At 36.9% G+C, this 54861-nt stretch overlaps 3 protein-coding genes and 5 non-coding genes across 17 annotated transcripts in view; 7 read left to right on the forward strand and 1 right to left on the reverse strand.

Annotated features, from left to right (window-relative positions):
* Positions 1-384, reverse strand: part of LOC103697398 (protein SINE1-like) — a 5148-nt gene extending 4764 nt beyond the window's left edge. For both annotated transcript variants that reach the window (XM_039131999.1, XM_008779247.4), the window contains exon 1: positions 114-384. The gene's annotated coding sequence lies outside the window, so the exon portion shown is untranslated. The remainder of the gene's footprint in view (positions 1-113) is intronic.
* An 11826-nt stretch (positions 385-12210) lies between these two features.
* LOC103697399 lies at positions 12211-27125 on the forward strand. Its single transcript, XM_039132000.1, has 7 exons — positions 12211-12575; positions 12668-12744; positions 13017-13151; positions 25430-25484; positions 25659-25746; positions 26456-26554; positions 26635-27125. Exons 1-7 carry the CDS (start codon positions 12259-12261, stop codon positions 26761-26763), a joined length of 900 nt encoding a protein of 299 aa, XP_038987928.1. The 5' UTR covers positions 12211-12258; the 3' UTR covers positions 26764-27125.
* Positions 27126-28705: 1580 nt separating this feature from the next.
* On the forward strand, positions 28706-28786 carry LOC120112691. Its single transcript, XR_005514262.1, has one exon. It is a non-coding gene; the product is annotated as a small nucleolar RNA R12 (small nucleolar RNA).
* Positions 28787-28970: 184 nt separating this feature from the next.
* On the forward strand, positions 28971-29055 carry LOC120112653. Its single transcript, XR_005514228.1, has one exon. It is a non-coding gene; the product is annotated as a small nucleolar RNA SNORD24 (small nucleolar RNA).
* A 22232-nt stretch (positions 29056-51287) lies between these two features.
* The window catches only part of LOC120112477, an 8936-nt gene continuing 5362 nt past the window's right edge, over positions 51288-54861 (forward strand). The window contains exons 1-3 of one of the 9 annotated variants that reach the window (XR_005514119.1): positions 51289-52217; positions 52361-52439; positions 53451-54638. Coding sequence is in view for 3 of the 9 variants with exons in the window: in XM_039132003.1 (XP_038987931.1) it covers positions 51384-51700; positions 52361-52439; positions 53451-53468 (414 nt within the window). In the remaining 6 variants the exon portion in view is untranslated. Of the gene's footprint in view, positions 53156-53450; positions 54639-54861 lie in introns of those variants that run through there. The other 8 variants (XR_005514118.1, XM_039132003.1, XM_039132004.1 and 5 more) reach the window with 8 other exon arrangements.
* LOC120112688 lies at positions 52571-52651 on the forward strand. The gene has a single exon (XR_005514259.1). It is a non-coding gene; the product is annotated as a small nucleolar RNA R12 (small nucleolar RNA).
* LOC120112624 lies at positions 52833-52917 on the forward strand. Its single transcript, XR_005514197.1, has one exon. It is a non-coding gene; the product is annotated as a small nucleolar RNA SNORD24 (small nucleolar RNA).
* Positions 53071-53152, forward strand: LOC120112667. Its single transcript, XR_005514242.1, has one exon. It is a non-coding gene; the product is annotated as a small nucleolar RNA SNORD24 (small nucleolar RNA).

Genomic DNA, 54861 nt, shown 5'->3' on the forward strand with positions numbered 1-54861 from the left:
TCGATCTGCTGGAAAGTTTAAAAAGAATAGAAACCTATCTCGATATAAGCAGAAGTGATTACAATCAAAAGGAAAGTAAAAATATGCAAGAAACCGATCGAAAAAAGACGAACCTGATCGGGAGAGTGAGAAGCTTTCGGCTGTGTTCGCTTTTTCTTTCTTTGCTCTGCTTCGACTGATGAACCAAAGAGCGGAGAAGAGATGGATCTTTCTTGGCTAACCATGTATGTACGTAAGGATTCGAAAGAGGGGAGCCGATTTTCACCAAAAAAAAAGAGGGGAGCCGAAAAATCCGGAGGCGAGAAGATTCGGAGGGCTTGTAAGAATTAGGTAGGGTTTTAAGTGTACAGAAAAGGGCGGAGTTTTTTTCCTTCTTTCCTTCTTTCTTTTTCCAGGCAGGCTGGATGGAGATAACTTCTCCAGCGCTACTTTATGAAATAGTAACGCATTTTACTTTTCATTATTATAATTATTATATTTCAAAAATTATTAGTTAAAGATGATATTTTAACAGACTAGTAATAAAGCATAAACATATATGAGCGGCTGTTATTCGTACATGAAGAACCGCCAAAGCAAAAAATTAAAAAAAAAAACTAATAGTATAGATTAGCTGCTGAAATATCATACTCTTGATATAATTAAGGTTAAGTTTTGTTACAGCTAACAAATTACTATGAATTTATATGATGGAGATGAAGGACTCTTTCTTATACATAAAATGATGAAAAGTTTTAATAAAATTATAGCATGGTTAAAATCTTGAAAAAGAAATCTAATCATGGTTAGTAAAAATTGAAATTAAGAAGATATAGGTGTGTTTATATAGCATGGAATCCAAACATTTGCCCTATAGCATGCTTTATAGGGCCAAACTAGCATTGATATGGCAAAATATTATTTGATCTTTCATTGTATGATATAGAAATTCCCTCGTGCCACAGGGGAACAAAAGAAAAGACTACGGTGGTAATTGAATGGAGTCCTGGAGCATTACCATTCTCTTTGTTGAGGCAAAAAGACGCTTCTCTTTTGTTGCTTTGAGGTACAATTTTCATATTTTAAAATTTTGATAAAAACTTATGTTTTAATAGATATTTTAGAATTTGCCTTAATAAGAAACTATTTTTTATAGATATATAAGCAAATATGTATATATGTTTAATTGTTAGGTAAATATTCAAATTTTGTTAAAAAATAGTTTCTTATGAAAAGTTTATACTAGTTTTCTACTACTGCAAGATATTCTAGAAATATTTAGTATTCAATTGAAAATTAAAGGAAAGAAAATATTTGCTTGTCCGTCCTTATAAGTAACTAGATCTTTTCCGATCCTAAAGCAAAGACATGTTTGCTATGAGAGAATTATTCATGGAATAGCAATAACCTTAGTCAAGCCAGGATAAGGGAGTAGGTAATTTAATTCTATGACGGGTGGCCAGCTCAGCTTAGGTTGGCTGGAGTTTATAGGAAATGACAAAAAATTAATGTGAATAAGTTGATGCATTAAATACAATAGCTTCCAACGATGTGATTATAAAAATTCAGACTATAAATGGAAGTAACTGGAACGCAATCCTTGTACATAAACGGTTTTATTAATTTTATTATTTCTTTTTTCCTGCAAATATCGATGCTATCAAGATATGTCATTAATCTTTTTCCCATAAAGATAATATCATTTAATTCATTATAAAGTCACCTACATGGATCCAAACACTTATAGGTTCGTATAATAGTTAGCACATGAACATGCAACTACTCACTACATGTATATTATTTTACTCCAACTCCATATGTTAATAATTTTGAGTCTGTTTGGCGTCGTTGGTATTTTGGTGTTTTTTCTCTATAAATTTGTGAAATAACATATGAAGATTGATGTGCAAGATAGCATCTGCATGAGATTTCTGCTATCCATTGCTTCTATTTCATTCTTTTTAAAAACAATAGATCTATGCATCCAATAACTTTGATGCAAACAATGCCAAAAAGACAAAATGTTACATGTCATTCATTCTAATTTATTTTTCTTCTTAGATTTCTGAAAGCAAACACAGAGAACACAAGTAATATCAAATCGACCCTTAGTGCTTAGTATCAAATGAAAGCTCTCCCTTTCTCCCCTCTCCATAAATACATTACTTTTTTGCTAAAAAAGAACAATAATACAGCTCATTCTTTTCTATCCTTTCCACCTTGATTATTGTTATTGATAGTACAAAAGGTGCCTTCTACATTGTATTAGCATCAATTAGGGGATATGCATTTTTTTCTACATTGTATATTCCATCATTGTGTTTGAATGCATTAATATAGTGCGCTTTAAACATAGCTAGCTAATTCTAATAATTTTTTTAAAATATGGTAGTAATTCATCACCATTCAAGTTTGACTCGGAGACTTCTCTTTTGGAGAGGAAGGCACCAACCAACTCAGCTAACAATTGTTGGTTGATTGATAATTATTTTCTATACGCAGTCATGGACAATATTGAGTGTACACCGCATACATCCTTAGAGTCAAAAAAAGAGTTTAAAAACATTAATGATTATCGAAGTGGTCAGCGTGTTTTAATTGGATGTCTCTATGCACTTGAAAATTGTTTAGCGAGGGAGGTTGCACTCGTACCTAAATTGCTTTCATTATACATGGCCACTACATAGTGTTCCTCAACCAGTGTGTGACTTTGTATTGACATGAGGGTGTATTTTATATTGAATTGGTGAACAGTGGACATTTATATCTGGAAATCACTATTAGAATTTGAGATGAGATTCATGTGTACAACTTACAAGGGGTCCTTAGATGCGAAGAGCACAACTTCTTCTTGTACTCTCTCTTGTGAATTTAGGGCCAATCTATATGTTGATTAAGATACCTTATATATGCTTGATATCGAGCAATATTTGCCAGACTTGAGTACGAGTGAGGTTTAGACTAACCAAAGTATAAACCATCATATAACAGTATAACACTAGCCATATTAGAGCAAAGATATATTCAGCTACAAGAGATAAGGAACTTAGGCAATCAGTTTTATTTTATAAAAATATTGATAAATTGATTTGCAAAATTAGTACAATTAGTAAGTATTAATTTGATACATGGTTTTATGCAAAACAATTTACTAAAATATGTCTGCATGATCCAAGTTCTTAATGGTCCATGAAAAGCATAGATTATGGGTTGGACAATTTAATTTACAAAGCCTAATAAATAAACAAGGAGATAAGAAGAATGGGTGACCAAATTTCTATAATAATTATATATGAACATGGACACTGCCAGTTTCATATTATCTCACCAAGCATCCAGTAATGTGTTATGGGCAAAGCATCTCCATGCTAGTCCACGACGTAATCCTTTATGGTTACTTTAGCAAGATCTTTAAGTCCTAATACAATTCATAATAACAAAATAAACAACTGAATATTTTTGTCTATAAAAAAATTAAAAAGATTTTATTCAATATTGATGGCTGATATCTTGGGGTCATTCCTTATGCCATGATAACTTATATTTTTTAATCATTCCTTACATTATGATACATTATGCTTTGTGGCCATTTCTTATGCCATCACAAACAATTATGATATCTCAACTTACAAAATCATATGCTTGTTTTGAGTTTTTTTGCACCCACAATTATTTTGATATAAAATTTAATGCTGTGCTCCTACTGTTTCATTCATTTTTTAAAGATATAATTTAATAATGTAATTACCTAGCAAGCAATAAATCTTCAGTTCTCCTTGTATCCTTATAGGACTAAGACCTTTATCTTTAAAGCATAATTGTTAATTTTTTCCAAACTTTAAAGATAAATAAATTATAGATATTCTAATATCTAATTATGGGCCGAGAATATGCATAACATATATATGATAAATCCTTTAAAGACTATTCTAGTCAATTTAATTAGCCCATCATGTAATAGTTCTTTATATTTCATAAAAGATACAGATCATATGATATCACATGTATCTTTTCAAATTTTAAAAATATATATTTTTAGTGAGATAAAATTTATATGTTACAATAGTTGATCTATACCAACATGTTCAAGATAATTATCTAGCATTTATCTTAGGAGGTAATTTATCATCACTTAAGGATGAAGGATTATACTTTTAGAGAGAAAGTTATCACAATAAATACTTATTACAGATTTTTTTCTCTTTAAATATTTATATCTTCCTAATAATTCTTGTATATTATATTATTAAACTTCCAATACTTTTGTATTGCACACATTTCTTCTATCTTTATTAGATATACATATAATAATAATCCTTAAAGACTTTTACTAGAGACAAAATATATGGATCGAACTTCATGATACACGAGTGTGGTACCTTAGAGATCCCGACATAAACAAATCATCTCATATTCTTTAATTATCTTTGAAACAAGAATGATTTAAAACCACTACAAGATAGTGATAATCTATGACCGCTTCTAATATTAATCTTTTTGTAGTCCTTATATGTTCACTGATATTAGAACAAAAAACTTTAGATACCATTTGATATCTTTGTAAAGAACTTTCTTAACCTAAATATTTGTATAGATAAATGATATCTTTTGCCATATAAAATAGGGACGAACAAAATTCAATTAACTTGAGTTGTATTCACACATTATCAAATAGTGCATTAAGATTTTAATCCACATTTACTAATAAATAATAGAAAAGGCTTCGGGTTGGCTTTATTTAGCCAACTCTAAAGCCTGATGCAATCCCCATCTTAACTAAAAAGATTCAAAATCTACTACCTTAGTGCACTTATTGAATTCCTTTGTGCTCCACCACGTAATATGTTGGAGAAAACAAATAAAGAAAAGAAAAACATAAACCTAATGTATTTCCTCCTGGGCCCCAATGATTTAAAAAAATACAAATACACGTGTAGGACTCTAGTATAAGATGAGTGGAAACTTGATACTCATGAGTCTTATTTGATTTATTAAATTCTTTAATTGAAAAATCTCTAAATATTTATACTTTATAATCTTTAGTTTTTCTTATACGATGAGAACTATAGTGGAAGACGACATAACAACTATATCCTTAAAGTGTCAAGAATTCATATCCCAATAAATTTCAAGAAAAAATTTATGTATTTTCATAAGGAATTTTACTTCTTAATCTTTCCAAAAGGTCCTCTAATTAAGTCCCATCAATCAATCCTTATGATGAATATTTTTCTTGTTAGGATATCTTCTCTTTCATATGCTTAGCTTTAACTCTTAAGAAGCAAATCCATAACAGAATTAATATTACTATTCAACCATATTATTATGAAAATAATTGATTCTTTATATATTCAAGCAATAAAATATTTACCAACAACATATTTATAATACCTCAAAGAATTCAAAGTACTTATTTTAATAAACATCTTTGTGATTATTAGTAGCATAAAATTTACTATAACAAAATTTGTTTAAAGAAGATGTTTATTATAATTCAATTGATGGGGTTGTCAATTGAATTTTTCAAAAAGTCACTATATAGGATTGAAAAAGACTACTCCATCGAGAAATGCAAGGGTATTATAATAATCACTTATTTGGGTTGAAACTAAGACTTACGAAATGTTTTACTTAGGGCTAGTTGATAATATACACCACAATTCTAAGAATATTTGTTACTTTGAGAATAGAAATTCTCTTCCCTGTGATGCATATATCATCTACCTATCTGTTCATGTGCACTAAACACTTGTCCACCTCCGAGTGACAGTACTACAAAATATACTTATGACACAATCCTTATACAATTTTATACTAAATTTTAATAGTAAAGTATATTTAGAATTTATCAGCATTTCTATATGATCGGGCCCCTTCTAGGACTAATGTGATCACCTTGAAATCCGATAAACTTGAGTTGGAATTGCACCTAAAGGTGTCACTACGGCATATGAACTTTGAAATTATTATCTTTATTTTATACAAGATTAAGGGTGATTATTAGATATTGTATCAACTAATTATCTTTAATAAATGTTTATTGTATTAAGGCTTGATGGGCCTAGTAATGATCAAATATAAATAAAGAAAGAAATAAATTATCCATGAATAACCAAATAAATCCAAAATAAGCAAAAAAAATACATTAGCCTTTTCGTATTGATCATGAAATATTTGTTACATTTGCAATTTACCAAAGAATTATAGTCATACTTTATATTGGACTCTAGCAAGATACAAATAAATTCAATACTTTGAAGCTTTTTGTGTAAATCCTTTGTAGTTTAGTATGGTTGATATGACTCTTGATTGGCCAAAAAATGCCAACAAAATTAGTGCAAAGAATATAGCATACATAAAAAAATATCAAAAATAGTTGTCCTTTGAGTTCAATTAACAAATTAATCAACATATTTTAGAGAGTCTATATTAGGACATATTGATCGTCACCACTGCAGCGTTGATCAACATAGAATTTCAAAGAAAATGTTCATGCTTCATGAAAATTAGGCTTAAATAAGCTAATATTCAAAACTTTATATGGCTGCTAAATAAAAGTCCCTAAAGAAAAGTTTATTTTTAAGTAGTCCATCCCTATCACAAAGTTTCACATAGCTGGCTTCACAATATTTGTAATCATGCTTTAAACTTCCATAAATTTGTAAAACTTAATGGATTGGATTTAGTATGGGTTCACGTTGATGGCAGTTCAAGCACAGAGCCAAAAATATATGAAATATATATACCTTCTCGGATTCAGCTGGCTCTTACTTGACCTAACGACTAATCATCTTTTTCCCATTCCAATGATTAGGAAGGAAGGGGATGAAGTGGTGGCATGGATAAGCTTTAAATCAATCCAACTACTAGTTGCTGCCATTGCTCAATGACCATCTGCTAAAAGCCTGTAAGTATCTTAATGGCTACTTGTTAGCTAGTTTGGAGACTCTTAGTGAAGAACCAAGCTTTCTTCTTTTTGCTCTATTAGAATAATTTCAAAGCCAATGTTGACCTATAGTCTGCACACCTGCTTCCACCAACCACAGTTGCCAACCCATCCAGCAACTTTAAGGTCAGTTTGAAAGCTAAAAAAAATTCATTTTCTCTTCTATTCTTGTTTAATAAATTAACTATCTCAAAGTTTTATTCAATAGAACAATGATTAACATGGATTGAATTTGGGAATTCAAACCTATTATTATTTAGAAAAGATGATTCCATCCAAATATGGATTTAACAAAGCAGATAGATTTATCTACCATTATAAAATAATGATTTTATTAATCCTAAAATAATAGAGAAAGCTTGGTAGCTTTCTTCTTTTTCTGTATTAGATCAATTTTAAATACGATGTTGACCTACTGGCTGCATACCTATTGTAGCCAACCACAGTTGTTTTGATAATTAGTTGTCAACCTGTCCAACAACTACAAAGCTAGTTTGAAAGCTAAAAAGTCTTCATTTTCTCTTCTCTTCTTTTAATAAATTAATCATCTCAAAGTTTGATTCAATCTAACAATGATTAACACAGATTGAATCTAGGAATTCAAACCTATTATTATCTAGAAAAGATGATTCCATCCAAATGTGGATTTAACAAAGAAGACAATTTTATCTACATTATAAAATAAGGCTATATTAATCCTAGAATAATAGAGAAAGCATGATAGATCTTTAATAACCCAAAAAAGATTATTTACTCAATTGATTAGTGAAAATTAACTCGAATTGTAAGATCATATATTAACATGGATTTGATCATGAAGAGAAGAGAGGATTTGAACATTCACAAAATTAGGATAATTATTTTAATCCAAAAATTAGAAAATAAAATCTTTAGGCCCATGCATTACCATGAACTAATGTTCTCTTGATTCCACAAATTTGAAAAATTGTGTTGCCAAAATTGATCACAATAATGCATAGGACAATGAGATAAGTTTTATTATAGCATACCTAGTCGCTAATTGATCTTATTGATGTTGAATCTTTCAACAAAACAATGGCCAAGCCCTTCTATTCCCTCAAACTTCTAACTTGATTTAGACTAATTTTAGGATTTTGCAATTATGAGAAGAGGGGGGACCTGAACCTAGTATAGGATTCTAATTGTATTATTAACTATATTTTAGGCTTAAATTTCTATAACGGTTGGTTAGACTTATGGGTCTTAATAAGTCAATATTTCTTAATAAACCTAGCTTAATTTGCTATACTTTATAAATGCACCCTACAATCCAAGTTTTATAAAATATGAGTTGTTGCTACAAGGGATTACAATGGGTTGAGTATACTATTAGCCATACCTACCTCACACTTGCCTCGGAATGGGGTGGTGTGAGTAGAGTTAGATAGGATAGGTTGAATGGATCAGATCAAATAAAGCTATAAAATATTTTTTTTGCATACAAATCAAGCAAATAATAAAGAATACTAAAATAAATCTTAGTACCTTCCATAATATTAAATAAAATAAGAGTCGAAGACATAGAACATAACAAACCAAATTTTTAATATCATAATAAAAAAATATTGATTTTTAAGAAGTCAAAATTTCTCAAGCTAAAAAATGTAACCGACTAAAGAAATGAACAACTAAGCATATGGCATGTAACCTTTTCCATGTTCAATCTTTGTCATAAGTAGAATGACTAGGGCAAAGGATGGAAAGAAAATTTGTGAAGAGGTATATATATCTAGGTCAGGTTCCAAGCAGATTTTACAATTACTCATACTAGGTCTGTATCCGCTACAGGTCGAGTAAAACTCGCTCTATTAGGATCAGGTCGGATTAGATATACAATAAGGTAGATTAAATTTTCACGTCTAATTGCCAATCACATAGAGTAACATTTGCAATACTTGAATGCTGTGCAGGTTTTGGAGCTCTCTTGCATGTGTTAAAATTTAGATATTATGAGAAAGGTGGGAAGAATATAGAGAGGAATAAAAACCAAGGACTTCTCTTTAGTTCTCTTTCATCACCCCCTTCGGTGCAAGTTTGGGGGAGATAAGAGGCAAAGCAATGCCTTAAGGGTAGGAGGAAAGCAAAGCACATAGCTAGTAATTTATAAAGGTCCTATACTTTGGGGCTCAACAATTTTCCAAACTTTTGAGTCGCAGCTCTAGATTCGGATGGCTTCATAAATTTTTAAATCTTTTTTCTTTTAATACCTTCATTGCTATGATATATTAAGAACCTTTTCTACTGCATTCCACAAAAAAAAGAATATTTTGATGGCCACATTATTGTGTTGTAGATCTTTTTTTCTTTGCAAAGCCCCAAAATAGCTATTGTCTTTTATTGCAAATTCTCATAGTGATGCCTCAAAGTAAATACAAATAGATATTGATATAAAATGCAAAGTATAAAATAGTAAGAGGTATTAAAAGCTTAATATTAGGCAGCTAGAAAATTGATGCTCATAAGTATTTGCAATTTCTTTTGATGATCAATCTTTCCTCTCTCTCTCTCTCTCACCCTCCTAGTTGAAGGCTTTGATTGAAAGAACAAGGCCCCCACCAACTCCTTCAATCAAGTTGATAACTAACTTTCTTAATGTTTTGGCATATAAGTGAGACTATATTTTCTTATATGAATGCCAGTAATCATGCTTTACAAGATTACAAGTGGTATTTAGTTATTTAAGGGCCTTTCACATTGGAGATTCCCTTTTTTTAATAATAGGATAGGAGAAATCTTGGCCAAATCTGGATGAGAATTGGACTGAACCCTTTCTCTAAGTTGATTTTATCAAGTAGACTTATTATGGTTGTATGTTCAATCTACCAAATATTATCTAACATGACAAAATTCTTATGGCCAAATTAGATTTTCTCTTGATATGTTCCTCAAAAAATATGATTCAAGTTGATTTCCCCAATTGACGAAGAGATCTTCATAGACTTGAGCACAATTTTGCAAAAAAAAATCCATTTGTTTCTCGAGAAGACAAGGGAAACATGCTCAATATTATTTGCTTCAAAAGTTGCTCGAACTTCTTATTGCATGAAGAAAACCTCCCCTTTGATTGGTCTTTATCATGACTCCTAAACTGATTTAAAATTACCAATAATAAGATAAATGCATTTTGACTCTATGTTTTTAGCATTAGCATTGACCAATTATCATCATTTCATCCAAATATTCTTGATCTAGACTTCCATTGTCATGACTCGGATTGCTTGAAAAAGATCTTTTAAAATTGGATCAAATTGAAGTGATTTGATTTCCTACTATGGATTTTTTAAAGAAATAGCTTAGTAAAGCTTTCTTTTTGCTGTTTCTCTTAGTGGTTGAGCTATAGATGTGGAGTGAGTACTATTGGTTATCCTTCCACTTCACCAATATTGAATCCTATTTACATAGTCATAGTAGAAGTCTTTTGGTTAGATAGTAATATTCATCTAATATGAAGATAAAAATGAATATAATAAAATCAAGAGAAAAGTTTGAAACCAATGTTGAAAAATCTAATCTTAACATTTTTCATGAAATAACATGAAAAATTTATTTCCATGAAGATCAAATTTAATCAATGAAAATAAATAAACAAAATTAGAGAACGAAAGAAGGATGGTTTTTGGTCAAGATGTGATTAGATGATGCCTACATCTTGGTTATATCACTTGTGTGAGTATAGTAGTGAAGTCTTTTCCTAGATATAATAACTTTAATAGCTAAAATCCTTCAATTATATGATTTATAATGCACACAAACTTGTCGATCTTAATCATTCAATTTGTTAAGAATGACAAAAATGATACAAGAGTATCATTCGCAAGTTGGGGTTTCTTACTCAAAGCATAAAAAAAATAATATGTTTTCATGGAATAATCAAATCTCTCAAAATGGATTTTCAAAATAAGCATCCAATTATTTGTTATCAAAGAGAGTAACTCCTTGATAAGAAAAAAAAGGGCTACAACTCTTTCCATTAGACAACCAACATCTAGAAATAAATTAAAATATTTAAAAAATAAAAATAGAAAGGTACTACAAATTGAAGCGCAAAAAAAATATTAAAACAGAAATGAGATAAAGGATAAATAAAATATCTATCAAATTCGAAATACATGCATGTGTAGGGTTGGATCAAATTTGGGGTAGGCTAAAAATCCTAAACTCATATTTGACCCATTTCGAATCAGACTTAGGAAAGTAAATCCATAGGAACTTATATCCAACATGCAAACTCATTCATATGATTTCACCTATTCAATTATATATTTCTAAAAGTAAAAACAACTAAGGATTGGAATAGGGGATTGAGCATCCAAATAATACACGTGCGTGTATAAAAGAGATATACATAAACTTGAAGTAAAAAAATCCTAAAATCATATTTGACCCGTTTAGAATCATACTTAGGAAAGTAAATTCATATAGACTTATATCCAATATGCAAACTCATTTATATGATTTCACCTATTCAATAGACAAGGATCAGGAATAGAGGATCATAGATTGAGCATCCAAATAATACACGTGTGTATAAGAAATATATATATATATATATATATATATATATATATATATATATATATATATATATATATATATATATATATATATATATGAAATTCAAGTAAAAAAATCATGATAAATCCTTAAACACTCTTGCACCCAACTTTTTTCATTATTCTTTATTTTTTACCAATCATTAATTGTATGACTTCTCTATTCATTTTGAATTTATGTTATCACTAATCTAGAAGTTTTAGAATTTTATGCACTATCTGTGATCCATAGCATTCAATAGGCTAAACCCAAAACTAACATATTATAATTGAGTTTGTGTCAACCAGCCTAAGTCCAATTCAGTTTTCAAAAACTTGCATCTAAGCATGTTTATTTTGGATAGGTTAGAAAATGATCAACAAGCATGCATTAAAAATAACCATTTTGAGTAGATAGTATGGTATAGCGTGACCCGTTTAATTGATAAAGTTATTGAAAGTTGATAGCAAGAACCCGATCTCTGTCCTGCTTCCATCATTATAAAGTTTATTGTCTTAATAAATTAGGTGTGATCTGAAAAATCCTCTCTTACTCTTTAAACAAGAAAGTTTAGATGGTTTATTAGTAAAACTTAAAAAATTAGGAGGAGCTGGATATTTAGCATCGATTTTGGTTGTTGCCAGGTGGCTAGATATATTTTACAAAATTATTCACCCTCCGTTGCCCCGGTGTGCCCTCAAAATCTTAGGAAGCTACAAATATCATGTTCCCTCAAACGACAGGACCTTATCTTTAGATACTCCGAGGAAAAAAAAAAAATGGAAGCGAGCTCCGCCGTTTTCTTCTTCTCCGTAAAACGCCTTCTCCCTTTCAACCTCTGCGGCTCTTCTCCCTCCTCCTCCTCTTCTTCTTCTTCTCCGAGACATCTCCTCGTCGTAAACTTCAAGCCAAGAACTATAAAATCCCTGATGTTTCCTCCGTCTTCTCGAGGTTCTCTTTCCCTTTCGCCACCCTTCGCCGTTGCTGAAGCCTTAGAGCAAGTAGCAGACACTTCGGATTCTCCGAGAGGGGCGTCGCACAAAATCGACAAGAACGGGAGATTTTGCAGCCCGAGAGCTGCACGAGAGCTTGCTCTGTGAGTTTGTGCACTTGTTTTGGCTCAAAGTTAGAGTCTTTGGGAGTTTGGTTGCTTGTCAGGTTTCTAATTGGAAGAATTTTTGATGGCAGGCTGATTGCTTATGCCGCGTGCTTAGAAGGGTCTGATCCGGTTCGGCTCCTAGACAAGAGAGTTAATGCGAAAAGAGGTAAGCTATTTCTTGCAATCCATTCGCAAATTTTTATGGATTTATAATTCTTTTCGGGTGTTCTCCTTATTTCTGATCTGATAAAAAAATGTCTAATAAGTACTTTTATGCGTAAAAAAAAATTGGTTCTTTTTTTCCCTGGTGGTTTTTTTTTGTGTGTGTGTGTGTGTGTGTATTGTTGGGGGGAAGGGGGGGGGGGGGGTGTTGAATTGATAAATGATGCTTGTGCAAGGAATGTACTATTCAGATTGATTGATTAGCTAATCCTTCAGAGCCTGGCTATGTTTTCGACAAGGCTGCTTTATTGCAGTATGATCACATGAGCTTTGGTGGGGCACCTGTGGAGGCAGGGACAGAAGAAGAGGCAGAGGAGCTCATGCTCAAGAATGAAAGGGACTCAGCTATTGGTAATCAGCTAATTAATATTTTGCAGTTCTTTTCATGATTTTAAATTGCAATAAAATCTGTTCTGTTTAATATAAAGAACATTTATCACTGCATTTTCCATTTAAGATATTTGCAGCTTCTGAAGCACTTCTCTTTCTCAATTTTTTTTTAAAATTTCTCTCCTCTGTATCTTCAGGAATGACTTTTATTGTTGTTTGTGGAATTCAAGTTTATTGACTCTGCAAGATTAGGATTTTTAAAGTTCACCAGTCTAGCTTTTCATATTTCTTTACTTTCCCCCTAAGAATGCTGGATTGCTTGGCCAAATTTGGCACTTTAGCTATGGCTTGATGCTTGGCCAAATTTGGCACTTCAACCTGCTATGGATCATCTTTTACTAGGAAAGTGGATGAGGGGACATGCCTCAGGTTAAAGATTCCCACATAGGCCATAGCATGGATGATTCCTATGATACTAGAGCAAAACTCTGAGGATGGACATTGCACTTACTTAATGAGAAGTAAATTATCTGGAAAATACGCTTGTAGGGGAGGCAACCATGGAGGCGCTCTGGCTTAGCAGTTATTTCATGGCTGCCAATGATAGGTCATCATCTACTACTCGCTGAATCTATTCACACATTGGCTTGCTAATGTTGGCTCCACCAGCTGATTCAAGAAATTAATATATATATAGTTGTAGAACTCTATAAAATATGAGATATAGCAAAAAGAAACAAATTATCGAGCTTGCGATTATTGATTATGTTAAACATGATGACTATTTACTATTTACCCACAATAAGGAGCTTATGCTGCAGAAATATGGGTTTTGAAGGGGTTCAAAGGTGTTTTCAAAGGTTTTCAAGGGTGTTTCAACAAAAATGTTGCAATATTGGTTAAGACCCAATAACTCTGCACCTCTAACATGTAGCAATTTTTAGTGCATTGGTTAGGGTCCTAACTTTTGTATTCGGATCAACTCTAATTTTGGAATTTGAAGTGCAAAAAGAGGCATGTGGGTCAGCCAATTAGGAAAAAGCAAAACAAGGCTAGAGTATAAGGCACCTAGGGAGAGGGTTACGTAAGGAAAGGGATGCTTCATTTTCCTAATGCGAAAGTTGTCACATGAAAAAGTCTATGTAATTCTACCAAGAAAAAGGCTACCTTGGCCAGAGTGACAGCTGTCAAACCGTGGGCCATTGAGGGCATGGTTGTAGAGTGTGGTGGTTTGTTGCAATAGTGGCTAAGCAAAGCCTTCTGCACTTCTACTGCCTAGGCATTTTCAGTGCATAGCTTAGCATCACAAAATTTTGAATGTCTCAACACCCTAACTGATGCACCTGGTTCTCTAACTAATACTGTAACAGGAAAACATGCTAGAAACAAAGAATCACTATTGGTAATAAAGCAGTTCTTAGTCTTTCAAGAGAAGATTACGAGAACAAGGGATCATCTCACTTCTCTACTTCATCATAGTATTGACCAGTCTGGTCATGGGGGTGAATTTTAAATCGCTACGAAACGTAACGATTTGCGATATGATTTGACAAAATTTGAAATTTAGAAATTAAGATAATTCTTTAGTCATCGTATTTTAAATGTTCCATGGGTACTGGATGGCTGAGAATTTAAATAGCAGTGGATTTAAGAGGTCCATGCGAGCAGGATTCTATACCCGTGTAGGATAAGATTTTTTTGGGTTGGCGAATAAATAAGGTGAAAAGGCATTGGCTAAAGAATAGCAGAAGCAAAGAGAAAGCTTCTGAAATCTCTCAGGTCAATGTATCTAGAAATTAAAGTATATAAACACTATAAATTTATTTAGAAATTAAATTATATAAACACTATAAATTTTAATTCCAACCATACATGTTATTTTCTTTTATTAACCATCCGAAGGTTCTAATTTTTTTCCTTTATACTTTATAAATCATAATAGTTAATTATCCTAATGAAAGTTTTGTTTTTAATATTTTGAAATGTATTTTCTAATCCTAGTCTTATCAACTTGGGTTTGTGTGTAGGTAGCAAACACTGAATTACAAACTTGTATTTGTATTAAATGAATGAATGAATGAATTAGGTAACATAGGTACCTACAGTAAACCAAGTTACTACCATCATATGAATCTTATTTTTCAACCTAGATTCAAGCATATATCTAGCTGTAAACTTCTTTCAATTTCTTTCTTCATGAACTCATATAAAATGTCAGAATAAAGTTGTCTAGCATTTCTACTAGAAACTGTTGTAGCTAACCCTTGCATTATATGCAATCTCAACATCCACATTTAAAACTTTAATGATGAAATTTCATAGGCCAGCTTAAACATTGACTCTGTTTGAATATTATAGACTTCCCTGAATTGACCCTCTCCAAGTTTACATATATTTCTCTTTTTTGGGTAGATGTATATGCTTCTTTCTGTTTGAAGTAGTGCTTTCTGTGGAATTTTCTGGTCCTTAAGATAGTTGCTTTCATATGGTATCAAATACTCTCTCTCCCCCACCCCCTCTTCATCCCATGGTTGCACATTTTGGTGACTACGAGAAGGATCACAACGAATGTTCTTTAGACAGTATAACATATCTTTTCATCAAGCTAAGTGAGACCTCAGAATCTAGAGAGGTCTTGATATTAAAACTAAGGTACGCGGAACCAACCAAACCGACGTACCGGTGGGGACCGGTACCGGTACCGAATTGGCCAACTGAAAAAAAAAAATCTGCGACGTGCGCGCGCGCGGACGCGTTTTAGTCACAAAGTAAATGCCATGCGGGGCCGCGTGGGCTCGCGCGCAGTGCCGCATGGGCTCCCTGCCCCACGCGGGGAACCGTGCTCGGGAGCAGTTCCCTGCGCGTGGAATTGCGCGCGGGCGCTAGTGATTCCCTACTCGCGCCCGCGCGGGCATGCTGCCCCGTGCGCGGATGCTCTTTTTTTTTTCCTTTTCTTTTTTATTCCTTCCCTTCTTCTTCCTCCTTTCCGAACTCTTTTTCTCTCCTTTCTTTTCCTCTCTTATTCTCTCTTTCCCCCTTCTCCCGCGAGCAAAGAAGGGGCCGGAATCGCAAGCAAGACGGGTGATCCTCGTCGGCCCGAGGGAGGAGGTTGACTCGAGGCCCGATGCGACAGATAGGCTTCTTTTCTTCTTCTTCTCCTCTTTCTCTTCTTCTTCCTCTTCTTACTCTTCTTTCTCTTCTTCCTCTTCTTTCTTTCTCTTTTTTTCTTTTCGTTCCTCTTCTTCTTCCCCGGTGCCAGTTCGAACCAGACTAGTTCATACCGGTACAGGCAAGGAGCCGGTTGGTTCCAACCTCAAATGGGTCGGAACCGAATTCTATGGCTGTATCGTCCGGTGCTGGCCGGTACCGATACAGTACAGGCTGAACTAGTTGGTTCCGACCGGTTCAGCATACCCTGATTAAAACCTATTTGCTACCAATTTATTCTATTATAAACCTCATGACTACCATCACATCCTTCTTGGGACATCTGTAACTCATTTTAATATGCTCTACAATTGGTGGTGGCTTGTTTGCAGCCAAGGGGTTTCCCCTAGAAGAGATCTACTTATCTAGCAATCCTTTTTACGAGACCATCTACTACCAGTTGGCTAGTATTTACTTTTCTTGATTTATCTTGCACAATTTCCAAGTGTTCCCTGAATTGCCAAATATTCACCTGGATTTCTCCAATCTAAAGAATCCATTATGATCCATGTAGTTGCTTTGAAGGATTCAAAAATCTGAACCACAATACAAATCTCAGCTTCCCCAGAATCTTCATTATAGAACAAGCAGGACCAGACAAAACATGAAGACTTAGATCTGGATTTGTTTTTAATATTAGAACTCCTTGCCTTCCTGGATGAACATAGGAAAAACTTCATGAAAAGTACCACCAGAGAGTACCGAAGACTATGCAGCTGGGTTTTTTTTTAGAGAATACCAGCTACTCCATAGGTCAATTAACTGTTCACATGTTGGGATCAGAATTTGATTATAATTTATCCAAATGCTCTGACATGAGCATTCATCTAGGCCATTTTGGCTGCTTATTCTTGGGTTTCTTTTATGTTTTAGTTATCTTCTTTAATTGTGGTCCATCTTTTTATAGGCTAACAAATATTTGTAATTAAATGAATAAACTATTCAGTGATTGATAAGCCTGTGCTGTCAGTTTTCAATTGCACGGCTAGTGGGATGCCCTTATCATTGTAGCATTGAAAGAACTGAAGGATAGGCTGATCAATTCGCCCAATTTATACAATTGACCATCTGACCCGTTGGTGGTTGATCAATCAAGCAAGGCCATGCCTATGATTGTCAATCATTTGATCAATTTTTGTCTAAAAATAGGAAATGGATCATCAGGTTAAACAATTCTGAAGCACTTCTCTTTCTCAATTTTTTTTTAAAATTTCTCTCCTCTGTATCTTCAGGAATGACTTTTATTGTTGTTTGTGGAATTCAAGTTTATTGACTCTGCAAGATTAGGATTTTTAAAGTTCACCAGTCTAGCTTTTCATATTTCTTTACTTTCCCCCTAAGAATGCTCGATTGCTTGGCCAAATTTGGCACTTTAGCTATGGCTTGATGCTTGGCCAAATTTGGCACTTCAACCTGCTATGGATCATCTTTTACTAGGAAAGTGGATGAGGGGACATGCCTCAGGTTAAAGATTCCCACACAGGCCATAGCATGGATGATTCCTATGATACTAGAGCAAAACTCTGAGGATGGACATTGCACTTACTTAATGAGAAGTAAATTATCTGGAAAATACGCTTGTAGGGGAGGCAACCATGGAGGCGCTCTGGCTTAGCAGTTATTTCATGGCTGCCAATGATAGGTCATCATCTACTACTCGCTGAATCTATTCACACATTGGCTTGCTCTTGTTGGCTCCACCAGCTGATTCAAGAAATTCATATATATATAGTTGTAGAACTCTATAAAATATGAGATATAGCAAAAAGAAACAAATTATCGAGCTTGCGATTATTGATTATGTTAAACATGATGACTATTTACTATTTACCCACAATAAGGAGCTTATGCTGCAGAAATATGGGTTTTGAAGGGGTTCAAAGGTGTTTTCAAGGGTTTTCAAGGATGTTTCAATAAAACTGTTGCAATATTGGTTAAGACCCAATAACTCTGCACCTCTAACATGTAGCAATTTTTAGTGCATTGGTTACTCTAATTTTGGAATTCGAAGTGTAAAAAGAGGCATGTGGGTCAGCCAATTAGGAAAAAGCAAAACAAGGCTAGAGTATAAGGCACCTAGGGAGAGGGTTACGTAAGGAAAGGGATGCTTCATTTTCCTAATGTGAAAGATGTCACATGAAAAAGTCCATGTAATTCTACCAAGAAAAAGGCTACCTTGGCCAGAGTGACAGCTGTCACACCGTGGGCCATTGAGGGCACGGTTGGAGAGGGTGGTGGTTTGTTGCAATAGTGGTTAAGCAAAGCCTTCTGCACTTCTAATGCCTGGGCATTTTCAGTGCATAGCTTAGCATCACAAAATTTTGAATGTCTCAACACCCTAACTGATGCACATGGTTCTCTAACTAATACTGTAACAGGAAAACATGCCAGAAACAAAGAATCACTATTAGTAATAAAGAAGTTCTTAGTCTTTCAAGGGAAGATTACGAGAGCAAGGGATCATCTCACTTCTCTACTTCATCATAGTATCGACCAGTCTGGTCACAAAACGTAAATATGATTTGACAAAATTAAGAAATTTAGAAATTAAGATAATTCTTTGGTCATCGTATTTTAAATGTTCCATGGGTACTGGATGGCTGAGAATTTAAATAGCATTGGATTTAAGAGGTCCATGCGAGCAGGATTCTATACCCATGTAGGATAAGATTTTTTCGGGTTGGCGAATAAATAAGGTGAAAAGGCATTGGCTAAAGAATAGCAGAAGCAAAGAGAAAGTTTCTGAACAGGTCATTTTATCTAGAAATTAAATTATATAAACACTATAAATTAATTTAGAAATTAAATTATATAATCACTATAAATTAATTTAGAAATTAAATTATATAAACACTATAAATTTTAATTCCAACCATACATGTCATTTTCTTTTATTAACTATCTGAGGGTTCTATTTTTTTTCCTTTGTACTTTATAAATCATAATAGTTAATTATCCTAATGAAAGTTTTGTTTTTAATATTTTGAAATGTATTTTCTAATCCTAGTCTTATCAAATTGGGTTTGTTTGTTGGTAGCAAACACTGAATTACAAACTTGTATTTGTATTAAATGAATGAATGAATTAGGTAACATAGGTACCTACAGTAAACCAAGTCACTACCATCATATGAGTCTTATTTTTCAACCTAGATTCAAGCATATATCTAGCTGTAAACTTCTTTCAATTTCTTTCTTCATGAACTCATATAAAATGTCAAAGAATAAAGTTGTCTAGCATTTCTACTAGAAACTGCTGTAGCTAACCCTTGCATTATATGCAATCTCAACAGGCCACATTTAAAACTTTAATGATGAAATTTCATAGGCCACCTTAAACATTGACTCTGCTTGAATATTATAGACTTCCCTGAATTGACCCTCTCCAAGTTTACATATGTTTCTCTTTTTGGGTAGATATGTATGCTTCTTTCTGTTTGAAGTAGTGCTTTCTGTGGAATTTTCTGGTCCTTAAGATAGTTGCTTTCATATGGTTTCAAATACTCTCTCTCCCCCACCCCCTCTTCACCCCATGGTTGCACATTTTGGTGACTACGAGAAGGATCACAACGAATGTTCTTTAGACAGTATAACATATCTATTCATCTAGCTAAGTGAGACCTCAGGATCTAGAGAGGTCTTGAATATTAAAACCAAGGTATGTGGAATCCACCGAACTGACGTACCGGTGGGGACGGGTATCGGTAGAAACCGGTATCGAACTGGACAACCGTAAAAAATAAAAAAAAAAAACTGCGACGCGCGCGTTCGCGTTTTAGTCACAGAGTGGCATTAAATGCTCATGCGGTGCCGCATGGGCTCGCGCTCGCGCTCGGTGCCGCATGGGCTCGCTGCCCCGCGCTGGGAACTGCATGCGAGCGCGGTTCCCTGTGCGTGGAATCACGCATGGGCGCGCTCTGCGCGCAGATGCCCTTTTTTTCCTTCCCTTCTTCTTCCTCCTTCTCGAACTCTCTTCCTCTCTTTTCTTTTCCTCTCCCGTCCTCTCTTCTCCTCTCTTTCCCTCCTTCCGCAAGCAAAAAAGGGGCCGGAACCGCGAGCAAGATGGGTGATCCTCGTCGGCTTGAGGGAGGAGGTCGGCCCGAGGCCCGGTGCGACAGGTATGCTTCTTCTCTTCTTCTTCTCCTCTTTCTGTTCTTCCTCTTCTTTCTCTTCTTCTTCCTCTTCTTTCTTCCTCTTTCTTCCTCTTCTTCCTCCCCGATGTCGGTACCGGGCTTGTACCGGTTTGAATCGGACCGGTTGCGTCGATACCAGGTTGTACCGGTGCAAACCGCATCAGTTCGCATCGGTACGGGCAAGGAACTGTTCGGTTTTGACCTCAAAGGGATCGGAGCCGTTCGGTTCCGACCTCAAAGGGGTCGGAACCGAATTCTATGGCTGTACCGTATCGGTGCTGGCCGGTACCGGTACCGTACAGGCTGAATCAGTCAGTGCCGACCGATTCAACAGACCTTGATTACAACCTTTTTGCTACCAATTTATTCTATTATAAACCTCATGACTACCATCACATCCTTCTTGGGACATCTGTAACTCATTTTAATATGCTCTACAGTTGGTGGTGGCTTGTTTGCAGCCAAGGGGTTTCCCCTAGAAGAGATCTACTTATCTAGCAATCCTTTTTACGAGACCATCTACTACCAGTTGGCTAATATTTACTTTTCTTGATTTATCTTGCACAATTTCCCAAGTGTTCCCTGAATTGCCAAATATTCACCTGGATTTCTCCAATCTAAAAGATCCATTATGATCCATATAGTTGCTTTGAAGGATTCAAAAATCTGAACCACAATACAAATCTCAGCTTCCCCAGAATCTTCATTATAGAACAAGCAGGACCAGACAAAACATGAAGACTTAGATCTGGATTTTTCTTTAATATTAGAACTCCTTGCCTTCCTGGATGAACATAGGAATAACTTCATGAAATGTACCACCCAAGGTTCGCTGTACTGATCGGGTACCGGTCGGTACCGAGCATACCATACTCGTACCGATGGGTACCGGTATCGGTACACTAATGTTGGTACGCCTGGCGTACTGCATACCGTACCGTGCCGACACTCGATATGCCTATACTAGTGCGGCACCAGTACGGGGTTCGGTACCGGTACGGCGTTTTTTTTAAGAGAATACCAGCTACTCCATAGGTCAATTAACTGTTCACATGTTGGGATCAGAAGTTGATTATAATTTATCCAAATACTCTGACATGAGCATTCATCTAGGCCATTTTGGCTGCTTATTCTTGGGTTTCTTTTATGTTTTAGTTATCTTCTTTAATTGTGGTCCATTTTTTATAGGTTAACAAATATTTGTAATTAAATGAATAAACTATTCAGTGATTGATAAGCCTGTGCTGTCAGTTTTTAATTGCCCGGCTAGTGGGATGCCCTTTTCATTGTAGCATTGAAAGAACTGAAGGATAGGCTGATCAATTGGCCCAATTTATACAATTGACCATCTGACCTTGTTGGTGGTTGATCAATCAAGCAAGGCCATGCCTATGATTGTCAATCATTTGATCAATTTTTGTCTAAAAATAGGAAATGGATCATCAGGTTAAACAATTCTCATGCCGAATGGTTCCCTCCCTAGCCGTTTGATAGATCCTTTCATATGTGTTCTACTTAAAGAGTGGACAGATCTTTTATCCATTGTAAAGGAAATCAAAAAACAATTCTCCTTAGACATAATTGGCATCATAGTACATCCATTGGATCTTTATGGTGTGACCAATATTCCAAATACTTAAGCAAAGGTGCAATGCTTTGTGTATTGGATTGTTCCTTCTTGTGGTGTGTTTTATATGTACGTCTAACATAACTTTAAAATGATTTTTAGTTATGAAACTTAATTCTTCTTAAAAAATTTAATACATTAATTTTACACTAGCATGCTACTAAAAAAGTATATATTCAACTTCTCAAAATATATGATTAGGCTTGATCTCCTGCATGATGAGCCAAAGCTCATAGTGTTAGAGCAGTGTGTGCCCTAAAAGCCATTTCTATGTAATTATAAGTATTTATTGAATTAATGCATGAATTTTTCCTTTCCATGATCATATATAGTGTCAGCTATGCATCATACATTGGCCATAGAGCTAGAAAAGAGTCCACAAGTACTTCGAAGAGCTTATCCAAGTAGACAGGATGTTTTCCATGGAAAGGATCAGATAGACCTAAGCATCGAAATTTGTTCACAGCTATGGGTGTCGTTGGGCATCACATCTATAAAGTTGTCAAGGTAAACAGTAAATGGTGTCGAGTTCCTCTCGCACTGACACCTAGTGTGCCATTATACTGAATGGTCACCACTGGCAGTCCATCTCACAAAGCATTGTTAGGGATAGAGGTGTGAACTAGTACATGAGTTTTTAAGTGATCTCGACTTGAAGGGTAGTATACCAATTAAATTTTGAAGGTGAATAAATGTGTAGGCAAACCCGTATATCGATCGTGATATCCTGGAGTATGTTCTTAATAGGGAGCATAGTGATTTACTGGTTTCGGATACGAGTAAGGGTCAGGCTATTCAACTTGGAAACCATCATAATTGTATAATGTCCATATTAGAATAAAGACACGGTCAGATATATAAGTCTTGAGACCCAGGTAATAACTTGAAAAGATTTTGAATATAATTCTTTTACAAATTATTATGATTAGCGATTAATTATTTTCTAAATAATTCGCACAAACAGTTAGCATAAAAGATGTCCAATATGATCTAAGGTTCTAATGGGCTATGAGACTGTATGATTAAGAGTCTGCTAGTGTTATACTCAATTATTATGTGGGGACGTACCGAGTCATACCAATGGTGGATCGAGATGATTTTGGCAATAAAAATGAGAAACTGGCGAGGATGGAGGAGAGGGAGAAGGAAAAAGAGAAAAAGAGAGAGGGAGATAGGGAGGAAGGGAGGGGGAGAGTGGTAGAGGCTGGCGGTGAGTGGCGGCTGCTAGATCAGGACCGAGGGAGGGGGAGAGAGGGCTTTCGAAGCTTTTTCTTCTCTGTGCTTCAGAACAAGGGCGGAGCCTATGTTTTGAAAGAACTTGGGGCTTTGGTCCTTTATATATATATATATATTTTTTTTTTTTCTAAAGTGAAGTCGACATTCCCTCCCTCCCTCCCTCTCTCCCCCCCCTCTCTCTCTCTTTTTCTCTCTTTTCTTCTCCCTCTCCCCTCCCTTCCTCTCCCTCCCTCCCTCCCTTCCTCTCCCTCCCTCCCTTCCTCTCTCTCCCTCCCTCCCTCTCTCTCTTTTCTTCTCTCTCCTTCTTTGTCTTCCCCTCCCTTGCCAGTTTCTTTAGTAGTTCATGCCGAAACGACATGGCATGGAGGCATACCATATTGTACCACTGGCCTGTTAGCATGGATGTCAGTTCCAGTATCGCAGACCTTGGGTAGGTCTTTGGTGAGCGAGAATTTGAGTTGATCTATCCTAGCAACGTATCTAGCATATGCCACCTATCTCTAATTCAATTGAAATTGGACTTCTTCTCTCACTAATTGGATTTCTTTGGATTCAATGGAGAATATATTGGGCCAACCAGCCGCTTGGGAGGGACCTAAGTGGGGGCTAGGTTAGGTTAAGAAAGGCCTGATCTGGACCAACCAGCCGCTTGGGAGGGACCTAAGTGGGGGCTAGCGCCCCTTCCCAACAAAGATTGGCGCCCATGCCCTCTAGGGTGTCCACCGAAGATGCCAACCTAGAGCCCTCTAGAAGAAGGGGACCACCTCCCGAAGGGGATCGGGACCCCTCTTCTTTCCTATCATGTACTCAAAGTTCATATTGGACTCTAGGGAGACATGCAACTAAGAAGACACGCCGCCGCTTCCTCTCATATATCCTTCTCTAAGACAGTCTTTGAAGGACTCAGCCTGAGCGCAGCTCCCTCCTCTATATAAGGAGGGGGCATCCCCTAGGGTGGTGACCAACCCAGTCCATGGTTCCATGTAATGTATATACAGAGAGGCATAGAGAGGGTAGGCTTCTTCCTTCTCCATCAAGAAGAGAGAGAGAGAAAAGAAAAGCTTGTGAGGCAAGTCTTTCTAGTAGTGCATCCCCTTGATCTACGGTTCCCGGAGACTCAGTCTAACAAAACTATGAAAGATAGGTACGTGGATTATAGCCATTGCAGATAGTAATTCTCAGAGTGTCGTATACTTTTACGGCCTTAGTGTCTCCTAGAAAACACTCCAGAATCGCTGTCATGGTTAGGTATAATGTTTTAGTCCTTATTTATGCTTTTGTATGTGGTAATATCCCGAACAAAGGTTCTAATATTCTGCCACTACAACTCTGATGATCCTCAGGATTCCATCACATAGATTAGTTGAGCAACAAACATGTCCTGCATGATTCAAACATATCCTTTTTCGTGTTAACACTGTTGTATATTTTCTCTAGAGCTTGAGGTGCTGGCATAATTGATGCCATAAAGGTAGTCTAGTAACATGATCTTCCTGCTAGTGGTCAGATTTTCACAAAATGGCATTGATCCACATTAGGACATTGGGATTAGCTGCTGGATGTGTATTAAACTCAAGTAACAAAGGGACCAGCCAAGACTTCTTCTGATATTCCCGTGTTCAAAATTCTCAGTGAATTTCTCAAAGCTAATAACATCATCGATATGCTAATGCTGTATGCAATAGGTATGGACAAAAGCAAAGTACACTGTGCAGTGACAAATTCAGCAGATAACAAATGAGTCTAATGTACTATTTGTTAAGCTTTCTGTTGGACGAGGAATATATTCAATATTCAATACCACTTCCAACAATTTGTCAAATATGCAAGATGTCTTATATTTTATTTCATCGCAAGACAAATTTGTTATCACAATCCATCTCCTGCTTTTGATGTTGGCCGATAAAAGTTTACAACTACAAACACCATCTGATAAGTGTGCAAGCGCCATTGTTGTTTGCAATGGTCCATGTATATTCAGTTTAACATTTCCATGACACAATAAACACTTGAATTTATGCTCATTGGTATCTTAGTGTTGTCTTTTATTATGTAGTTGCTAATTACATATCCTTCTTGGGGTCTTGTGCTTTTCAGAAGCAGAAGTTCTTTCAGCTCCTCCAAAACTGGTGTACAACAGATTTGTTCTACGGTATTTGACTATTTCCCTTTAGGCCCAAAACCCATGAGCAACCATTTTGTCTTAGAGAAATATGTATTGGTTATCGTTTTCATGTTGCTTAGTATACTCTAGATTTATTTGGCGTATGTTAATTTTGAGTTGTGCATAAGACTTTGTATAAATTGGATATCTTGCCATTTACAGTTTGACAAGGAAAATCTTGGGAGCAGTTGTTGATCGGTGGAATCAGCATGTTCTTGTCATTAACAAAATAATTCCCCAAAATTGGAAGGTTGGTATTTATTTCCTTTATTATTTATATCAATCAGTTTCCACTATTCCACTTAACAATACAAGCCATTTTTCTCTGGTTCTATTTTTTAATTTCTTTTTTGAAAAAGCTTTGTCAGAGACATCAGATATCAGCAAACTGTGACTCTGTTTTGACCAAGACTCAATCATTGACTTTCATTCGATCTAGGGTATACTGGATAGCTAATTCTACGAGCTGTTCAATAGAGTAGGTCCAAGGTGCAAACTTTTTGATGATTTGATTACATCTTGTTTTTCTACTTTTTTAACGGCTCCTTTTATCAGTGTCAGATCATTCCTTCCTCATTGAATTGGATCATTGCCCAAAGTCCGAAGTCACATCACGACATAATTGGGCACAAGTCATGCTTATTGCTGATACAAACATATTTTGCCACCCTAGTTGTGATTCCATAGGCTATTCAAATTTTCTTCTTTTTAGGAACTAAACAATCTTATATCACTGCAGTGAACCTAATGTATACCTTGGTAACTCTCAGCTTAATGTACTCTACTTATGCCTTGTTTTACTTCCAGCTTATGGATCATGCCTATGTTTTCTGTGGTATAGTTTCTCCTCTGCATATATATGCACACCCATTTAATTCTCCAGAAATTGGATGGAGAGAAACTTTTAACTGTTTCATTATGGAAGCAGAAGCCTACGTCTCATAACATTCCTAATGCAGGATCAGCCTGCAGCAAGAATTTTGGAGCTCTGCATTCTTCACCTTGCAATGGCAGAAATAACAGTGATAGGAACAAGGCACCAGATTGTCATAAATGAGGTCAGTTATCCTCCCCCTTCAGCCTACCTAGTGGGTTTTACCTTATCATCTTACTCATTATTTGAGTGTCTTTCGCGAAGGCGGTTGATCTTGCAAAACGATTCTGTGATGGCTGTGCTCCTAGGATTATCAATGGATGCCTCCGGACTTTTGTCAAAGATTTCAGTGCAATGGATGCTGTTCAGTCTTTGGAATCATCAAAAGCTTGAAATTTAAGGACATCTTTATAGCAGATCGGAGTGGAAAGCAGCGGCAAAAGTTCAAGAAATCCTCATTCTATTTGTCAAAGCCTAACAGTCATGTAAAGTGGGAGTAGGGAAAACTGCAGGTTAATTGTGGTGATCAAAAGGACTTGATAAATTTCCATTGGTTACTGGGAGAACCAAGGGTGGGGAGAAAACGAAATGTACTTAGCCTTAGAAATGAATCACGAGATCCATATTTTTTCCGCATGATTAGAACCTTTAGTTTTATTTTGATGAATATTGTGCCCACATCTGTATTACAAAATAATTCAGACGAATGCATTGTAGATTCTGAGTTTTTGTATTACTGATACCAAATTCACATATTTGCATTTTGTTGTACAAGTTATATTGTAAGATGTGGTGAGCTAGAAGAACTTCCCAACTAAATAACTCATGTAGTTATTTTATAAGAGAGATGTGTTTTTTTTTATTTTTATTTTTTTCATTATGGAAGAGTCGTAGGTTTTGAATATTCTTGGTTTTTGTTCTTCTCTCTTGCCAAATATTAAGAATTCCAATAACCATCTGAAAGAAAGATATGGCTTTGTGATTCTGAGGGCATAACATATATCCATGAGCGAGTCAAGACGAAGATCCATACGCTTCATTATGTTGAACATATAAATGGAACCAAAATTTGTGATTCATATACATTCTAACTTTGTCTTGGGAAAAAAATAAACCCATTCTATTGTTTGAGGAGCCCTTCATTTCGTGATTTTTTGGTTGGTTAAGAAGTCTCTAAATCATTTGAAGGTGTCGCTTTTAAGTACTTTGGATGATAGATATCCAAACTTATAAAGCTCAAATGCTGTGGTCGCCTCATCTTCCTAAAATCCAATTTGTGTCCAAGCATCTCATTAACAACCAAAATTTTTTGTGGTGCCATCCGTACACCATAAAGTGCAATGCATCCTTGAATAGCTGCCATCAGAAGATGGATGACTATCAAACAATGTACGTGACTATCAAACAATGCACGCCATATATGACATGACGTGCACTTTTGGATTATTTTGTTTGATGGCTATTTATTTCTTGATGGCAGTCATCCAAAACTGCACAGTATTTTATGATGTTGTGCGCGCCCTGCAGAGGATCCGTGCTCTTTTATTAATTTTTTTTTTGGACTGAGTTAAGTCAAAAAATATTTTGAACACGAACCATGAGGGATGTTAGTTTTTCCATAATTAAACTCATGAAAAGAGCCATATTTTAGAGATGAAGAGAATACCGACCGAGTAACATGGAATGCATTATGAAATCCAATTTCATACTTGGTGATGCTTGGTATACTTAAAAGCCCACCGCGGGACACCAGAAACAAGCCCCACTGCCTATAAATTGGATCAAGAGCCCTCCGACAAATCGAGTCCCAGCCCCAACGCTTGTTAGGGTTTTCTCGGTCTCCGCGGCTCCTCGCCTTTCAGCTTCTTTGGGCGAGAAGCCCTTTTTACAATTCTTCTATGTTCCTTGATTTTTTTGATTTGATCTCTATTCTCTCCTTTCCTCCTGTTGGAAGATCTTATGCTAATTTCTTAGATTACACGGTCATCCATCGCTTCTCTGATATTTGCTAAGCTTTTCTATGGTTTCTGTTAGTGAATGATGTTGTTTTCATCCATTGTTTATTTTAGCTGTGTTTAAGGATGTCTTAATATTGCAATTGTTTGCTGCTGGATTTTGGATGCAGCAAGGAATCTATCGTTAGGCCAAATGTTTCTCCTTCCTTTAGCTCCGAATCATCCTTTCTAGGGTTTTTCGGTGACAAGGTAGGTAAATTGCTTCAAATTTTTTTTCCAGTTTTATCGATATATTTCAACAATTTCTTCGATTACTTTTGCATTCTTTTTTCTTTTCCTTTCTGTTTGTTGTGATTTGGTTTATGTATTCTATAGGCGTGATGTTGGATGATGAACTGAAACATTCGGATTCCCATTGATTTCCTTAAGATGATATTATTAACCAGCTACTTCTGACACATTATGCCAACTCCCTTCCATTACAAAGATAATGTTTCGTCAAAGTAAAGTTTGGATTTTTGATTTTTTTTTGGTTATTTCTCTCATGGTCGTTATTGACTTGGTCTTAAATTTCTACCTGCTTGTCTTTTTTTTTCTATTTTGGTAGCATATGGTTGTAATTCCACTATATTGAAAATTTTGATGAGCCTGTGATGTGAGAAAAATATATTTGCTACTCTTGATGGGGAAACCCATCTGATGACAATCTACCACCAAGATCTCTCAGGCCCTGGTTTCCATTACCCTATTCAAGTCTTCTTTTTTCGGTTAAAAATCTCATTTTTTTATTTAATTTCTGTAAATACCACCTCCAGCTCACGCCACTCTCTTCCCTCCTTTTTCTCTCGAAAATCGAAACAACGTGGGTTTCTTTCTTGTGCTTCCAGCCATCCCCTATGCTCCCAGGCTCTACTTTCACAACCGATGCCCCGGTCGCATCGGTCTCCTCCATCCGCCCATCTCGGAAGAAGAAGATTTGCATAAGAAGCTCTTCTTTTTTGCTCTAGGTCAAAGGTATGAATTCTTGGGCCTTCTCTCTTTTCCTTTTTATCGTTTTTGGTACTTCTTTTTGAGGTTTGAGTTCTTGGCCTTTTTTTTTTGTTCGTTCTTGGTGCTTCTTCCTGAGGTATGGATTCTTGGTCTTCTCCTTTTTTTTGCTCGATCGTTTTTGGTGCTTCTGCTTGAGATCTTTTGTAAGAAATTTTTCTCTTCGACTCTGATCATTGTTTATGTTTCTCGGGATCGTACTTAGATATCTCTCCTCAGAAAATTTCAGTTTTCGACTTAGGATTTTAATGGGTGTTCCTCCATGCTTTTTATTTTTTTTATTTTTCTAGACTAGAGTTTATAAGGAGAAAATAAGATTTCGATGCTTGGTATGTTGTGAGCTGTACTTCTAATCATCTAACGATTAGAGCTGTCAAAAGAGATCATGGATCACCTACGAATCCACTATCGCCACAGCTTCGATACCGTTTCATGTCATGACGAATCTTAATTTGATGATTAGTTGGATGATTAGAAGTACAACTCACAACATACTGAGCATCGTATTCTTATTCTTTCCTTATAAACTCTAATCCAGAGAAATAAAAAGAAATAAAAAAAATAAAAAGGATGGAGGAACACCCATTGAAATTTTAAGTCGAAAATTAAAATTTTTTGAGGAGAGATATCTAAGTATGATCCCGAGAAACATAAACAATGATCGGAGCCGAAGAAAAAAATTTCTTGCAAGAGATCTCAAGCAAAAGCACCAAGAACGATCGAGCAAAAAAAAGGAGAAGGCCAAGAATCCATACCTCAGGAAGAAGCACCAAGAACGAACAAAAAAAAAGGCTAATAACTCAGACCTTAAGAAGAAGCACTAAGAACGATCAAAAAGGTTTTGGAGAAGGCCTGATGAGAGCACAAAAGTGCAATCTACACATCACTCAAATTAGTATTATTGCTAACAAATGATGATAGAAGTGTTGTATTAATATTATATTTTTGTGGGGTGCAGGTGATCGTAAATTAAAGTTAAAATACGCATTGGGTCCAAAAAGATGCATCACCATATGTGACCAGCCAACCGTATGGGTCAGCCACATTTGCACACTAAAAGGAGTATTAGCAGACCAAGTTCAGCCTGATGGAGCAGTAGCCAAAGGGGCCTAGATTCATTATCTGGAAGGATCCAACGGTCCGTGGGGTTCATAACAGCATGCCCATTATCTTCCAGCATCTCGTGCATCCCATGCTTCTGGATCCGTATCTCATCTAGATCCCAGTCTTCCGCGATCGGATCTCCTGGCTTCATTCACCGTCTATCTCTTATGGATTCGCATGCAACCAATTCCCAGCATCCCGACCTCGAGATCCAGCCGTCCGTGAGCCAGCATTGGACTCCCCAGCGATTTCAACGCCCTATATCTTAGCTTCCTCCCGTGATCAGCTCGTTTCTGCTCATCCACGCATTCATCCAAGTCCCAACAAGCCTTCCGCGATGCAAGCTCCCGAGCGCCTCTGTGCATCCATTTGAAGAAGATCAGGATCCCACGCACCTCACGCGCTTCAGCTCCAACCGTCCGCGTGTAGGTCGGCATCCCGTGATTTCAGCATCGGCGACCAAGCTTCCGCGCGAGCATCTCCGCATTCCAGCCGTCCGCGAAGCACTCCTCCACGTCCAGATCTCAAGCGTTGGATTCCTCAGCGATTTTAGCTCTTCCGTGATCCCAGCGTCCGCGTTCACAGCACATCCTACGAGCCTCTTCCGCATCTCTTCCCCAGATCCCGCAGCCGTCCGTGGCGATTCACCTGCAATCACAGCCTCATCCAGCCGTCCCTCCGCGTCTGAAGATGATCAGCATCCTGGGATTTCCGCGATCAGCTCTCATCCGAGCGTCGATCCCTCATCCAGCCGTCCACGTCCGAGCTTCCATGATTCCGCATCCAGGTATCTTGCAGCTGGCATGAGAGATCCATCAAGGGGGATATATAAGGTCTCTCTCGGTGGGGGAGGGGGGCTCATTCTTTCCCATTGAAAAAAAACAGAGGAGGGCCTCTGCCATCCGAAAAGAAAAAAAAAAAACAGAGGAGGGCCTCCCCTGTTTCCGAAAAGAAAAGAAAGAAAGGAAAAGGGGAGAATGAAAGGGGGACTCATTTTTAAAATGAGTGGCTGATTTCTTAGGAAGGGAGATGGAGGAACCTTTGATGTATTGCTCTTTGAAGTAAACTCTAAACTTTTGTCTTGAATGAATTATATTTACTGATATGTTTTTGATCCATGCATAGTTATTTCGTAGATAGCACTTTAATGGATTATGATTATTGATATATGGATTGCTTTAGTATTTGATTCATCGTAGACGTAGAAAGCACGACGAATGCTTTGAAATTGAGTTCATATGTTCATGAAACATATACCATGATTAGATCTATCATATAATTCATTTTTAATCAAGAACTATAGAGTTTATTTCTTGGATGCAATATCATCAAGGGAGATTCCAGATCCCTACCATCTTTATTTCATAGAACTTTGTTTATTGATATATTATTTTCTACTTTTAATTTCTGAAAATTAAAACATCATTTTAATCCATAAATTTATTGAATTAATTAATCTGAAATTATACTAAGTAATCTCATATATATTTCGTTCCCTGAGGATTCGACCTCGGACTCCCGAGAATTTACTACTTGTGCGATTCTCCTGCACTTGGGAGAACAATTTTATTTTTGCATCAAGTTTTTGGCGTCGTTGCCGGAGAACGGCTGATTTATTAGTATAATTTTAGATTTAATCAGTATCTTAGTATTTAGTCTTTTTCTTTCAAAAAAAAAAATCTTTATTGCTATTTTTTTTATTCCCTGCACAGTCTGCATCAAACTCTGATATCTGAGTAATCCACCGTCTGATTGAACTCAAATTTGGTAGTCAGGTGCAGGACTGTGTTTCTTTCATCTGAACGGTCTGATTGACATTCTAAAACTTTTAAGACTATCAGATTAATACGAAAACTTGCTGCTGTCTGTTTTGAATTTTCTGCATTTAATTATTTTGAATCAGAATTTTATTGTTAACATATCTCATTGACCCTTGTTGCTAATTGAAAATTTAAAAAAAAAAAGAGAAAAACCTAAAATTTCAAATTTCAAATTTCAGAATTCAAATTTCAAACTTCAATTCATAAAATTTAAAAAAATAAATAATTTGCTTGATCACCTATTCAATGAAATTTAATATCATGTCATAAAATATTAAAAAAAAAATCTCTTGATTGTTGCATATAGTATATGGCATCAGCATAAAATACTCTAAGGGCTGAACCCATTTAAAAAGATAAGGTCGGGATTTCATCACTCGTCCTTAGCCCAAAAATCACCCCATTGCATAAATATCCTAAGCTTAACTAAAATCAACTAGACGTTGGCCCCTAAGGACATTCGAGCTCAATAGGATGAAGACCACCGAAAATTGCACCAATTTTGCTCTATGGCTTAGTTGATGTCTAGGCAAGCTTTGTCCCTATAAGGGAGACAGTTCATCTGTTCGAGGCAAGTGGGTTTTAAGTGGGACCTTTGCGAACGCATCGTGACCCCTCCACTTACCTGGGAGCTTACCTGGTCAACTCGGTTCATTAGACCGGATTGGAGGCTTAGGTGCCCTCTTCAAACCAGTTAGGAGCTGTCTAGAAATTTAAGAAAAACATTAGAAATTGAGGTGTAATGTTTAGTTGCATGTTTGATTGTGAATAGATTTTTGTTTTAGGGTGTAGTTTTAGGGTATCTTTAGTTGGTACTTATATTTATATTTATTTTTTTTTAAAAAAATAAATAATTAAATTTTGTATGCTAGGTTGGAATAGGGACGACACCGGTCGATTAAGTCGCACAACTTTAGATCATCCCTTAGGACACACCCTTGAAATTCCTTCACAGTATCTCACACCTTGTGAGATGGCAAATTTTCTTGATGATGTAGGAAGTCACCATGGTGATGAAGGTAGACCCCCAGTTATGACACTTCGACAATACTTACATCCCACTAGGACTAGTCAACCTTCATGCATGATTATTCCTGAAAATGTAGGACACTTTGAAATCAAACCAGGAGTAATTCAATTGCTGCCCAAGTATCATGGGATGGAATCCAAGAACCCTTATCTTCACCTTAAGGATTTTGAGAAAATTAGCATCACATTTAGAGTGCCAAATGTATCGGAGGGTTGTCTCCACAGTTGAAACAATTTATAGAGACTATGTGCAATGGTCTATTTCTGGAAAAGCAACCCGATGAGGCATGGGACTATTTAGACTCTCTCGCAGAGACTGCACAATTATGGGATACAGGGGATAGAGTGAATAAATCTTTGCCTAAGCCTACTAGCATTCCACACGGGGGCCTTTACAACCTTAATACTCAGGATGATATTCAGGCTAAAATGGCAGCCCTTACTAGGAAGGTAGAGGAAATTGAACTTAGAAGGATTGAACCCGTCAAGACCGTAGAACATAACAGCGAGTATTGTAGGATTTGCGAGATGCCTGGCCATCTCATCACTGATTGCCCCACAATACCCGCATTCAAGGAAGTCTTGCACGATCAAGCCAATGTTATGAATACCTATCAAAAATCTTTCAATAATCCTTTTTTGGGTACTTACAACCCTGGATGGAAGAACCATCCAAATTTCAGGTGGAGGAATGACCAACCTCAACAAGTATATAACCCAACTCCTCCACCTCCGCAACCTCATTATGCACACGCACCCCCTCAAAAATCCAGTCTCGAAGAAACTTTGCAATCTTTCATGCAAGGCCAAGCTAAAATCAATGATGAATTAAGAAATCAACTGACAACGCTGACCACTGCTTTAAGTGCTCAAGAGAAAGGTAAGCTACCAGCTCAACCACAACCTAATCCTCAAGTCTATGGTGGTAGCAATGCATCATCTTCAACTTTGCATAAAGAACAAGCGAAGAGTATAATAACTTTGCGAAGTGGTAAGGTTATTGACCGACCAATCCCGGAACAAACTCAAATCATACCTGATTTTGACCCTCCCAAGACAAAAGAAAAGGATAATGAAGAAACTGAAGCACCAACATCTACTGAAAAAATTGAATGTCCTTTTCCTGCACCATTTCCACAAAGATTAAAGCCCTTGCAAAAGCTTGAACCAAACTCTGAAATTCTTGAGCTTTTTAAGCAAGTAAAAATCAATGTACCTCTTCTTGATGCAATCAAACAAGTGCCTTCCTATGCAAAATTTTTAAAAGATTTGTGCACTGTCAAGCGTCGTTTAAATGTCAAGAAGAAGGCATTTCTGGCTGAAAATGTGAGTGCAATTTTACAGCATAACATTCTCCCTAAATATAAAGATCCAGGTTGCCCAACTATCTCGTGCATCATTGGCAATTTTAGGATTGAGCGAGCATTGCTAGATTTAGGGGCGAGTGTGAACTTGTTGCCATATACGGTATATGAGCAACTCGGTTTGGGTGAGTTGAAGCCAACAACTGTCACCTTACAATTAGCTGACAGGTCAATGAAGGTTCCTAGAGAAATTATCGAAGATGTGTTGGTCCAAGTAGACAAGTTCTATTTTTCTGTTGACTTTATCGTACTGGACACACATCCGGCTTCCAATTCACCATCTCAGATTCCGGTCATCTTAGGACGCCCATTTCTTGCAACTTCTAATGCATTGATCAATTGTAGGAATGGTGTCATGAAGCTTTCTTTTGGCAATATGACTTTGGAACTGAACGTCTTTAGTATAGGCAAACAACCCAGTGAACATGAAGAAAGTAAAGAAGTTGAATGGATTGAAACCATTGCGGAAGAATATTTGTTAAAAGAAACATTTACTGAATCGGCCGACAATGGTTTGATAGATTGGTGTTCTGAAGGTACTGCTGATGATACGGTCCCACCTATTTTAGATAACTCGGATGTCATGATGGTCAATGGGTGGAGACCGCGAATAGAGAAATTTGAACAGCTGCCACCTCAAAAAGCAAAGATAGTACCATCCCATGAACAAACACCTAAGCTCGAGTTGAAACCTTTACCGAAGGAACTCAAGTATACCTTTCTTGGATCTAATGACACATTTCCTATAATCATCTCATCTGATCTGGATCATGCCCAAGAAAGAAAATTACTTGGTATTCTAAAGAATCATAGAGGAGCTTTAGGGTGGTCTATTGCAGACTTGAAGGGGATTAGCCCTTTAATTTGCACGCACCGGATATATTTGGAGGACAATGCCAAAACCACAAGGCAAATGCAACGCAGGTTGAATCCTACGATGAGAGATGTGGTTAAAGCAGAAGTCCTCAAATTGCTTGACGTGGGTATTATTTACCCAATTTCCGATAGCAAGTGGGTAAGTCCTACTCAAGTCGTGCCCAAAAAAGCAGGTCTGACGGTAGTCAAAAATGAGCAGGGTGAACTAGTTCCAACTCGTGTTTCGACGAGTTGGCGCATGTGTGTTGACTACCGAAAATTAAATTTGGTCACTAGGAAAGATCACTTTTCCCTACCCTTCCTAGACCAAGTTTTGGAAAGAGTTGCAGGACACAAATTCTATTGTTTTCTCGATGGCTATTCCGAGTACTACCAAATCGAAATTTCACCTGAGGATCAAGAGAAGACTACCTTCACTTGTCCTTTTGGCACATTCGCTTTCCGTCGGATGCCATTCGGGTTGTGTAATGCACCTGCAACATTCCAAAGATGTATGCTTAGCATTTTTGAAGAAATGAACGAAAAATTTTTAGAAGTGTTTATGGATGATTTCTCTATTTTTGGCGATTCTTTTGATGATTGTTTATTATATTTACAAGCAGTCTTAGCTCGATGCATGGAAAAGAATCTGATACTAAATTGGGAGAAATGCCACTTTATGGTGCCAAAGGGAATTGTCCTAGGACATACCGTTTCATCGAAGGGCATGGAAGTTGATAGAGCTAAGATTGACTTAATCGCCAAGCTACCTGCACCCAAGACGGTTAGAGATGTTAGATCATTTTTGGGTCACGCAGGATTTTATAGGAGGTTCATCAAGGACTTTAGTGTCATAGCCCGACCATTATGTAACCTCCTATCCCTTGATACACCGTTCAATTGGACTGAAACCTGTCAAGAGGCATTCGAAAAGTTGAAGTCTATGCTTAGCACTGCACCCATCGTGCGACCACCCGATTGGTCATTACCTTTTGAGATCATGTGCGATGCTAGTGACTATGCGATAGGAGCTGTCCTAGGACAACACAAGGATAATAAGCCATATATCATCTACTATGCAAGCAAAACCTTAAATGATGCTCAAATGAATTACACCACCACCGAGAAGAAATTGCTTGCAGTAGTGTTTGCATTAGACAAATTTCGCTCTTATATCCTTGGTGCTCCTATTGTTATCTTTACAGATCATGCAGCGCTAAAATATTTATTGGATAAGAAAGATGCCAAACCACGCTTAATACGATGGATACTTCTACTCCAGGAATTTGACATCACTATCAAAGATAAAAAGGGAGTAGAGAATGTGATTGCTGACCATTTATCACGGCTAGTTGTTCATGATTTGGTGCCACAGTTGCCCATCAAGGACTCGTTCCCTGAAGAGTAATTGTTTACACTTTCTACTATGCCATAGTATGCTGATATTGTAAACTTTCTTGTCACGAACTGGATGCCGGGGCATTGGGGATCGAATGATAAGAATAATTTCTTGCGTGAAGTAAGGAGTTATTATTATGATGCCCCTTATTTGTTCAAGTATTGCAATGATCAAATCTTTAGAAGATGCATTCTGGATCATGAGATACAAAGTGTACTCTCTTTCTGTCATGCCAATGCTTGCGGAGGACACTTTGCATCTAAGAAAACGGCAGCTAAAGTGTTACAATGTGGTTTTTATTGGCCTACACTATTTAAAGATGCCCACGAGTTCTGTAGGACATGTGACCCATGTCAACGTGTTGGAAGTCTAACTCGTAGGCAAATGATGCCTCTTCAGCCCATTACTGCTATTGAAATTTTTGACATGTGGGGCATCGATTTCATGGGCCCATTCCCACCGTCTTTTGGATATGAGTATATTTTAGTTGGTGTTGAGTATGTGTCAAAATGGGTAGAAGCTGTTGCCTGTAGAACTAATGATCACAGACCTGTTTTGAAATTTCTAAAAGAAAATATTTTTTCACGATTTGGGATGCCCAAGGTTATAATTAGTGATGGGGAAAAATATTTCTGTAATAAGCCTTTTGAGATCCTATTACGAAAGTACGGTATCACTCATAGAATTGCAACTCCTTATCACCCGCAGACTAGTGGCCAAGTAGAGCTAGCCAATCGGGAGATTAAACGAATTTTAGAGAAAACGGTGAATCCATCACGCAAAGACTGGTCTTTAAAACTTTCTGATGCATTGTGGGCTTACCGTACTGCTTATAAAACTATTCTTGGTTTGTCCCTGTATCGGCTAGTCTATGGAAAAGCATGTCATCTACCTGTTGAATTAGAGCATAAATCATATTGGGCCATTAGAAAATTGAACTTTGAATTGTCAGATGCTGATTTAATTCGAAAATTACAATTAAGTGAGTTGAATGAAATTCGTCGGGATGCGTATGACAATGCTAGACTTTGTAAAGAACGAATGAAAATTAGGCATGATAAATCAATTCTAAGAAAATCTTTTGAACCTGCACAAAAAGTTCTTTTGTATGACTCTCGCTTACATCTGTTTTCTGGAAAGTTACGATCAAGATGGACAGGTCCTTTCATTGTAAAAACTGTTTTTCCACACGGGGCAGTTGAAATTGAGAATCCACAGGATGGTCAAATTTTTAAGGTAAATGGACACAGATTAAAACCTTTTCTTGAGAATTTTGTAGATGAAGAGGACTCCTTTCCCTTGGAGGAGCCTTCTTATGACTGAGCATGACGGCCAAGGTATGTGTATATTAGTTAGAATTATTTTTTTTCTTATTTTGTAGGTCTTCTTTTCTGGAAATCAACAGCTCAAGGTATTCTTCTTCTCTCTAATATTCTTTTCTCTATTGTTTCTCACATATAGCTTTCTTGCATCTTTTACATTGAGGACAATGCAATATTTAAGTTGGGGGGAGGGAAATATTTTGCAAAAAAAAAAAAAGTTTTTGCATTTGATTTATTCCATTACTTTCTTTTCTGAGCAAATGCACATGTATTTTCATATTGAGTTTGTGCAACTATTAAGGCAAGGAATACATGCATACTATGACTGATCAGTGACCTATTATTAGATCCCCACACGTGTACTTAATGATAATAGGAAAGCCTCAGGAGTTCACATTTGTTAACTGCATTTTTGTTAGCCTTATCCGTAAAAGAAGTATGAGTATCCTTGTTCGTACCATAAGGTTCAGGATTTGGTTTTCACATAAAAATAGAGGTTGAATATCCCAGTTAGATTACTTAGGTGCCTTATGATCCGACCTTGGTTGACCTATAGTCACGATGCAGTCACATATATAATAAAAAATATATATATATGGTTCAGTCTATCTTCTCTTTTCTTGCACAACCAAAAAAAAAAACAAAACAAAAAAATCCTCATGATGACAAGTCTGTCCTCGTGGCGTAGTCTGATTCGAGTAATTAAGCCCGAGGGGTGTTTCATCTAATATCTTGAGCCAACTGGATCGGGGGTCATTGGCTGAAAGCTCGCTACACGGATCTTACTAGAGCTTAATGGGGTTGGACTATTGTAATCGTCATATGTGTTTTAAAAATAAAAATAACAATAAGCATGAATAAGGTTGGTTGGACTGAACCTAGTGACATGTGGTAATGGCTGGTTTGACTCCATTGTATTGGACCTCTGTGTACCCGGGTTGTTTAGTTGGGATTGATAGCTCTTTCTTTATATGCGAACCATTCTTGACAAATTTAGACAACAAGTGATATTCTGAAAATTTGATGGATCAGGTTCTAATAAAGTGTAGAAAACATTTGTGGACTTGAGTAGTGCACCTAAAACTCAGGCGGTGCTCTGTTGTGGTGGAGGTATTTGTACTCTGAGAAAGTCATATGATTTGATGCACACTACACTTTTATATTCCTTGCTTTGACAGTTGCCATACTTGAAAATATTTGTCAATTAATTACATGTGTATTAGCTTAGGGTTTATTTTTATTAGAATCTCATGTCATATAATTCATGATGTTTGTGGGTAACATCCCTGAAAACCCTCACGAGACAACACTCGTCCACTAGGGTAACCTAGGGGTTTAACGGCTTGTTGCACGTGCTAAGTGCAATCGTGATTCCTACGAAAGTGAGTACTTATCTTAATTTTATGCAATTAGTTCTAATAAAACATCAAAGGACCAACCAACACTTTTTGTACTCTCATTTTATCAATTGCTTCTTAATTGCTAGAGACTAGCAATAAGCTAGTTGGGGGGTGTGATGAGAGCACAAAAGTGCAATCTACACATCACTCAAATTAGTATTATTGCTAACAAATGATGATAGAAGTGCTGTATTAATATTATATTTTTGTGGGGTGCAGGTGATCGTAAATTAAAGTTAAAATACGCATTGGGTCCAAAAAGATGCATCACCATATGTGACCAGCCAACCGTATGGGTCAGCCACATTTGCACACTAAAAGGAGTATTAGCAGACCAAGTTCAGCCTGATGGAGCAGTAGCCAGAGGGGCCTAGATTCATTATCCGGAAGGATCCAACGGTCCATGGGGTTCATAACAGCATGCCCATTATCTTCCAGCATCTCGTGCATCCCATGCTTCTGGATCCGTATCTCATCTAGATCCCAGTCTTCCGCGATCGGATCTCCTGGCTTCATTCACCGTCTATCTCTTATGGATTCGCATGCAACCAATTCCCAGCATCCCGACCTCGAGATCCAGCCGTCCGTGAGCCAGCATTGGACTCCCCAGCGATTTCAGCGCCCTGTATCTTAGCTTCCTCTCGTGATCAGCTCGTTTCCGCTCATCCACGCGTTCATCCAAGTCCCAACAAGCCTTCCGCGATGCAAGCTCCCGAGCACCTCTGTGCATCCATTTGAAGAAGATCAGGATCCCACGCACCTCACGCGCTTCAGCTCCAACCGTCCGCGTGTAGGTCGGCATCCCGTGATTTCAGCATCGGCGACCAAGCTTCCGCGCGAGCATCTCCGCATTCCAGCCGTCCGCGAAGCACTCCTCCACGTCCAGATCTCAAGCGTTGGATTCCTCAGCGATTTCAGCTCTTCCGTGATCCCAGCGTCCGCGTTCACAGCACATCCTGCGAGCCTCTTCCGCATCTCTTCCCCAGATCCCGTAGCCGTCCGTGGCGATTCACCTGCAATCATAGCCTCATCCAGCCGTCCCTCCGCGTCTGAAGATGATCAGCATCCTGGGATTTCCGCGATCAGCTCTCATCCGAGCGTCGATCCCTCATCCAGCCGTCCACGTCCGAGCTTCCATGATTCCGCATCCAGGTATCTTGCAGCTGGCATGAGAGATCCATCAAGGGGGATATATAAGGTCTCTCTCGGTGGGGGAGGGGGGCTCATTCTTTCCCATTGAAAAAAAACAGAGGAGGGCCTCTGCCATCCGAAAAGAAAAAAAAAAAAAAAGAGGAGGGCCTCCCCTGTTTCCGAAAAGAAAAGAAAGAAAGGAAAAGGGGAGAATGAAAGGGGGACTCATTTTTAAAATGAGTGGCTGATTTCTTAGGAAGGGAGATGGAGGAACCTTTGATGTATTGTTCTTTGAAGTAAACTCTAAACTTTTGTCTTGAATGAATTATATTTACTGATATGTTTTTGATCCATGCATAGTTATTTCGTAGATAGCACTTTAATGGATTGTGATTATTGATATATGGATTGTTTTAGTATTTGATTCGTCGTAGACGTAGAAAGCACGACGAATGCTTTGAAATTGAGTTCATATGTTCATGAAACATATACCATGATTAGATCTATCCTACAATTCATTTTTAATCAAGAACTATAGAGTTTATTTCTTGGATGCAATATCATCAAGGGGGATTCCAGATCCCTACCATCTTTATTTCATAGAACTTTGTTTATTGATATATTATTTTCTACTTTTAATTTCTGAAAATTAAAACATCATTTTAATCCATAAATTTATTGAATTAATTAATTTGAAATTATACTAAGTAATCTCATATATATTTCGTTCCCTGAGGATTCGACCTCGGACTCCCGAGAATTTACTACTTGTGCGATTCTCCTGCACTTGGGAGAACAATTTTATTTTTGCATCAAGGCCCAAGAATTCATACCTTTGACCCAGAGCAAAAAAGAAGAGCTTCTTATGCAAATCTTCTTTTTCCGAGATGGGCGGATGGAGGAGACCGATGCGACTGGGGTATCGGTTGTGAAAGTAGAGCCTAAGAGCTTAGGGGATGGCCGGAAGGACAAGAAAGAAACCCACATTATTTCGACTTTCGAGAGAAAAGGGAGGGAAGAGAGTGGCGTGAGCTGGAGGTGGTATTTATAGGCTATGACGGATACTATGTGAGTCGGTTATAAAGCCGTTACTTTGTATGGATTACTTATGCAAATAGCATGAACTGGATAGGCTATACGATGTGAGTCATATAAAATACACGTAACTATGTATAGTTGTTTCTTTGACAAAGGCGATTTAAACAAGGAAGCGTCGACTATGGATCCGATTGGATATGGATCCAGGCCGAGCAGGTGCATGAATGTTCCCGCACACGAAGAATAACATGCCTGGTGCAAAGGAGGTTAGGCTTGCACTCTGATTTTTTTATTCGGCATTGTAGTGAACCTTGTGTTGGGATTTGTATCCTAAATGTCAATCGTCAGCATATTGATGATTGAATTTTGTAAATGAATTGACAAATTAATAAAGTGTTATTTGGCATTATTCATCATTTCATCTTCAAATGAACTCTTATATGATGAAGTCCTTAGGACTTATGTTATGATAAAGGAGGATTTATCTTCGAGTCCTTAAACTTGTTCGCGACCAAATGATATGTTGCTACTAGGACGACAGCATTATCGAGATTAGGTCGTTGTGTGACATATACGTTGGTTGTCCTCTTAACCAAGGAGTGTGGAGACACTGGTATGCCACACAGGTGAAGTGTAGGAGTACATTTCACTGAACGTGACCAATTCCGGAATGCTCTACTGTCGAGAGATGTTCCGAGTGGATATGGGTATAAGTTTGGCCCTTTGACCTGAGACCGCAACCTGTGACTAGCAAGCAACTCACTGTACTTTGGTACCGGACTACCTGAATTTCTAATTCAGTGACGGAAGGTCACTGGGTGCAGTCAAGTACTTGCGTAGTCAGTTGTGAGTCAAGATGGACTTGACCCCTCCTGAAAACAGAAGATAATGTCTTGTGATTAATTTAGCAAAACCTTGGCCAGGGTAATCCCAGTAAGGAGTCACGGGATATCTAAAGTTAATCACATAATGGATGTACTAATTATAGGGTTGACAGTGAGCTCTAAGTCATCCTGGCATTAGGAGTCAAAGGGATTGAATTATACAGTAACCATAGTTCAGGGTTCCAGAATATTTGCTTCGCATATATTCGGCCTATCCGGACGTTGGGTACCATTGCTAGATGGTCACATCAATTAGTGTAGGAAATTGTTCCTATACTACCGGCTTAGGTTCGAACCTATGAGGTCACACGCATAGAAGATTCCTGATTGATCAAGAAAGCTGGTGAATGATTAAGAATCATTCAGGGGTAATTTGGTCAATTTGATTGGCAAATTATCTTATAAAATAATTAAAGTAATTATTGAAGGATTAATTAGTAATTAAATTACTAATAAACTCAATTTGATTGAGTAATTGTGCTAAGGATGAGCCAAATTGAATTGGATTCAAGTTTGGGCTCAATCAGGGTTTTGACCTGATTGGATTAGGTCAGAACCAAAAAGGACTTAAGCTGATCAAATTAATTTTAAATTAATTTGTTCTTAATTGGGGATTGACCTAATTGAATTAGGTCCAACACAAAGTAATAATTCAATTTGATTGAGTTTGTATGAGCCAAAATTGAATTGGATTCAATTTGAGCTCAATCAGGGTCTGACCTGATTAGATTGGGTTCAACCAAATTGCTTTGTTTTAATTCGGGTTTGACCAAATTTGATTAGGTGCAACCCAAGAGGATTAGGCTCAGATGATGTGGCAATTATTGGTGACATGGAATTGGATTTCATGAATTTTAAATAAACCAAAATTATTGCATGGCACATGGACCCATTGCTTGACACATGGCGACATTGTTTGTTATTTGAATTTAAATTCAAACATTAAGCAACGTGTTAAATGATTTTAATCACTCAAACCATCAGCCAAGGTGGCGTCTGAGTTTTTGAATGGATTAAATTCGAATTTCAAGAGGTGATTTCGAAATTATGAAGTGTTTTACCTTGCCGCATGGATTTCAAATTCCTTCCCTCTTGCACATGTGTTTAAAATTTGAATTTAAATCAGATTTGGTTGAGATCTGATTTGGGTTGTTCCTATTCCTTTGCATGTGCCAACTAAAAGAGGTTTTCTGAAAATAAATTTCGAATTTTGAATGAAAATTCGGAGGCCATTAAATGGGGTCAAACATGGGCACCAAAAACACATCCATTGCAGCCTTCTTCCTCACCCGCCTCCTCCTCCTCTTCTTCTCCATTTTAGATAGGGTTTTCAGGAAGATTCAAGATCAGATCTGAGTCCTCTACTTCCCTTACAAACCTCATCTCTATCTGCTTCAAGACGATTGATCAAGAGTTGATTGAATCCCGGCGGGCAGATTTCAGCTTTCAAGTGTTCTGCAGCTGCTAGCACTGTTGCGGAAGAAGATCCTTCAGGACTTCGCGTGTACTTCTCGTAGAGGCCATTCGTGTGCGTGGCTACGAAGTCAAGAATCAGATTCACAACTTTCATCCATCATAAAAGGTATTAATCTAGCATTAATCATTTATTATGGTGTCAAGGTCTAGGTCCAATTCCCCGAGGTTTTACCCTCTTTTGGGGCTCCTCACGGAGATATCTCCAGAATCCATTCGATGGATATTCGGAGATTAATTGGAATAGAGTTCTTAAGTTTCAGATCTGATAGTTAATCATGCATAAAAGTTTTAGCATAATTGTTTAAACAATTCCGGCATAATCCTATATGTTCTTAAGGTGCTGATTTCTAGATTTGATCTTGTAAGTATGCATGAATTAAATTGTTTGATTCGGTTTTTCCGCTGCGTTTTAAAACTTAAAAAGAACTACGTATGGCTTGATCCCCCTTATGAAGGGGTACGTAGGCAACCCGATCAGGTTCAGCCATGGTTTTCAAAAAAAAAAAAAAAATTCAGCATGCTAAATACCGAAGAACCTAGGATTCACTTTCAGTGGTATCAGAGCCAGATTTATGTTTAAACTTTTATGTTTTAATTCTTGCAATTAAATCTGAAATCATTAACATATTTAGATTAGATCTAAAGTGCTTTTTATGATTGATTTAATTGCTGATTATGCATGATTAAGTAGATCTGAAATTTTGGATGCATATGATGCATGTTTGTGTTAGGATTAGTAACATGAATAAATCTGAAATCATAATATTGTTTAGATTAGATCTAAATAAAGTTTATGATTCATATGATCTTTGATTTTAATGAACAAATCAGATCTGAAAATCAAAGTGAAAAAACAAATACATAAGATGTATGTTGTTTGTATTAATTCATGTTGTTATGTATATGTGATGCATGAACATAAAACATAATGACTTAAACATGAATTAAATCTGATTACATGTGATTAATTACAAAAACTCAGATCTTAAAATGTGTTTTAAGAACTGAAAGATTGTAATTAATATGTAATTAAAAAGAAATATGCAATGATCAAAACTTTCATAAGTCTAAACTTAATTGAGAATTAAGTGTTATGAAATAGAATTGTAACTCAATTAATTGACATTGCATAATTCTTTGGGCATATGGGTTAGCTTGAATCAAGTTTTTAGGATTGGGTTAGACCTAAGGTTAGAATCAAACATGGTCTAATTAGAGTTAATTGATCAAATCTAATTAAGTAGTAACTAGATTAGGTCAAGAAAACTCTAGGTTAAATACAATAGTTGTAGATTGATCAATTCCATGTCTTTGATTAGACCAAGATGGAACTTGATTTAGGCTCAGAGGTGTAGCCCGAGTCATTTGAGTAATCAAATCGAAATTGATTAACCAGTCGGTGTCTAAGGTAAGTTTGGCAGTTTTGACCGGTGGTTTTTAATTGGGAGCTACTCGCACTGATTCGTCTTTGTCGAGTTAATGGCATATCCCTTCCACCGATCTCACTTACCTGGCCGACATGGTCAATCACATTTTGATTGGATCACTTAATGATTCGAGTTAGCCCATGCCTTAAGGAAAATCAGTATGACTGATTTAGGTGTCTCCTTAACCGGTTTGAGTCTAATCTGATTTGGTAAAGTCAGTGGGAGAAATTAGACTAACCGGATCTTCTCATCTATCCTAATTATGAAATCCTCTAAATTATTAGGTCCTTAAAATGAAATGGTTATGGGGATAACTAGGTCATAGCCTCCCATTAAGTTGGGTGATAATGGGTCCAATGTTTTGATAATTATTGGAGGCGCCACACGCCTGGTACTTATCAAGCATTGGAATTGTCATTCAATATATGATGAGTTAAGTGTACCTTCAATAGGCGGTCAGGTGAGCCGAGCCACACTCGGGCTTGGTCGTCTATTAGTTGATTAGACTTAACCCTATCATTTAATGGTTGGACCTGACTAGGGTATTCGGTGGAGGCGCCACACGCCTGCCGGAAAACCTAGGGCAAAATCATCACTAGAAGTTGCTTGGTGAAGCAATTGGTTAAGAACCTACCAATAGGTGCATATGGGTTGGCCGAGCCACACTCGGGCCTATATGGGATCTATTGGGTTCTAGTGCCCACTAAAGAATTAGGAGTAATTTTTTGAATTAGAGGTAGAGGCTACCAATTTGTATAAAATAGTGGAAATATCTTTAGACTAAAGTCCAAGTCTACTGTGTTTAGTCAATTCATATACTAATAGCCAAATTTTCTTTTTATGCAGAAATGGCCACTAATTTATCACTTCGCTCATTGTTGGACAATGACAAGTTGACTGGTCCAAATTTCAATAATTGGCATAGAAAACTGAAAATAGTGCTAGAGCATGAGAGGATCCTTTATGTGATAACGGATCAAGCACCTGAGCAGCCCGCTGCTAATGCATCAAGATCGGCCAGAGACACTTATCAGAAGTGGCTCAGTGACCGGATCACTGTTCGATGCATCATGTTGGCAGCAATGAGTGATGAGTTTAGTAGGCGTTTTGAGAATACGCAGCCGGAAGATATCATTCAAGTGTTGAATGAATCATTCGGGGTTCCTGACGACGTTGAGAGGCACAAAACTAGTTGTGCCATCTTCAGCGCCCGAATGAAAGATGGGACCTCGGTAACTGATCATGTACTGTACATGATTGAGTTGATCGAGCGTCTAAGCTCTCTTGGCTTTTCCCTTCATGATCAATTGGGGAAGGATGCGATACTAAACTCATTGCCTGGATCATACCGTCCTTTTCTCACTCATTTTCGTATGACGAAACCTGTAGTGAATTATCACCAATTGTTGGGGTTACTACAGACGTTTGAGAATGATCACCAACTTCTTAAGAAGACGGTGAATTTAGTGGGAGGTTCATCCAAGGGTCGCTCCTTTAAGAAAGGGAAAAAGAAAAATAAAATCCAAAAGAAACATGTGCACCATGCTCAGCCTAGTCAGAAAAATAATAAAAAGGCTGATCAGAGAAAGGCGGAGTGCTTCTTCTGCAAGAAGCAAGGACATTGGAAGAGGAACTGTCCTCTTTACATTGCATCCCTCGATCCGAACCGGCCTAAGAAAAGTGGGCAATCAGTTGCCAATCAAGGTACTTATATGATAACACCTTGCAATTTTTCTATTTGTGATAATTCGACCTGGGTATTATACCGGTAGTCCTTTTAATATTTTTAATTTGTTGCAGGGGCTACAAGTCAGTAAGAGATTTGAAGGAGGAGAAAGGTTCCTGAATGTTGGAGATGGAAGACCAGTTCCAGTTCTAGCTTTAGGAATTCTTAAACATAAATTCAGCTCTCATGTAAATGTCCTTAGTGATTGTCACTATTGTCCAAGTTTTCTATTGAATATCATTTCTGTAGGCCTTTTGGCCAAAAATGGTTATGAAATATCAATAAAAAAGGATTATTGCAATGTCATTTGGAATGGTGTTGTTGTAATGAATGGAATTCTGAGTAATGGCATTTACATTTTGTCACAGCCTGTTCATATAATGTATAAATCCAATAAGCGCCCTAGAATAGATAATGTCACGGATGTCTACCTTTGGCATCATAGGCTAGGTCATATTAACAAGAACAAGATGAACAGGTTAAGTAAAGAAGGAATCCTTGATGTTAATGATTGTGAATCATTGACAACCTGTGAATCATGTCTTCTTGGTAAAATGACCAAATCACCTTTTACCGGAAAAGGTGAACGAGCCAGTGATTTATTGACCCTTGTACATTCTGATGTATGTGGGCCAATGAGCACAGATGCTAGAGGTGGGTATTCATATTTCATTACGTTTACAAACGACCTTTCTAGGTATGGTTATGTCTATTTAATGAGACATAAATCTGAATCATTTGAAATGTTCAAATTATATCGTAATGAAGTAGAAAAACAAACTGGAAAGAGTATTAAAACTCTTCGATCAGATCGAGGAGGTGAATACCTCTCTAGTGAATTTTTGACATATCTAGAAGAAAATGGGATTCTCTCCCAATGGACTCCTCCTGGTACACCACAATATAATGGTGTGTCAGAAAGAAGAAATCGAACACTGTTAGACATGGTTCGATCCATGATGGGGTTTGCTAATCTGCCCATATCCTTTTGGGGATATGCTCTTGAGTCAGCCTGCTATATTCTAAATAAAGTTCCAAATAAGTCTGTAAATAAAACACCACATGAGATGTGGACTGGACGTAAGCCGATGCTCTCTCACCTTAGGATTTGGGGGTGTCCGGCATACGTCAAACGTTTGAAGACAGACAAACTTGAACCCAAGTCTGACAAATGTTTTTTTATTGGTTACCCTAAAGAAACTAAAGGATATTACTTCTACTTTGCTGAAGAACAAAAGTTGTTCGTAAGCAATAGAGCAATTTTCTTAGAAAAGGAATTCTTTGGTGAAGGAACAAATAGCTCTAATGTTGAGCTTAGAGAAGTTCAACATGTAGAAGATCCGACACCATCTACTGAACCAGTTGAGTCGGATTTGATTAGATCAGATCCAGAACCCATATTAGATGCACCATTAAGGCGATCGGGTAGAGTACCACGTCAGCCGGACAGATACTACGGTTTCTTGGTCCGGGATGGGGATCCTATCGAACTTGATGAAAACGATGAGGATCCGATCACATATATGGATGCAATGCAGAGGTATGACTCTGATAAATGGCTTGGAGCCATGCAATCCGAAATGGAATCCATGAAGGTCAATGATGTTTGGACATTAGTTGACCCACCCGAAGGAATTAAATCCATAGGGTGTAAGTGGATATTCAAAAGGAAACGGGGCGCAGACGGAAAGGTAGAGACCTATAAAGCCCGTTTGGTTGCCAAGGGTTATCGTCAACGTTATGGTATTGACTATGACGAGACGTTTTCTCCTGTGGCAATGCTCAAGTCCATTCGGATTGTGCTTGCGATAGCAGCACATTTAGACTATGAAATCTGGCAAATGGATGTAAAGACCGCATTTCTAAATGGAGATTTAGAAGAGGAAGTGTATATGATACAACCTGAAGGTTTTACATCTGCAGATGAGTCTAAAGTGTGCAAGCTTCAAAAATCCATTTATGGATTAAAGCAAGCTTCACGGAGTTGGAATATACGTTTTGATAAGGTAATCAAAACATATGGCTTCATTAAGAATGAAGAGGAACCTTGCATTTATAAATGGGCAAATGGTTCAGTTATTATATTCCTTATTTTGTATGTGGATGACATTCTTTTAATCGGGAATGACATTCCTGCATTACAAGGAATAAAGGTTTGGCTATCATCTCAATTTGCCATGAAGAATTTGGGAGAAGCATCTTACATCCTAGGGATGAAGATCTATAGAGATAGATCTAGAAGATTGCTTGGATTATCCCAATCCACATACATTGATACTATACTGAAGAGGTTCAGTATGATTAATTCCAAGAAAGGCTATCTTCCGATGGGCCATGGAATTAACCTCTCTAAAAGGGATTGTCCGACAACCCCTCAAGAAAGAGAGAGTATGGATAGAATTCCATATGCTTCGGCAGTGGGATCTATAATGTATGCCATGACATGTACTAGACCAGACGTGGCATACTCACTAGGAGTAGTGAGCAGATACCAGTCTGATCCAGGTAGCAACCACTGGAAGGTTGTAAAAACCATTCTTAAGTATTTGAGAAATACTAAAGATCAGTGGCTTGTCTATGGTGATTCTGACTCATTCAAATTTGGGGTAGGCTAAAAATCCTAAACTCATATTTGACCCATTTCGAATCAGACTTAGGAAAGTAAATCCATAGGGACTTATATCCAACCTGCAAACTCATTCATATGATTTCACCTATTCAATTATATATTTCTAAAAGTAAAAACAAACAAGGATTGGAATAGGGGATTGAGCATCCAAATAATACACGTGCGTGTATAAAAGAGATATACATAAACTTGAAGTAAAAAATCCTAAAATCATATTTGACCCGTTTAGAAACTTAGGAAAGTAAATTCATATAGACTTATATCCAATATGCAAACTCATTTATATGATTTCACCTATTCAATAGACAAGGATCAGGAATAGAGGATCATAGATTGAGCATCCTAATAATACACACGTGTGTATGATATATATATATATATATATATATATATATATATATATATATGAAATTAAAGTAAAAAAATCATGATAAATCCTTAAACACTCTTGCACCATGGATTGAATCCTTTGTTAGAGAGAGAGGCGAGTACTACACGAGCTCGTTCCGTAATGAGCCTTGTCTACGAAGAGTAGAGCGACCTCATCTTGCTTGCTTCTGGCAAAGCTTAACGCTTCTAGCAATAGATAAGAAGCATTCTGGTATGGCACGCCCGCGCGTCTCGTGACTGTAATGGTTGGGGTTGGCTCTGCTCGTCGGTTGTGCTGCGTGAGCCTCCAGATGCCTCCAAGCAAGCGAAGTTCAAGTCCGAAAAAAATCCGTTCGAGAAAGAAGAAGATCAATTTAGGGTCGAACCACCCAACTTTTTTTATTATTCTTTATTTTTTACCAATCATTAATTGTATGACTTCTCTATTCATTTTGAATTTATGTTACCACTAATCTAGAAGTTTTAAAATTTTATGCACTATCTGTGATCCATAGCATTCAATAGGCTAAACCCAAAACTAACATATTATAATTGAGTTTGTGTCAACCAACCTAAGTCCAATTCAGTTTTCAAAAACTTGCATCTAAGCATGTTTATTTTGGATAGGTTAGAAAATGATCAACAAGCTTGCATTAAAAATAACCATTTTGAGTAGATAGTATGGTATAGCGTGACCCGTTTAATTGATAAAGTTATTGAAAGTTGATAGCAATAACCTGATCTCCTGCTTCCATCATTATAAAGTTTATTGTCTTAATAAATTAGGTGTGATCTGAAAAATCCTCTCTTACTCTTTAAACAAGAAAGTTTAGATGGTTTATTGGTAAAACTTAAAAAATTAGGAGGAGCTGGATATTTAGCATCGATTTTGGTTGTTGCCAGGTGGCTAGATATATTTTACAAAATTATTCACCCTCCGTTGCCCCGGTGTGCCCTCAAAATCTTAGGAAGCTACAAATATCATGTTCCCTCAAACGACAGGACCTTATCTCTAGATACTCCGAGGAAAACAAAAAAATGGAAGCGAGCTCCGCCGTTTTCTTCTTCTCCGTAAAACCCCTTCTCCCTTTCAACCTCTGCAGCTCTTCTCCCTCCTCCTCCTCTTCTTCTTCTTCTCCGAGACATCTCCTCGTCGTAAACTTCAAGCCAAGAACTATAAAATCGCTGATGTTTCCTCCGTCTTCTCGAGGTTCTCTTTCCCTTTCGCCACCCTTCGCCGTTGCTGAAGCCTTAGAGCAAGTAGCAGACACTTCGGATTCTCCGAGAGGGGCGTCGCACAAAATCGACAAGAACGGGAGATTTTGCAGCCCGAGAGCTGCACGAGAGCTTGCTCTGTGAGTTTGTGCACTTGTTTTGGCTCAAAGTTAGAGTCTTTGGGAGTTTGGTTGCTTGTCAGGTTTCTAATTGGAAGAATTTTTTTTTTTTTGGACTGAGTTAGGTCAAAAAATATTTTGAACACGAACCATGAGGGATGTTAGTTTTTGCATAATTAAACACATGAAAAGAGTCATATTTTAGAGCGATGAAGAGAATACCGACCGAGTAACATGGAATGCATTATGAAACCCAATTTCATACTTGGTGATGCTTGGTATACTTAAAAGCCCACCGCGGGACACCAGAAACAGGCCCCACTGCCTATAAATTGGATCAAGAGCCCTCCGACAAACCGAGTCCCAGCGCCAACGCTTGTTAGGGTTTTCTCAGTCTCCGCGGCTCCTCGCCCTTCAGCTTCTTTGGGCGAGAAGCCCTTTTTACAATTCTTCTATGTTCCTTGATTTTTTTGATTTGATCTCTATTCTCTCCTTTCCTCCTGTTGGAAGATCTTATGCTAATTTCTTAGATTACAGGGTCATACATCGCTTCTCTGATATTTGCTAAGCTTTTCTATGGTTTCTGTTAGTGAATGATGTTGTTTTCATCCATTGTTTATTTTAGCTGTGTTTAAGGATGGCCTAATATTGCAATTGTTTGCTGCTGGATTTTGGGTGCAGCAAGGAATCTATCGTTAGGCCAAATGTTTCTCCTTCCTTTAGCTCCGAATCATCCTTTCTAGGGTTTTTCGGTGACAAGGTAGGTAAATTGCTTCAATTTTTTTTCCAGTTTTATCGATATATTTCAACAATTTCTTCGATTACTTTTGCCTTCGTTTTTTCTTTTCCTTTCTGTTTGTTGTGATTTGGTTTATGTATTCTATAGGCGTGATGTTGGATGATGAAGAAAATCATTCGGATTCCCATTGATTTCCGTAACATGATATTATTAACCAGCTACTTCTGAAACATTATGCCAGCTCACTTCCATTACGAAGATAACGTTTCGTCAAAGTAAAGTTTGGTTTTTGATTTTTTTTGGTTATTCCTCTCATGCTCGTTATCGACTTCGTTTTAAATTTCTACATGCTTGTCTTTCGTTTCTATTTTGGTAGCATATGGTTCGAATTCCACTCTATTGAAAATTTTAATGAGCCTGTGATGTGAGAAAAATATATTTGCTACTCTTGATGGGGAAACCCATCTGATGACAATCTACCACCAAGATCTCTGAGGCTCTGGTTTCCACTACCCTATTCAAGTCTTCTTTTTTCTGTTAAAAATCTCCTTTTTTTATTTAATTTCTGTATGTTTAAGATTTAAACTATGGTCGCATAGTATAAATGTCATCAGGTCTCAAAAAACACTCGCATAGTTTAGATACTTTCATGAGCCTGTGATGATAGAAAAATATTTGTTGCTCTTGATGGGTGACCCATCTGATGATCATCAACTAGCAAGATCTCTGAGGTTCTGTTTCTTCTTTTCTCTGTTTAAAATCTCATTTTCTATTTAAATCTTGTTTGTGTAAAAATTTAAATTTTGTGACCATTTCATACTAGGATTTTAGAATACATGCTTGTTGGATTTAAATAGTTAGCTATCATTTTACATCTGGATCCGTATAACATATTTTTAGACATGTCTTTTAAAAATTTTATATTTATAATTTCACAACCATAAGTTGATCAAGGTTTGAAAGATGAAAATTGATTAGTCGAATTTGAATTGATTTTACTGATTAGGCTGATAACTTTTAAATTTTTCACAGGTTGATGGTGCTAGTTAAGAATGTGGCACTTGCGGTGGATATATTCTTGATTTTCTAATAAAAATAAAAATTTTGGGGAAAGCGGTTGATTCTTTGAATTTGTTGTTACAACCACTCTCTCATCTTATCTACACTCAACTTATAATGTTTGGAGAAATTAAATTGATTGAGGAATGAGACTGAACTTACTTCAGCATGCCATGCATTAGATATTGGATTATATGTTGAATGCTGCGGAATCTAACATTATCCTTCTATATATCTCTTCTAGTCAAAATGGGTCATAACTCATTTGAGTTTTTGTTCAAGTCATTTTTTTTTATAATTTAGTTCAATCATAACATAGTCATATTTTAAGATGCAGAGCATAAAATGTTGACATTTGTATGGATTAAACCTTCTGTTTTTGGTAACTCTTTTCCAAAATGCGCAAATCCTACAATTGCTTGAAATATGATCAAACTCTTTGGACCCATCTCCCATCCATCTTATCTTGTCAGATTGGAGTAATCCACTAGTTTTTGCTTGTGATGACCATCTAAATGGTAAAATAATCTTTAATATGAATGGTTTGAAGTTTAGCACCATGTCGTGAAACATAATCTAGAGTTTTACATGAAAAATTGTAATGATTTAAATTGCAATGACAGTCCTTTATCCAATTTATACCTATGATGCCTGTCTAACTTGATGATCCCGATGGCTGATTTGAACTTTCTTTTTGCTAACCCTTTATTTGGATGCGGCAATATAAATCCATTGGAATCTATCCCATTTGTCTTGTCATCCACAGGTAGTCAGTTTTGATTTAAACTCAAAATGTTGCAAAATCTATTCAACCAACCAACCCAGATGGTGCAACCATCTTGTTATTTTAAAAAAAATTGTGGGCAAATTTTTGTTATTTGTTAGCTGTTTGCTGATATTAAACTTTTGGAATGTAAAAATTATAGTCTTTATTGCATGCGCTAGAACGGTTGTTGATGCTACCAATCTTTGAGGCGCATTCCTATGGGCTCAATTTTCGAGATCAGCACACAATGAATGTAACCAATGGTAATGCACCTGGGTGACTGGTGGCATGTAATGAATGTTATGGTTTCATAGTCTGGCTTGGACTATAGACAATTTGGCTCAAGCCAATAAAGTAGAAGAAACTTTTAGAGACATTCACTTTTTTAGAGAGTTGTATATTGATTTTTTCTTTTTGATACATTGTTGTTTTTTGATAATTTATTAAGATTAAGCTCAGTCCCATGGCATCTCATGGCTATCTCCTTCTTGGATAAACGTTATATCAGTTAAGCCTAGTTTAGTCCAATAAACTTGTCCCCTTATCATGAAGCTTAGACTAATTGAGAGCCCATTTGATATTGTTTTCATTTTTTATTTCTATTTTCAAAATCCCAAG

The sequence above is a fragment of the Phoenix dactylifera genome, chromosome 11, assembly GCF_009389715.1.
Source record: "Phoenix dactylifera cultivar Barhee BC4 chromosome 11, palm_55x_up_171113_PBpolish2nd_filt_p, whole genome shotgun sequence".
In the NCBI taxonomy this organism is placed as follows: Eukaryota; Viridiplantae; Streptophyta; class Magnoliopsida; order Arecales; family Arecaceae; genus Phoenix; species Phoenix dactylifera.

Bases quoted from the DNA above. Each gene is read 5' to 3' on its own strand.
- LOC103697399 (XM_039132000.1), top strand. From the start codon at position 12,259: ATGGAAGCGAGCTCCGCCGTTTTCTTCTTCTCCGTAAAACGCCTTCTC. The intron at 12,745-13,016 runs GTAAGCTATTTC...CTAATCCTTCAG, and splicing joins GAGAGTTAATGCGAAAAGAG to AGCCTGGCTATGTTTTCGAC. The intron at 13,152-25,429 runs GTAATCAGCTAA...TGTGCTTTTCAG, and splicing joins TGAAAGGGACTCAGCTATTG to AAGCAGAAGTTCTTTCAGCT.